General features: G+C 38.5%; 2 long non-coding RNA genes across 2 annotated transcripts; one reads left to right on the forward strand and one right to left on the reverse strand.

Moving 5' to 3' along the window:
* Nucleotides 1-17,040: 17,040 nt before the first annotated feature.
* LOC134807378 (uncharacterized) lies at nt 17,041-22,451 on the reverse strand. Its single transcript, XR_010147674.1, has 3 exons — nt 22,372-22,451; nt 19,335-19,968; nt 17,041-17,305 (listed from the first exon to the last, which is right to left on the reverse strand). It is a non-coding gene; the product is annotated as an uncharacterized LOC134807378 (long non-coding RNA).
* Nucleotides 22,417-31,152, forward strand: LOC134807379 (uncharacterized). Its single transcript, XR_010147675.1, has 3 exons — nt 22,417-22,503; nt 23,377-23,458; nt 30,612-31,152. It is a non-coding gene; the product is annotated as an uncharacterized LOC134807379 (long non-coding RNA).
* The last annotated feature ends 40,937 nt before the right edge of the window (nt 31,153-72,089 follow it).

Consider the following 72,089-nt stretch of genomic DNA (forward strand, 5'->3'; position numbering starts at 1 on the left):
CAGGCAGGTGTCCCATATTGGAAATGGATTTATGGGCCAAGTTCAAGAGAGAAATCTTCTGTTCCTCCCTCTACTCCAATAAACCCATATAAAGCCCCTTCAAATTACCTTCCACCCAGGGGATATTTGGACCATTCTATTCCAGTTGCACTGTAATGGAATGCATCTACCCCTCAAGGAGGTGTCCTTGTCAACCTTGTCCAGTGAATGTTCTCCCCACCACTGCTTTGGAAAGAAAGAGTGAAAAACGGTGGTGCTGATTTCACCTTCAAGTGAGCCTTCTTACAGAGATCTAAAAAGAGGAAAAGTTTCCATTTTCTAGGTCATTTTGAATGTTTCCCTTTTTAGTTAAACTGCTTTTGTTTAAATGTTGTACATCTATTCAAACTGAAGCTTGGTAGAAGTATAAATCTTAGGGCTGTATTTCTGAGTGAAGATGACTTATAAATTAGGATCTTATGAATAAATTATTTTAGTTTATTAATCTTAAGAATAAATTATTTATTAGTTTATAGGTAATGTGTTGTATTTTGGTTTGATTAATCAGTCTACCTATTAGTTTATAGGTAATATACGGTATTTTGGTTTGATTAATCAGACATAAATTAGGATCTTATGAATACATTATTTTAGTTTATTAGTCTTAATAAATTATTTAGTTTATTAGTTTATAGGTAATGTATTTTGGTTTGATTACAGTCTACTAAAATAGGCAGTAATAGCCATTTTGCATGGGCAGTTCATCAACTGGATACATTTGAAATTTTTTTTTTTTTTTTTTTGAGACAGAGTCTCGCTTTGTCACCAGGCTGGAGTGCAGTGGCGCGATCTTGTCTCACTGCAACCTCGGCCTCCCGGGTTCAAGCAATTCTCCTACCTCAGCCTCCCAAGTAGCTGAGACTACAGGCGTGTGCCACCATGCCCAGCTAATTTTTTGTATTTTTTTTAGTAGAGATGGGGTTTCACCATGTTAGCCACGATGGTCTCGATCTCCTGACCTCATGATCCGCCAGCCTCAGCCTCCCAAAGTGCTGGGATTACAGGCATGAGCCACTGTGCCCGGCCATACATTTGAAATTTTAAAGACTATTTCTATTTACTAAGATCTGTATTTACCATAGTTATGAAAAAAAGTGAAAGTAACTCAATATTTACATTTTTATTAATTTTAAATAAACAAATATTAGTTCTATCCTTCTCCTTTAATGATGGCTTGAAGGGAGAACAGAGATGAGAGCTGATATTTCCTTAACGTCTTCAGCACACATACTTTTCATGGTGGGCACTAGATCCTCAAACACTATTGAATACAAATGTGAATAAATAGATCAATGAGTTTTTTTAAAAAATGGTCTTGTTTTTAATCTCCCTATCTAATTTTACATCTATCATAAAATATTTTTCTAAGTTACTAAGTCAACCATTCTGAAATGTAGCACTTAGCATTTCCTGGTGGATTTATAGAGAAGACCAGTCTTCATTCTGGGTTTCCCACTCTCAAACTTTGCTGCTGAGTGCGTTTGATGGTTAACACTACCAATTCATTTTAAGACTGCTGAGTATAATTCCAGTGTTAATAATTATAAGAGCTAGCATTTAATGAATGTCAGTACCAGACACTGAGTGCCAGACACTATGCTAACCATCTTCAATGTATTATTTTCTTTCATTTCTCATGAGATCTAGAAGATATGTTCTCTTATTTTTGCCTTCTTAATCTTAACGTACAAAGAAGTTAAATTATTCACTGGCAAGTAAATAGCCATGTTTTGAACTCAGATCTCTCTCTCACACACACACATTCTCTCTCTCTAAAGTTTAAGCTGTTACTTATTATACCATACCCACCTCATTAATGAGGCAAAATACACATTTACAAAATACACTGTCCTGTACATATGAATGTGTGTGTGTGTGTGTGTGTGTGTATGCTATCAGTCTAATTATTTAATGGCACTTATAGCCTTGGGCCAAGCCATTTTAACTTCTTTGCCTAAGCTGCACTGTAACCAATGGTCTATGCCTATTTTTGGGGATGAATGTAATCCTGCCCTATAAACTCAATGATAACATTAATTCAAATGCTGAGTTCTTCAATAGGGATCACCAGCTTGTCCAACCCTAAGAGCTATACCGTCTAAGAAAATTGCCAAACCCCATTACTAAGGATGTCTGCTTATCTAAAGTCATTATGGATTAAGCCTGGAAGATATTCAAGAAATTTTTACCAAGATTCTGTAGAAAAACAATGAATCAATGCTGAGTGTCTCTTAAGGGCATCATAAATTTTAATGTGTGGTGAGTTTCAATATTACATTTTTACTTAACCCTGTACCAGATAAGAAGTTCCAGATGAATTTCCAGGTGTTATTTAAGGAGAGTCTAAGAAAACTTTCTGAAGTGTTTTTTACTTTTCTCTCAGCATTAGGTACTACATATAGTACATAATGTTGTTTATAAACTTAATTATTACTGTATAGTTTTCATCACTGATTAAAATTTCTCTGGAAGTATTAGGTTTCAGAATTTAGATAAAGAATTCATTAATCTTGAAATAGAAAAGTGGCAAATCATAGGTGACATCAGTAGTTTTCAGTTTTCTCTAATTAATTTTTCTTTTCCAAGAGCCAACTACTAACAATCCAGGAGTCTACAGCTTCATAGCCAGGCACTTTCTTAAATGAAATCAATTCCTGGCCTCAAGCCTGGTGGATAATAAAATGTCCGAAGCAGCACATTTAAAAAAGAGATTTGAAAAAAGGAAGGAGCTGGAATCTCAGCAAAGCAGAACAATTTATTTGTAAGAATTGATCATCGACTGCTACAAACAGGAAATGAATATTGGAGTCCAATGCTTTGGAAATCCACAGCAAGCTCAGCTCTTCTGAATGGGCTATGGATTGAATCTTACAGATCAAGAAATCTTGAGTGTAAGAGAGATTTTAATTAATGCTAAAGTAGCACAAAATTAGCACTGTAAGTTCTGCCTAGATTAATTCTTTCTTAAACACATTGTTGTATAAGATCCAGGAAATTGACTGCCTAGACAGTATCGACATGTGGCTGTAGCCTGAGGCTGAATCTCTGGGTACAAGTACTTGTCCTCTTTCCCAGTGCTGGAGGGAGGCAGGCCCTGAACAGTGACGGAGAGACTGCCCAGTCATGCAGATTCAAGGGTGGTGAGTTCATCATAAAGAGACTAGGGAGACAGCAAAACTGATGCCATGCTGGAGGACTGATTACCCCAGTCTTTTGTATAGATGCAGGTAGAAGACCCCAGCTGTCTTTTTGTTTCTCTCCTGGCCTGCTGAAATCTCTTTATCTAAGTGTTCCTACTTATTCCCTAGAAAAACAGACAAGATGCAGCAAAATTAAGAAACATGGGGAAATTGAAAACATTCCAAAAATTTTCATAAGTTAAACTCTTTTTTAAAATTCTCGACTTCTATTTTGAAAGGATGCTCAAAATAGAGCAATAAGTGCATTTTTCATTGGAGACCATGGCTCTTTCAGAACATTTTAAATGATAGTCTTCAGATCCACTTATAAATATTAAGCACATAGCTGTTGGGAGGTAATTCTCCATGGGTCTCTTGCATATCTGCACATCTTGCAAGTAGAGGTATTAACTATTAATATCCTTTGTTCTGGACTATCCTTCAAAGGGAATGTGTACAGCAAACAGTCTTGGACAAGTGTCTCTTTCTAAAGCAAAGTGCAAGCATGATTACTGCTCATTATAAAAGATATGGGGTTCCTTATCTCCAGGTTTGTCTCCTGAAATGAAACCAACTACATGTGCAGACATTCATCAGGTCCTATCAGCCTTATCTCCACGGGACTTGAGCAAGAGGAACTGATGCACATATACTCATGTTCACGCCACTTGCTGTGCCATGACTGTGAAGTCCCTCATCTCTAACTTAAGAAGTTTCATGCCTTCTACCAACATCCGTGAAAATGACAGGCTAACTTGTCAGGCTTGTGAGCAGGGTAAAATTGCAGACCTTTCACTGTCCTTGACAATAATACAGGGGCTGGCACACAGAAATAGCATAATACATGTTAGTGTTCTCACTTAGGCCTTGGTCTCTGCTATTTCTAGAGTCTACTTCTTAATCAGCCTCCCAGTGTGGTCCTTTCCTCTCCTTCCTACTCCGCAGGCTGGTCCTTTTGGTCATTCTAGTTAAGGAAGGCATCTGCTTCTTTGATCCCTAAAATTCCCTCCACTCTGCGGGATTTCTTGCCCTCCTTGGGTTTCTCAGGCTTCACCTTTTAGAATTCCTATCATCATGCTAGTACCATCCGTATCTGGTCCCTGAGGAATCTTTCTTCTCATTTTCAGATTCTCTGCCCTCCAGGTGACCCCTTCCTTCTGTCTCTAGATCCAGGGGGTTTTTTTTTTTTTTTTTTTTTTTTGAGACAGAGTCTTGCTCTGTTGCCCAAGCCAGAGTGCAGTGGCACGATCTCGGCTCACTGCAAGCTCTGCCTCCCGGGTTCACGCCATTGTCCTGCCTCAGCCTCCTGAGTAGCTGGGACTTAGGCGCCTGCCACCACGCCCGGCTAATTTTTGTGTGTGTGTGTGTATTTTTAGTAGAAACAGGGTTTCACCATGTTAGCCAGGATGGTCTCAATCTCCTGACCTCGTGATCTTCCTGCCTCGGCCTCCCAAAATGCTGGGATTACAGGCGTGAGCCACTGCGCCCGGCCAGGAATTTTTTATTTAGCCATTCCCCAGCACCCTCTGCACCATGACATCAATGCTCCTGCCTGAGACTCTGAGGCTATTCTCCCCAGGCTACCGCTTACATGAAACACTGTCGCTTCACCCCTTCTTTCTTTGTGCTTTGTATGATTTGTTTACTACCATGTCTGTCTCTCCCATTAACCAGTAAGCATTTTGAAGAACAGGATGTCATATTCCCTTTTACATACCCTGATAGACTGGTGCTCTTACAGGTAACAGACAGTCACTTGTTAAAATTAACCATCATTCTGCATATAAAAGTAGTGCAGGCATACAAAATCATTAATGTCTTATTTTTCACACTGTTCACAGGGAAAGAAGAGGGTCATTGTGTCACATGGACCATTTCCTCCCCCTGATTCCTCTGACCTCACCGTTGCTGTTTCTGAGCACGCTATTGCAGATGACTACTTTGGTAAGCGCTAGAAAAGATGGCATCATGACCTACGTGCTATGCTGAAGAAGACAGGAGTAAGGGTAGAGCTACCAGAGGTAACTCCTAGGGGTCTTGAAGATCTAAGTGACAGTGAAGGAAGTGCATTGTTCATTGGAGAAAAGTTAGTCAAGGTTATTTCGGACACTTCAAAACATGACATGGGTGGGTATGCACATAGCAGGTATGCAGAATCTGAAGAATGGAGAGGGCTTTAGGGTCTTGTTAATTTCTCTAAGGCAAATACAATAGGGATGGAATGACTACAGAAAAGGAAGGCCTTATTTTAATTTGGCTTTTAGAAAGTTTCTCTAGGCTGGGCATGATGGCTCACACTTGGAATTTCAGCACTTTGGGAGGCTGAGGCAGCTGGATCACCTGAGGTCAGGAGTTTGAGGCCAGCCTGTCCAACATGGCAAAACCCCGTCTCTACTAAAAATACAAAAAATTAGCCAGGCATGATGGCATGCACCTGTAATCCCAGCTACTCAGGAGGCTGAGGCAGGAGAATCGCTTGAACCCAGAGGCGGAGGTTGCAGTGAGCTGAGACTGTGCTATTGCACTTATTGCACTCCAGTCTGGGCAACGGGAGCAAAACTCCGTCTCAAAAAAAAAAAAAAGTTTATCTAGGGTGCTGCCCTTGAGGCAAGCAGAAAAATGACCTTGAAGTGGGAGGATCTCTTAGTAAACCCAGATGTCTGATTCTACCCTCCACTCTGTCCCCTCTTACCCCACTCCTGGCTGTCAAAATGAAGGGTTTCTCCAGGCCCACCAAGTCCAGAACTGCTCTTCTGCACTTTCTCTCAATGAAGAGGAGAGGACATAAGGCCTGGGGAGAACAGCTGCTCCTTTCATTGCACTCCTTGCCGCATGCTGGAGATGAAGACACGGGGCGTGCACAGCATCTTCATTTTATTTTCTAATGTGCCTGGCACAAATGCCAAAGACAGCTACAAGTAATTGCTCTCCAAGCTCCAGTGAACTAGAACATCTTCATTTAAGTCATGCATAGCCTGGAATTTTTTTTAAAGGAGAGAAAGATGACTTTATGTGGCAGTTGCTAAGCAGCCAGGCTCTCGGGAGCTCAACACACACTCAGCTTTGCAAAATCTCAGCAGCAAGCCACACTGCCCTCTTTAAAAAGCTCTCCTTAGGCAAACCTTGCAATTTTCACTACATCCCAAAATGTAAGCTGCTCTTGTTTGTTTTTAACTACACACCACTCCCACACCCCATGAACTAGTAATAAAACTGGGAGATGATTGTGATAACCAAATATCCTACCTCACTGAGGGCCTTGAGGCAGCCTAATCTTTGGGCAGAACTCCAGTGAAAGTACTGGAAGAAATGAAATTTCATAGTGGTTCATTTATTGCTTTACATGTACATGGGGGGGAAATGAAAAACACAGAGAAGTATAGAGCAATAAATAAAAATTATAAAAATCTCAAGGTTCAGAGCACTCAAGGGTAATTTGTGTGATATTTCCTTCTACAACCATACACAACAAAATAGGGATCATTACATGAATTGAACATAATGTGTGCAAAATAGTAGGCATATTTACTCAATAAATAATTTTAATGAGTGGATGAGCACATTCCATTTTATGTAAATTTTTCAGTGAATATTGCAGTATCTCATATTATTAAAGATTTTTCATGCTTAATTAATATTTCATCACACATATGTATTATAAATCTTTTGTCTATTTTTATCTGTTCTACCATTATTAGGTACTTACTTTTTCCCCTAATTTTTAGCTAGTTTAAGCAGTGGTGTTATAAAGTCTTTTTAACCTAATTTTATTTTCATAAATAATCTTTTTTAATATACATAATTTATTTTTCAGATTTCTTTAGGATAGATCCCTAGAGGTAGAATTATTTAACTAAAAGGTATGAATTCTGCTAAATTTCTCAATAGTTACTGTCAAAGTGCTTTAAAAAATATTGGTAATAATTTATATTCCCAGCAGAGACTATGCGAGTTCTTGTCTCACTGCAGCTTTATTAGCATAGTTTACTGTCATGCTTTCAACTCTGTCAATTTCATTGACATTTTATTCCATAAAAATTAATTTATTGTTATATATACATGTTATTTTGATTTGATATTAAATATTTTTTTCACACTTTCACGGCCACTTCCATTTATTCTCTTGTGAACTGTGAATTTACTGGCCTTTGCTGGTTGCTTTTTTCTACTAGGGAGAGGAATACACAAAGGCATGAACACCAGGAGACAGGGGTCATGGAGCCACCTTGCAGGCTTTCACAGTCCTCTAAACATCAGTTTAGGACTCTTAGGCTCACTAACTCCTGAGCATAAAAGTACTGACATTTAAAAGGCCAAGAGGAAGGATTTGTTTTCAGAGAGCTGTTAAGGTGTTTTGTGTCTCCCATTCTACAACCCCTCTGGAGGGGCCGGGACAGGAGGGTTTCCCCTCATCATCAGGCAAGGGAGAGTGAGGGCTGGAGAGTGAGGGCTCCAGGAACGCCACTCAAAGAGCATGGGTCTGCATCCTCTGGAGTTTGGGGAGCACAGGTTATGAAGAGCTCAGCCTAGGTGCTGCCAGAGGAGACTGATGAGCGGAAGAGTGAGGGCCACCCTCAGCTTAACCACACCCCTCCTGCATGGGAAGGACAGAGTATCTCACTGATGAAATGGGGACCACGTGGAGGTGGTCTGACTCCTGCATAAGATGACTGCTGGGACAGGCTATGTGCAGCCGCTGGAAGAGCTGCCTGCCAGATGCCCAGGGGCTAAGGGAGGAATCAGAGGTAGCTGGCAGAGGGACACCACGGCACATGTTAAGAACCCACCATCTATATTTTTATATCATGTTTACTTATGCTTAAGAATATATGCTGAATTACTTGTGAAGAATGCATTTGAAGCTATTTTAAATGTGTTTTTATTTGTAAGACATTACTTATTAAGAAATTGGTTATTAGGCTTACTGTTCTAATCTAGTGGTAAAGGTATTTTAAGAATTTGCAAGTACTTTAGATTTTCAAAACTGAGTAAGAGAGAAAATTATATAACCATCCTGCTGTTCCTTTAGTGTAACACAATAAAACTCTGAAATTAAAAAAAAAAAAAAAAAAGAACCACCCCTCTGAGAGCTCCAAATGGTGGTCCTTCCAAAAACCCAGGAGAGTCCCTTCTGAGAGAAAGAATCAGCGTTGGAGACAAAGACTCATCAGCACACCCAGAGGGCACCCTCTGGTAATCATCACTGTGCTGGTGGGCAAGACTTTTCCTGTCCCCCGTCTCCTTCACCCCTCTCTTTAAGGAGCCAGAGCATGCAGTAAACTGAATAGAGGCTGTTTCCTAACAGCCAAGAAGCCTAGGGCATTCTTTGCCCTTATTGATGCAGAATTTTTGTTCCTTAGTTCAACTAAAATGGGTTCTTGTGTAGGCACAGCGGACACACTGAAGGGTGAGGAGAGCAGAATTTATTGGGTAAAAAGGAAGAAAGAAAAAGAAAAAAACACTCAGCAAAGCGAGGGGGAGTGCTGCCAATGAGCCCCACCTCACGCATTGATTACTAGACCATGATACACGAGCTGAAGAGGCCAGGCTCCTGCCCCCTGCACAAGGCGAGAGGTTCCCATGGCTTCAGCCTGTTCCCCCAGTGCGCATGTGGACATTATTCAGAAAGAATCAGTCAGGAAAGGGTGGGAGATTCTCTGGGGACACCCCTTATCTGCCTCCTGTATCTATCACTGTTACTGTAGCTTTCTGGTCCTCGTTGACGGAGGAAGGAAAATACAACTTTAAATCAAACTTACAGTTTTAATTTTAAAGTACACTGGATATTACAACCACTAAAATTAGAGTGTTTTCTTATATTAAAGTGACCAAAATGCATTTTTTAAAATCTGAATGGAAATCTTAAAACCTTTCCATATTTTCAACAAGGGATGAGAAAGAAATATGGCCAAGGGTTAGCGTGAGAAAGAACAAGGTTATCTTATCCTCATACTCTACCAAGTTGAACTCAGTCGAATATCTTGTAGAAGGATATCAAACATTTCTCTGTTTTAAAAAATATTTTTCTTAGGTATTCTAATCTGTTTCTTTTTATAGATGATCTTTGAATTTCTTAAAAAAATCCTAATTAAGGTTTTTATTGGAGTAGGCCTGGACTTAATTTGGAGAGAATTTTCTCTCTAGAACATACATTCTGGAATATGGTACCTCTCTTTTTATTCAATTATTTTTGGATTTCCCAGTAAAGTTGAACAATAGTCATCTTCACTACATCCTATACATTTATTATTGGGTTTAATCCTCTAAATTTTGTCATTTGTTTTTATCAATGTTTTTGTCATTGCTACTAGAAATAGAATATTTTTCTTTCAGGTCTTGAAACTGGCTATTGAGTTTTAAATTAAATGTAGCAATCTGTATACTTACATTTTAACTAACCACTTTACTATGTTTTATTAATTTTAAAAATGTTTTATTTGATTATCTTATATTCCCTAGGTCTGCAGTTAAACCATCTGCAAATAATGGTACATGTGTCTCATTTTATAGCTTTCACTTCTGCATTGTATTTTACTGCATTGTTAAAAATCATAAAAAAAAAATTATCAGTGGTGATATAGATCAGGTAGGCCCTATACTTGATTTAAACTGGAATTTTTTTAGTGTTTTGACATTAAGAATGATGTTGGCTATTGTCTTTAGAAAGATGTCCTTTGTGTGTTAAGGAAATAAAATGTTATTCTTAGTTTTATAAAAATAACATCAAGAATGAGTATCTAACTATTTTGTTAAAAGCCATCACATAAAGATATTTTAACACCTCAAACACCAACTCTTTTGAGTGTCTAGGCATAATTTAAACTTTATATTATAAATTTTGTCTATATGCTTATGTTTTGCCTATAATAGAGATATAAAACACTGTCACCTCTTACAGATTTTTAAAGCCCCATAAAAAACTAATCAATTAACTAACAGGAGTATTAATAACTAGAACTATATATATGTTCAATTTTCAGCATAGGAGAAATGAGAGATTTTTTGAAGAATTATCTAATCAAGATAATAGCAGCTAACATTTTAATCACTTATAAACATTTAGGAAAGAATGAGGTAATCACCAGGAGACAAAGTATGGTTCTCTGAGAATAACACATACCAAATGAACCAATCTAATTTTCTTTTTTTTCATAAAGTTATTAAATGAGAGGAAGTCAGCGAACAGATTGAACCAGGATTTCACAAATTCATTTATTTGGTAAAGTCTCTCACGATGTCCTTCTAGGTAAAATATTGAAATGTAGATGGTAGCATAGAATTGGGGCTATTTGAAATTAGAGTATAAAATTGGTTCTGTGTTCTGAGGAGGAATTAATCAGGAGAGACTCTTAATTCTTTCTATAAATATTTTTATCAGTAATCAGGATGAAGGCCTGCACATCAAACTTCAAAATGTCACAAAGCTGGAAAAGAGAAAAATCAAAAAGCCAAAAATATCAAAATTTTAAATGATCCTAATAGTTTGAAACATAAGGCAGAATTTAAAATAAAAAACAATATAGTAAGTAAGTGAGGTCTTACATAAATCTATCACACAAGTATAGGATGAGGTGACTTGACTGGCTTGGCAGCTGTTCACATCAACACTATAAAAAAAAAGTTTTCTGAATGTCTTAAAATATGAGACTTCTGGTCAATATAGAGTGGCCTGATATGGGTGTCCTAGGTTGGTTCCCCAGGAAGCAGACTGTGATGCGGAGGTTAGTAGACAAGATGTTTCCCAGGGGAGCCCTGGGAATCAACCTCCCCGAAAGGGTGGGAAGGAAGCAGGAACAGGTAAAGAGGGAAATCAAGCTGCGATACAGATTCAGGGACTGCCATGATCAAACTCATGGCGAGCTTGAGAACTAGAATGATTCTTCAGAATTGTCCTGAGTTGGGCCAACATGGCCTGGCCTTTGTGCTCTTGCATTAATCAGTCACTCGATGCAGGCTGCCTAGGGAAAGAGAGGAGCACGACCTTGGACAAAGGGGCTCCCTGCAGCTGAGGTAATCCCTGAAGGGGCCGACAGCTGAGCACCATCTACAGACAGCACTGCCAGCAGCTGGGTCAACAAATCCTTCAGTGGAGGGGTTTCTAGGCCATGCATCACAGTGTTCACCACAGTGGGAAACCCCAGTGCCTGCTCCAAACCCATTGAAATGCTGAGGGGAATATATTTTTTAAGATGTTTTTAATATATGGTTAAGCATAAAAAAGCAAGAAAGGATGCCAAAAATAAAAAAAAAAGAATGGACAAGCAAGGCACAAGAACCAGACATATGCCTGAAAATGACATGGTTTCAAGTCCATTGAGAAGGAAATTAAGACTTTAGGCTCTATTCCCAGTCATCCACCAGAAACGAGAACCCCAAACTCATGCCACTTGTGAGTGTGTGGTCCACATTTTTACTAGCCTCAAGGTGAGACAACCCTAAAATGAGATAGCAACATAAAAATGGATCTAAAGCTGGTTCTATGTAAAAAACTTCAGCAGAGGAAAAATTCAAAAACACCCCATGGGATTTTCCCACCCCTAGTGCACCTGAGACTCCCATGATAAAAACACCAGATGAAGATGATCTCACACATGCAATGAGGAGGATGGAAGGGATAACTTCCAAATGCCACAATCTACAGAACTTAGACCATTCTGAAAGAGACCAAAATAAAATATGTTTAAAATATTCAAGGACATAAAGGAAGAATTAAGATCCAAAAAGCAAATAAACTGGTGAAAATCACAAATAGAAATTCTAGAAATTAAAAGTACAGACACTGAAATTTTCAAAATGTATTAAACTGGAAAACTGGTATGCAGACATTACTTGGGATGCAGCTCAGCAAGATAAGTGAATGAAAAATATGAAAGTGTCTGGTATGTTTATTAAATCTTGTAAGATATTTAAAAATCCTTTTCATCCATTAAATATTTATTGAATACCTACAATGTGCCAGGCAGTGTGCTAGACATTGGGAACACAATAATGACCAAGAAAGAGGAACATTTACTCAAAAATTTTATGTTGTCTTCTCCGAAATGCAATTCACACTTTTCCAAGCCATGACATCTACAAAATTCGGTGAGTAAATGCAATGATAAAAAGTAAGAAATATCTGATAGTCTTGGGCGATGTTGACATGATGAGAAAAAAAATTTGTCCCCCTGTGCTTTTACTGGTTAACTATATCTGGAGTAATGTGATCTTTTCTGGAAACCACAATTTAACATTGGATGTTGACAGATTAGAGTCCAGACTCAAAAAGCAAGAATATAGAATAGCCTGGATCATACATCATTTACGAAAGAGTTGATGTGTGCTCTACCCAGGAAAGAAGAAAATAAATGGGTACAAAACCCTCTAATACTTTTCAACCTAAAATATTATGATTCAGCCCAAGGCTTCTGTGTCAGATATTAACTGTTTAGCTCTTTCTTCCCCACCACACAGTTAGACTATCTTTCCCAGCTTTCCCACTAGTCAGATGAGGTCATATGACTGAGTTCTAGCCAATGGAATGGGACAAGAAGTGCTGTCTGCCGCTTCTAAACCTGGATGGACCTTATGAGCTTCACACATGCATTTATATCTTTTTCACCATCTGCCAACTTGGTGAAGAACACAATGACATTGAAAAACAGTGCTGAAGTGGGTAAAGCTACAAGCTGGAAGAAGCTTTGATTCCTGAGTCATTCCATGGAGGAAAGCTTCCATCAGCCAGGTACAGTTACTATGGACATGATTGAGGAATACACTTTTATCCTATGTTAGCAGTTACACATTTTTTAAATAATAGCTAACATTACCTTAATGAATACAGTTGCTCTTTCTTTTTCTTTTTGTTTTTTTCAGAGACAGGGTCATGCTCTGACATCCAGAGTAGAGTGCAGTGATACAATCACAGCTCACTGAAGCCTGGATCTTCTGGGATCAAGTAATCCCACCTCAGCCACCAGAGTAGCTGGGACTAAAGGTGCATGCAGTCATGCCCGGCTAATTTTTTTTTATTTTTTAGTACAGATGGGGTCTCACAATGTTGTCCAGGCTTGAATTCCTGGACTTAACCAATCCTCCTGCCTCAGCCCCCCAAAGTGCAGGGATTACAGGCATGAGCCACTGTGCTTGGCCTAATATAGTTTATTTAAACAGGATTTCTCATCCAATTTTCACACCCAGTTCCTGCCTAATTCATTCTAATAGGATTCTATTTACCTCAATTCTATTGCTCCTAGGGAGGCACTCCTGCAGGAGAAAAGCTATGTCCCAACTTGAAATTCTATTTGTGATAGAGGTTGGTATATCATCTTGTCACTAGTCCAGCTTCTGCCAAAAGAAAGGCATTTCTTACCCATTCGCCTTCTCCAGAAATTAATCCAGGTGTTTGCTCCTCAACCAAGCTGAGTTACTTAAGGTCTCTTTCATGCTCATGTTTATATCCTCAAAATTGTCATAGTGCTAGGTATATAGCAGTTGATTGTTGATTGAATCAATAAAAAAAGAGTTACAAATGTGAAGCTCTTTGAATCTTAATGAGAAAACCAAACAGCAGTATTTGGCAAAAACAGAAAAAACCCCACAGTGAGCTCTGTATACAAACATATAAAACACATTTCTATACAGGTTACATATGTCTATGCACATGTTTGTATACAAAGGAAACAGGTTGATTTCAAATCAGCTATTTCGGCATATAAAACTAAGAGCTTCCTTTTCCATTCTCTTTACAAGATCAAAGCAACCTGAATGTGTAGCTATTTTTAAAATATACACAGGGTTCCCCTGAGCTAAATGGTCTCTCACTAGTAAATGAGTAATGGTAATGAGATTACTCTGGGAATAGCACATGCCAGAAAATCATAGTACTCAGGAAAAAAACAAAACAAAACAAAACAAAAAAAAACAAGCAACCAAGCCTTTCAGGAAATCTTAATCTTCTGCTACTGAACAAACACATCTGGCCAGCTCAAGGTCAAATATCTAATAGATCCCTGACTTTTATGAAGAGAAATAAAAAATGCAGGCAATGCTCAAGGATAATGCATTCTTACCTTTCTCTGAGATCTGCGCCCCGTAATCAGAAATAAGAGAATGAGAAGAAAATATGGCCCTTTTTGTTATTTTCAGAGACAAACAGAAAAAAGACAGTGCTTGCTAAATAGAAAGCATCTCATTATTATGCACCTCAACCAATGCTCCAGAAACCTAAACCCACCCACTTTGGCTAACCTGCCTGTCTCCTGCACAGATCACATTGCATAGTAGCTATGCACTTCGACATATGCCATCTTCTCCTCATGTAAGATTCGTGAGGACAGGAATCATTGTTGACCACACATTTGGTTCAAGGGACCTGGCACAATCTGAGGCTTTAGTAGGTGTTTATTAAATGCTTGTCAAATAATCTTGGAATTTTCCTAAAAGTATGAGGCTAATGGTGATGAAATCTCTCCCGATTATAAGTAGAGATGGAAGAAAATAACACAAAAATAAACCATAGTCACCCACTCTCTTTCCTGACTAGAATGTAAGTTCCATGAAAATGGGAATGTTGTCTGTCTTATTCAGGGCCATGTCCCCAGCGTGCACTCAGTAAGTGCTTGTTGGGTAAGTGAATGACCTTGCTCATGTAATTCTTTCAGAAAATTTTATTCAACAACATAAGCCTTATCATGATGAATGCTTGACGTTATCACTTCCCCAATTTCCTTTGTATGCTCATAACTTGACAGCTGGCTTCCCACATGTGTTTGCTTTCTACTGATGCTATAACAGATTCCCCAAAATTTGACAGCTTAAAAGAACACTCCCTTATGATCTCACAGCTCCATAGGTCAGAAGTCCAGGTAAGCTCAGAGGCTCTGCTCTGAATCTCACAAGGCTGAAATCAATGTCAGCCAGGCTGGGCTCTGATCTGGAGGCTCCGGGGGAGAATCCACTTCCAGCCTCATTCAGGTGGTTGGTAGATTTCAGTTCCACATGGCTGTAAGACTGAGGTCCTCATGTCCGTGCTGGCTGTTGACCAGGGTCCAGCTTCTGAAGTCACCCACATTCCCTGGCTGGTAACCCCCTTCATCTGCAAAGCCAATGAGCCAATGAGGCTTTCTCACACTTCTGATCTCTTTGACCTCTCTTTCTGCCTCTTGTCTCCTGCTCCTGCCTTCTTCTTCTGACTTATTCTCCTGCCTTGCTCTTCTGCTTCTAAGGATATATGTGATTACATTGGGCCTATCTGGATGATCCAAGATAATCCCTCCATTTCAAGGTCAGCTGATGAACAACCTTAGTTCCATCTGTAAAATCCCTTCATAGCAGTACTGAGATTAGTGTTCGACTGAATAACCAGGAGTAAGAATTTGGGGGGATGTCTTTAGAACTCTACCTACCACACTAAGAGTGAGCAAACCAAAGATAGTGCCCAAAATGATAGCCGGTCTTTATGAAGCCCCATCTTAGAAGTGACATCCATTGTTTTCGCTGTATTCTAATTGTTAGAAGCAAGTCAATAAGCCCAGTCCACACTCAAGGAGAGGGGAATACACAAGGCCTTGAATACTAGTCATCAGAGATCACTGGGGACCATATTAGAAGCCACCTACTACAGAAAGGAAATATCATTACATCTTACCATCTGGTTTGGCTATTAAAAGCATTTATGTGATCATAATAATACAAATGAAACATTAAGCTCAGCAAAATTATCATAACATTATACCAAGAGGGAACGGTGATAGCATAGAATAGAAAGGTGTTTGATAAAAGAAACAAGAAGGAAGAAAGCTAAGTCCTCCTAGTCAATTGAGGGAAATCAATACAAAATACCTAAAAATAGCAAATCAAGAAGTAGTATTAAGTATGTTATTTAGAGACAGGAAGGTGAAATGTCAATCATGTAAAAAAGATGAAAGTGCCTCTGGAATGGGGAAATGTCAGCAGGGGGGTGTTGCTCATAACAGTGGCTGTTTTTTAAAATAAACCTTACAGGGTTCTTTGACTCTTTAAACCATGTATGCACACGACTTCTATTAAAATAATGGGAAAAAAACAAGAAAGGAGGGAGCAAAGGCTTTCCACAGAAAATTGTGAAATTATTTGCATGCAGTGAAAACAATGTAAAATATCTCTAGCTGAGATGGGAAACATTGGCCCAAGAAACACAAAATAGGATGCAGATAATGAAGACAGATGCAGTGAGACAATGCAGTGAAACAGCAGCTGTCTGTCCAGCTGCACATTTAAGCCAGCTGACCCACCCCACCCTGAAGGCCTGTGACAAGTGAGTGGCCAGCAAGGCCAGCCCAGAATCCACCACTCTTTGCTGCCCCCCTTGTTTTTGAGTCTGGCTCAGCTCCTTCCTGAGGCTGGGTTTTATTTCTACATATCAGCCTAGCTTCTAGCCTTCCAAATACTTTTGATGTTAATTTCACAGTTTTCAGTTATTTGAGATATACTTGAATCTGTTCCTAAGCCAAACTCATTTCCACCGTAGGACCTCCACCCTGGCTCTTCTGCAGGAATGCACTGTGGCTGGATCATCCTCTAGCAGCCTCGCCCTTGTTATTCATCTCATTCAAATGTTTCCTTCCCAGAGGAGGCTCTCTCTGACCATCCAAATTAAATGTGCCCTCTTCCACAGCCCCACCACAATTTATCACATCACTCATCTTGTCTTATCCCTAGCATTTGTCAAAATGCAAAATTATCTTGTTCATTTATTTTTGCCCTCTTTATTTTATTAACCATGGTATCCCTGAAGCCTGTATTATAAGTGTGTGGCACATATCAGTTACCCAACAAATAATTGTTGAATAGAAAAATGGGATTAGGTAGTGTATTAGTTCATTTTTACTGCAATAATGCTGCATAACAAATCAACCTAAAACTTGAGATCTTAAAACAGCAGGCATTTCTTTCCTTGCCCATGGATCTACGGGTCAACTTGAGTTTGGGTGATCTTGGAAGAGCTTGGCTGGCTTAGGTTGGGTTTAGCTCCAGGCTGTGGGTTGTGTTCAGTTCCACCACCATGTGTTTCCTTGTGCTTCTCAAAGAAGAGGCTACCTGGGGCATGTTCTTCTCACAGAAGACCACTGGAAAACAAAGAGGCAAACAGAAGCATGTCATGCTTCTTGGAGCCTTGGCTGGGTCTGGCTATTACTTCCTTGCACTTTCCATTGGTCAAAGCAATCACATAACAAAGCCAAACATCAATGAGGTAGGAAAATATACTCTGACTACTATCATTTATGATTATGACACTAAATTTAAAACATATATAATATAGAGATAAAAATGTCTGTATCATTGCAGCTAATTAAACATTAAGTATGTAACAGAATATTAAAGCTGTAAGAATTTGATCTTATTCAAGCGCTTCATCTTTCAGATGAGAAAACAGACCCAGAAAGATGGGAGTGAGAGAATACTACAGAGTTTATGGTAAAGGGGTGGACACGTAACCCTATTAAAGAGGAGTGAAGAGTTAGGATGAATAATTTAACCTGATCTGATTTAATGAATAAACAAATGAATTGGACTGAGGGAAATGAGCCAGCAGAGGAGAAATTAAAAGCACAAGAGAAAAAGCAAAGTCCTGAGAAAGGTAAGAGGGATGAGATGAAATGCACTGGTGGAATGTAGACCTTGGAAAGGAAATATCTTATCCAAATGCAGGAAAGAATGGGTAGGTGTGTGGACACACTAAGGAAGGAAAAATAGGAGTTGGAAGAGTTCAGGTCTGTGAGATAGAGTAACCACTTGAGGAACATACTCTGCAATAAAATGTCCAACAACTCACACTCAGGTATAACATGATTGGTCATGAGTTCCCAGATGCTAGAACTCATCGCCAACCAGCTGTCCTCACTAGCATTGCAGGAGGGTTTTACTGTCTATATTTACAGAGCACCAAAATGTACTCAACACAAAGTCAGTGAGCGTTAGGATCATTCCAAGAGTGTGACCTCAGTTTTCTCAGTGAAGTAGATGTGAGAGTCATTTGTTTAAAGTGAAGGTGGCAAGGGTTGTGTAGGTGGCTTGTGTCCACCACGATAAAGGTTTAGAATAGGGAACTGGGAAAGAAGTGACCAAAAGCACTTGAGGACCTGACCACCAACACCAACAGAGGGCTATTTGCACTAACATTAGACCATGAATGGGAGTGAGCAGTATCCATCTATGTGGTTGAGTGATTTCCTCCACTCAACCGTTTATAGAGTGTTTATTGTGGGCCATGAAAACCAGGTACAGTTCCTATTTCCAAGCAGATTATGATCTAATCAATCCATGCCCAGAATGAGTTAATGACTAGAGAAAGGACTCATAATTTAGAATTAAAACTGAAAACTGAAACAGAGATTCATGCAAATGTAACCTTTCCATCTCATCTGTGTGTATCAAATGTCACTGTCATTTAATTTTCTAATAAACTGCAGACATATACATGTTTAAATGCAAAGTTTAATGAAGTCAATAAAATACGAGCATAAAACAGTAGAATGTAAATTCCTTTCCTGTCCTTCACTGCCTAATTGAGAGATAAATGTCATTTACCTCAAGATAATATTTTCACAAAAGCACTTAGAAGAGTTTCAGCTTCAGTATTCCAAAAGGATCACTGTTGGCCACTATTGTTTATGATTATAATAGTAAAATTTTAAATATATATATATATATAGAGACAGAAACCTCCATATCATTGCTGCTGATTAAAGATTAAGTGTGCGTGTCATAGAATAAGAAAACTGAGAAGAACTTAGCCCTGGTCCAACTGCCTCATCTACACTTAAGAAAAAATACCTGAATAATTGAGAAAAGTTATTTTGCAAAGGGCATGCAACAAATTAGTGGCAGAACAGAAGTAAATCTCAGATCTCCTGATTCCCACCCCAGGGTCATTCTCCTGCAACAGGCTGTTTCCTTACCTATTCTTGGCTATCTCATTATACAGGGGCCCCAGGTTGTCAAGACAAGCAGCTCTGAATAGATTGTTATGAATACATTTATGTTTCACCCCCAACTAGGTTTTTTATCAACTAGAACTTAGTTCTAGATTAGTATAAATATACATTCTTTGGTCCATTCTTTTGAAATAATATTGAACTTTACTAAGTTACTTACCATTTTATCTCACATATTTTATCATTTTCTTCTGTATTTATTTCTCCTTGAATCAGAGAACTTCCCACAAGCATGTTTTCAAAGAGCATCTTCATGTAGTAAGCCTGAGGTCATGTATACCTGAGAATATCTTTATTACATCCTAATACTTATAATTGTTTACATGAATATATCAGAAATATAACTTTTTTAGCTGGACAACTCCATTATCTTGCATCCAGTGTTGTCATTGAGAAGTCCAATGTCAGCATGATTCTTATTCTTTTTTTATTATTATACTTTAAGTTCTAGGGTACATGTGCACAACATTTGTTTGTTACATATGTATGCATGTGCCATGTTGGTGTGCTACACCCATTAACTTGTCATTTACATTAGGTATATCTCCTAATGCTATCCACCATGGAATACTATGCAGCCATAAAAAAGGATGAGTTCATGTCCTTTGTAGGGACATGGATGAAGCTGGAAACCATCATTCTGATTCTTATTCTTTTTTAAGTGATATGATACTTCTCGGTGGAAACTAGAATTTTCTGTTTGCTTTTTATGTACTTAATGTCTATAATGTTTCAGGTGTTCTTTCGTTTGTTTTATCTTCTAAACTGTTCGGCACCCAACGATTTCTCTCGACCTGAAATTCAAGCAAATTTTTGTTTATGCTTTTTCCAAATATTTCTTTTCTTCCAGTTATTTATTTTTTTTCCTTTCTACGGGCACCTTTGATTTGCATGGTGTCACTTCCATTCTAGCCTCCACATCACTTGTTTTCTCTTTTATATTTCTAATATTTTTATTACATCTTGATGCTTTTTGAAGGAGTTTCTTAACCTGATCTTATAGCAAACTAATTGTTCAGCCATATTGTAATACATTCATTTATGGAGTTCTTATTTCAACAGCCATATTTTCCTTACCCAATTTTTCCACTTGATTCTGCTTTTTTAATTCAATCAACAATATTCCTCTATATCTTTTTGAAAATATAAATTAGTAGTGAATGCTTGACTTATTAAGGCCATGAATTTCATTGCATGTGGTATAGCTTATTCACTTGGCAGTCTTTCTTAAAATTATTATTATTATGGTAACAACACTTAACATGAGATGTACTATCTTAACCAATCTTTAAGTGTATAAATACAATACTGTTGACCCTAGGTACAATGCTGATCAGCAGATCTCCAGAACTTACTCATCTTACATAATTGAAACTGAAACTATATACCTGTTGATTAGTAACTTCCCATTTCCCACTCCCACCACAACCTGGCAATCACCATTCCACTCTCTGATTCTACATGTTTGGCTGTTTTAGATACTTCATATAAGTGGAATCATGCAGTATTTGTTCTTCTATGACTGGCTTATTTTATTTAGCATAACATCTTCAAGGTTCATCCATGTGGCGTATTTCAGGATTTGGGTTTTTTTTTTTTTTTTTTTTTTTTTGCTGAATAATATTAGTTTTTTTTTTTTTTAAGGCTGGACAATAATTTTAAAAGATGTGTGTCTATCCATACCTTTTCTGTAGTGTTTCCTGTGGGCTCATATTTCCCTGGTTGGTAATATGAAATGGGAGACAGAGCCAAACTCTCATCCCTGGTTATCGTGCCTCTCCTAATATGCTTAAACAAGAAGGGGGCATGCCCCAAAGTGGAAGAACCTGGCTGGTAATATGAAATGGGAGACAGAGCCAAACTCTCATCCCTGGTTATCGTGCCTCTCCTAATATGCTTAAACAAGAAGGGGGCATGCCCCAAAGTGGAAGACCCTGGCTCTACAGCCTGACTCTGCCCATCATTATGTGCACAGCTCCTGCTCCCTGTCCCCAGTGTGAGGTTCCTCTGTTGATTTTAATTTACTAGCCCTCTAATGGGAAGTGGGGTGGAGTGATAAAATACCCAATACCACCACCAATTTGCTGTCTAACGGTTCCTCACCACAGTGAGCACCAGCATGGCCCTGAGGTTGCTGTGGATCCTGGCTGCACTGGGATAGAACTGATGGGGATTTGGGTTTGTTGTTGTTGTTGTTGTTGTTTGTTTGCTTGTTTTTTGAGACGGAGTCTCGCTCTATCACCCAGGCTGGAGTGCAATGGCACGATCTCGGCTCACTGCAGCCTCCACCTTCTGGGTTCAAGCGATTCTCCTGCCTCAGCCTCCGGAGTAGCTGGGATTACAGGCATGCCACCATGCCCAGCTAATTTTTGTATTTTTAGTAGAGACAGGGTTTCGCCACGTTGGCCAGGCTGGTCTTGAACTCCTGACCTCAGGTGATCTGCCCACCCTGGCCTCCCATAGTGCTGGGATTACAGGTGTGAGCCCCCAGGCCCAGCCGGGATTTTTGGTTTTAATGTTTGTTTTTGTTTGGCTTTCTAAAAAAAATCCACTGGTGGAGGGACAAGCATAGGTCCTCAAATAATAGACTGGAAATGGAAAGAAAACCTAGCTCTATAACTCCTCCACTTTATCCTGAGATCCTGGTGCCTCTCCTACCACAGCTACTGTTTTCCCCCATATAAGGATACAGGCACTTTCTCTCTCCCCAGAGCCATCCCAATTTTTAATGTTAAATGCTCAAATCTATACACTTTCTTGTCCCTTCTATGGCATTTCTGCAATTGAGTTTGGGAGAAAGAATTAGAAGTAAACGTTTTTATATCTTTTTTTTTTTTTTTTTTTTACTTTAAGTGATTTCCTACAAAACGTATGCCATGTTTCCTGAATATGAACTTGGTTCCAAATTTTCTGAGTATTTTTAATTGCATCTGATATGACTTTTGTCTTTAAAAGCTCACATTTTTTTACTTCCATGTCTTTCCTGATGTTTGGCAAATTGCTATTTAACATTTTCTGTTATCTTAAAGTTTATTGTGTTTCAAAAGAGATGTCTAAAAGTTGCAGAACTTTCTCCTTAGTTCAGCTAAAACCGGGCTCTTGTCACATGACCAGGAAAGATTAGGCTCGCGGACACACACAGAAGGGTGAGGAAAACGGAATTTACTGAGGGAAAAGGAAAAAGAAAAAACTCTCACCAAAGCAAGAGTCCTGCTAGCAGGTTTCCCGCCTCACAGATTGAAGCCCAGGTCGCCACACAGGAACAGGCTCCTCCCCGCTGCAAATGGCGTGAACTTCTGGAGGCCCCACCCCGTTCTCCCAGTGCAAAGGTGGGCGTTATTCAGAAAGAAACAGTCGGGAAGGGGCGGGCTTCATCCGGGACCAGAAGTCCGGTTTTTCAGCCTTCAGGCTGTTTTAGGCTTGAAGGCGGGGTTTCGCTGGGGACCCTTGGCTGCCTCCTGCCTCTGTCATAAGCATAAACCATAGCTTTGGAGGAATGCATGATGAGTCAGAAAAGCCTTCCCATTCTGGGATCTAGTTGAGATTCTCTGTTGGGCTAGGAAGAGAGGGTCTGAGAGAAACAAAATTCCTGTAGAACTTGTGGGTCCCTTGCAAAAAGAAGCTTGGTGAAGAAATGCTAAACTCTCAAACAGAACTGATGAATATAAGAGGGGAACTCAGATCCCTGGGAGACACAGACTTCGGAGGTGAAAGTCTGGGTGTTGTGTCAGCAAAGACTGGCCCATAGCTGCCTCACAGAGTGTCCCTTGCTCTGGTGGAGTCTGAGAGCCACTGAGAAATCCTGGGCAGCCAAGATTGCCATGGAAATTGTCAGGGTCCTAGGTGGTCCCACAGAGTGCCTGGTGGCCTGGTGGCTTGACATGGACTGAGAGCTGCAGGTTCAATTCTTTGGAACCAGAAGGGTCGTAGAAGAAATGAGGAAATTCTAGGAACCTAAAAAACTGTTTTCAGTTAGAAACATGTGACAATTAGCAACCATAATAGACTAATTACAGACAATGGAATGTGAATGAGGATTACTCACAAATGTTGGTCTCTATAAAAGACAAGCCTTGGTACAGCATCACACTCCCATCCCCTGATTCTGGGGAGAAAGACAGGGCATCCCAAATCAACTGAAACTAAGCACTACAGTTTCAGTGGTATGAAGACTCACAATATAATTTTTTTTTCTGTTCTAGAAACTCACATTTCTTCTATCTCATTACCTGTGGTCAGAAATTACCTCATGTGGCTTCAACAGGGCATTCTGTACTAACCATGGTAAGCAATCTGCTCAGTCCCCAAAGCATAGGTTCATGTCTGCCACAAATAGAAAGCCCTTCCTTACACCTCACACAACTTCATCTTCTAATGCCTGAGTGTTGCAAGGGAGCTGGTAGCAGTCTCCCCTTCACTTGAATCCTAATGTAACCGTGATTGAACAATCTGGACCATGTGAAAACTCTGCATTTATTTCTGTATAATCACCCATGTAACTATACTGGTCTTCTATATTATACCAAAATGAGAAGAACAAGTCTTGTTAAAAGATATAATTCAGTACAGAATCTAAAACCACCACAGAGTGATGCCTGTCAGTTTGACAAAGCATTTAAGCCCTTACTGGGTTTAATGGCAGGCAATGGCAAATCTCTTAAGGTTTGTAGCAGTGGCTGTCAAGGTGCACATGTTTTTGCGTGTAAAGGTCATTTTATTTCTACCTTAACTATTATATAATAATTAACATTTTGTCACTTCCTTTATTTGACATTTTGCATATACTTTACATACATTAATTCATTTAACCTTTACAAAAATCTGTGAGCTAAGGACTATTATCCCCATTGACAGCTCAGGAATCTAATGGCAATGAGCTCAAGGCAACAGAGGTATTGATGACCAACCCAGGTCTACAGGCTTCCAAAGCCTATTCTTAACCATTAAGCTATTCTATCAGCCCAGTAGGTCTTTTTTCCCCAGTGCAAACTGTCCCAACAAATGTAATTAAAAGGAAAAATATCTGGTCATTTAGGGACACCAGCCATGAAAATGTATTTCTAATTCAGGAAGAGGAGGCGGGGGAGGGCACTCTCTACTAACCATGGTAGGCAATCTGTTCAGTCCCCAAAGCATGAAGTTTGATTTTTCTTTTTATCTGGCGTTTATGTTCAAGGGAATATAAATGTCAGGAATCAAGCATTCCCTCTGGATGGTGGAGTAATAAATAACTTTCATACCATTTTGCACAGATGCTGTGACTAAATTGAGATCAGGAACTATATAGACAACTATATAGACAACTATAGCAGCAAACTGATGATGAATCTATTTTTAAAAGCAACTGTTAAATTAGAAAGATTTTTCAAAAAAAAAGCTCAGAAGGAAATAATTTGGGCACAATTCTAAGAAATTCAAAGGAGATTCAAAGCTAGAATGAATGAACAATCCACTCAGCCCAAAAAGGGCTGAGGTAATCATTTCCCAGTTCTAAATATAATTTTGAATATTTTTGAGGCATGAGGCAAAGGAAAGTTTTATACCTTGGAAGGCTTAAAGTATTAATGGGAATAATAGTAAATATTTCTGATATAATAAAAACCTTGTGCTCTAAATAAAATATAAAGGGGAGTATCACGTCTGTCTTTTGGGAAACATATCTAAAACCAACATATAAATATTCATCATAAGTTGACTCGATTTAATTCCTTTAGCAAAAATTTTGAACCACTCCAGCTCAGTGATAAAATTCTTGGATATTTTTCCTAAGGACTAACACAAAAATGTCAATAACAACAAATATTCAATGAAGCATTATTTTGTAATAGCAATATATTAGAAATAAAACCAGAAAAGGAAACTAATAATATAAAGGAAACAATTATTTATCAGGTATAATCTGGGTACTTTACTGATGTTATTGTACTTAATAGTAATAATCTAGATATACTTTTCCTAATGAGCAAATAAGTGCAAAGTAGTTAGATTACCAGTCAAAGATTAAACAGTTGGTTAATAAAGGAACAAAGTATAATCTAAACAACATCTAACAAATGGATGGTTAATTATATACACCAATTTAGTATTTTTTCACAAAGTCATTAAAACTAATAGTTCTGAAGACTGTAGAACAGAATGAACAATGCTTAAGATGTAATATTTAGTTGAATATGTACACACACATATACACACACATGTAAATGTCTCTGTGCTATAATTAAATATGTAAAATTATATTTACAAATAGACAATGCATAGAACATGAAGACAGATGATATTTGTTATGGTAGTGGCATTATAAATGGCTTTCCTTAATTTTAAAATTCATTATTCAAGAAATACTTATTGAGAGCCTACATCAATGAACAAAAAGTCCCTGTCCTTGTGGAGATCATTTTATAGTAAGGGAGACAAATAATAAATGAATTAATAAATTAATGTACTACAAGAAATCAATTAATGATAAATTCTATAAAGAAAAAAAGAAGCAGAGTGCAAGGATAAAAAGATATAGGGTGTGTATTTAGAAACCTTGGTCAAAGAAGGTCTTCCTGACAAGATATTTGCATAGTAAAGTAAGACTGAGTAAGCCACACAGATATATGGAAAAGCATCACAGGCAGGAGAAATAGCATGTGCAAAGGCCCTGGGGCTGAAATGGGATGCCAGATAGACAGTATAAAGATGGGGGGAAGTTCACGTAGAAAGTGAAAACAGGGTAAGAAAAGGGTCACAAAATTATGCCTATACTCTAATAATCCTGTTAAAAAGCACAGGAAAAAACACAGTAAAATAAAAAGTACAATATGTTGGTGATGAGTTATCTTGGTGTAATGTGATTTTTAAGAGTATTAATTCCTAAACCAGATTGTCTGGGTTCAGATCTCAGTTTTGTAACCTCAGAGAATTTGCATAGCCTTTCTGTGCCTCATCTGTAAAGCAAGGCTAATAATCATAGTACCTTTAGCATTGTTGAGAGGTATGGAAGGCAGAATAAGATCCCCATAATGTCCATATCCTAATCCCTGGAACCTGTATGTTACCTTACATAGCAAAGGAGATTTAAGTTTGCAGATGGAATTAAGGTTGCTAATCCGCTAACCTTAAAATAGGAAAATTATCTGAGGTTATTTAGCTGGGCCCACTATAATCAAAAGGATCCTTAAAAGTGAACGAAGGAGAGAGAAAGGGGGAGTGAGAGAAAGAGATGTGATCACAGAAGCAATGTCTGGCTTTGGGGATGGAGAGAGGAGCCATGAGCCAAGAAACGTGGGCAGCCTCTTGAAGGTGAACAAGGTAAGGAAACATTCTTTCCTGGGGCCTCCAGTAGAAAAAGAAAAAATGCAGTCATGCTGACGCCTTGATTTTAGCCCAGTGAGACCACATTGGGCTTCTGAACTATAGAATTGTAAGATGATAAAGATGTGTTGTTGCAACCCACTAAATTTGTGGTAATTTAGCAGAGCAGTAACAGAAAAGTAATACAAGAAAATTAAGTGAGTTTTTGTGAGCAAAATATTTAGAATCATTCCTGGTGCACGGTGAGCATTCTATAAGCTGTTCTAATATTTAGATGGTGTTTTCTACCATGTTTTCCAATAAACAGTAAATATTTATTTGTTAAATTAAAAAAAGGGGAAAGACTACTTAAAAGGGGAAAACTTTATCATTAGTGTTAATAACTAATACATGAAAGAACATTTTAATTGCAGAACTAAATTAATAGAAATCTAAAACAAAAATAATGAAACAGAAAAAAAACTGTTCTCTATATTAAAAATACCTATTGTTTTTAAGATATGTTCTTCAGTTGCTAACAAAATACTGACAAGTGGCTGGGACTGGAGTAGATTAAAAGAGGTTTTATTTTGGATGTGTGATTTATAGACTATGAGGAAAACCATGAATCCATTTAGAATCCAGATGTGGGTCAGTAATCTGAAGCATGGAGTCCAATAAGTTCCTTTACAGACAAGAATCATAAAAGCTTGGAATTTCACTCCTAGTAAAAGCCTCTAGGAATTTGTGAATTTCGTTTTCATTCCAACAGGAAAGTGACAAATCAAACTGTAGCAAGTCAATCGAGAGCACCCCCTCCCTTAATTCTTGGCTCCATCAGGTCTTCACGGCACTCAAAAATTTCAGTTCCATCCAAACACTTAGCAAGCATCTCCCATATGTATGGCCAGATCCTGTGTTAAGTAGCATTGAACTTAAATACAGTCAGTACATAATCTGTAACTTTTATGGCCAAAAAATAGTCTCACTATTTTTAAAAATTGGAACATTTACTACTCTTGCTCATTTTTTATTCAAAAATATTTATTGACTGTCCTTCTGAACATATTAAGATATGAAATACTTTCAAATAAACTACATGGTTTCTCAAATAGTTTGTAGAAAGGGAACAGGAAACTTTGTAGCTTTTCTACTTTACTACTTTGGAATCACTTTTAGATATCCAATTATTTAGATGTTTGGCAAAAAAGTCAGAATATTTATAATTCCATAAGAATTATGTAACAAGATGTTTGTCAAGACGTTAGATTTTAAAGGAGTACATTTGCTTTCTTAATTTAATTTGTTTTTATTAAAATAATGTACAAAAAAGCAAATACTTGCCACTTTCTCAATTCCAACTCCCCAGAATCAGCCACCTTCAATATTTCTGTCTGTTTCTTCTGGTGTTTACTTCCATATTTCTAAATCATTTATTTATATTTTTCCTTTATGATTTTAAAAATTTAATTGAGATCTATTAATTTCTAATATATAAGATGAGAATCTGACTCTCACAAGCATGCCCCTCGCCCTTTTACACACAAATAAATGTATTAACTCACCTTTTCCTAGTCATCTAAAATTACTACATCACCCTTTTTGGTTTAATCAATGTTTACTGTTCACATTTTATCAATATGTAGAAATAATGTGAGTAAATCAATATAGTGTATTGTAGCTTCATTTTCTTTTTTCTATAACATCTTGCTATCTAGAATTAATAATTTCCACATTTAGTCAAATTGTTTGGTTTACTATGTAACTGTCACTCATTCCCTAACTCTGACAGAGCTGAGTTCTAGCACAACTGAAAGCCCATCAGTTTTGCTTTTTACATTTTTTTCTTGCAAACATCCCTGCTGGAGCCTTCTTTCCTCATGCTCTGAACAGGACCAGTTGCTCTGGAGGTCTGCCGCACCACATTTGTCCTAGACTTTTCTTCCCAACATCCTGGAAATTGCCTTTATCTTGTTTCTATGTTAAAATCTCTGTTTCCAAGACACCTTGACTTCTTCTCCCTTGGAAGATGTCATAACTTTAGGGAAGCACAGTTTTCAGGAGCTTCTTGAGAAGAATCCTTGGGACCTAAAATTGTTAAGAACTTGCAGGTCCATAAACATCTTTCTACTTTCATGTTTGATTGTTAATTTGGCTGGATATAAAATTCTGATTTATAAATCCATTGTTTTCTAGTTTCTTATATTGTTTGCTGGAGTCTAATCTTACCCTGATTCCCAATCATTTGTAGGTAATGATCCCTCCCTCTATCCCTCTATCCCTCCAACCCAGACCCCTGGAGGTTTTTAGATTTTTCCTTTATTTCAGGTGTCCTAAAATTTTTATGGTGATATGCCTTGTTTTAGTTTTCGTTTTTGTTTTTCATCTCCATTTTCTGGTCAATCTTTCAGCCTTTTCTTTGAAATTTAATTCTCATAGTTCTGGGAAATATTTTTAGAAAGGATCTTTAATAATATTTTTTCTTTATTTCTTCTGGTCCCTCTCTTTGGAACTTCTGTTAACTTCCATTATCATATCTTTTGGCAGTCTTCAACAGATCCTTTAATTTTCTTGTCTTTTCTCATCACTTTTGGGAGATATATTTTGAAATATTTTTTCAACTTTATTTTTCAAGCTGTCCACTAAATTTTTAGTTTCTGCTATCACTTTTTAATATCCAAGATCTTTCTTTTTAAATCAATCCACTCTTTTTTATGGGCATGTTTTCTCATTTTGTGTTTCTGAGCATATTTCAAAGCTTCATCGCTTTTCTTTTTTTCTGTTTGTTCAGTGCATTGTTAGAGTCTTTCCTCAAACATTTGATGATTTGTGGATACCTGATTGGAAATTAAGTAGCTCTGTGTGGGACTTACTAACTGATAGGCTTCACTGCAAGATGGGCAGGTATGGACACAGTTGTCTTTTTGAGGGACCATAAAAGTAGTCTCCATAGCACTTCCTCCTTGTGCAAGTTATGCTTCCCAAATGAAAATCTTCCAGGTTCATTGCTTAGGATAAAGGCAATGGTTTTACAAGTTTCATTGTTAGTGTTCAGGAAGCTGAGTGGGGTTGGGTTGGAGATCTCATTTCCATTTGCATATTTACATTTAACATTCTCTGTTTCCAGTAAAGGGACTCCTCTAACTTACCTGCAGGTGTGTGCAGCTTCTCCAATTTGAGGACCTGTGTGCTTTTATCTAGAGAATGTGTTTACTAGCTTGTGTTTACTGTCTAGAGAATGTGATTCATTCTCTCTAGAGTGAACCTCAAATCCTTGGCCAGTGTATGGGGGAACCGTGGCCCCAGGGAAGAAGATCTGGGGATTTAATCACCAATATATATAAATATTTTCAACCAATCCATCTTTTTAAGCCCCATCCTGAGCCTCCTACTTTTCCAGATACCCATGGTCCCAAATTCCTGTGCCTTCCTCAAGTTCTGCAGGATCAATCGGTTTGCTTTCATTGGCTTTTCATACTACAGGCTTGGATCTCTGATCTTTCAGGCCACTTAAGTCAGTTACTTTTAGTTCTTCCAAGTTTCTACTTCCAAATTTAAAAAAAAATTATTTGTTACAAGTTTATGCTTTTATGTCCTTGTTAATTTATGCCTCTTAAACTTTCTTTTATTGTCATTCTAGTGAGACTTGGGGGACGAAGCAGAAGAAAACATGTATGTTTATTCTGCCATGTTTATCTGAAACAATCTCTTTTATTTTATAAAATAACTCAATATTCTTTATTATTTTCATAATAATATTTAGAGATTTTGTAAATATGAAGCATTTTCTTAAGTAACTATATAGTGATTGCAAGTAGAGGCATCCTTAGACGCCCGTATTTTTAATTTTCAATATGTAGTAGTTAAAAGTGTAAAAACTGGAAATTAACAGACATAGAATTGAATTATGGTATAGCCACTTACTGTTTCTGTTATCTGAGGCAAGTTATTTAACTTCTCTAGGGTTTTGCTCCATTTTCTATAAATTGGGACTAATAATGACACCTATCACATAGTAAAAATTAAATGAGATAATTCATGTAAACCTTCCAGAACATAGTAAGATGCCAGATGATCATTTAAAATATCCTATAACAACTTTCTGCTTTTACAGGGCAAAGATACAAACTCTTTCTTCTTTTTTTCTTTTTTTCTCCAGGTTTATTGAAAATGTTACAACATTTCAGAAAGATTCAAACAGCTCCATGTGGTGGATAGTCCAATCTGCAGGTCACTCAGCCTACAGTTGCGATGAATTTCCCAAAGTCCAAACCTTCAGCATTTCTCCAGTATCAAGATCTACTTCAGTGATCTCCTGATCCAAGCCTGAGACCTCAGGAGCATAATTATCTCTCCTTTCTCTCTTCTTCTCCTGCAACCTGATGGAAATACCTCTTACTGGGCCCCTGTGAATCTGCTTCTTCAGATGCGTGACTCAGCCTGCTATCTTGTTGCAGAGCTTCTTGCTGGGGATAATGACAGTCTTCACCCACTTGCTTGTTCATGTGGAAATCATTACCGGGGTGCATGTAATACTTTTCTATGATGACCCAGGCTACCTTCTTCACTGTTTTGGTGTGAAGGCTGCCCATCTTGGCAGGTTCTTGGTAAAAGAGGCCAAACTCTTTATACTTAAAAATTTACTTTGCTCATCTTACAGCCTTTTACATCTAAATATAGTTTCATCAAGTAACATTCTTACAATTATATTCATTTTTTATTAACCCTCATTTTGAACAGCAAATTCACTTTACTAGCATACTGAAGCAATCAATGACATAATTTGGATTTTGCAGTGATTAAATAGAGGATTGGAAGAACATTAAGAGGGGAAAGAGCAAATCAGTAAATTTTAACCTTAGGAGGTAGAATGCTCAGCAAGAGGCCTGGGATACATAGCTTTCAGGGTTCAGTTATGAATTCAATTATGCACCCCATAATTCTTCATCTAAATCATTAGCTTACAGTCTCAATTGTCATCAGACACAGCAGGCATTTGGAACTTAGGTGCTTTGGGGAGAAGAGCAGACATGGTCTTTCCATTTGGCCAGCATCAGAATCCCTTCCTTTACTTAGGGAATTCCCAAGGCATAAGACAGAACCTATTTCTTGTTGTAGAAGCTAAAATTCCCTGACACTATTATACTTTACCCAGGCTGGCTTGCAAGTAAGGCAAAGGCACATGTCCTAGGCTCTACCAAATAGACACACACACCCCAGTCTTTGAATTGAGCAATAAGGATGGAAAACAAAACAAAATACCACAAACAACTGTTGCTGGTGGCAACAATAGTAAGGATGACCAAGTCTGTAAAGTTTCAGTGGCAACCATGCCAGTGCTAGTACCCAGCACCCAGTGTCCAGCAGTATAGACAGGGCCAGCTGCAGCATTCATGCTCTGTGGAAGCAACGATGTTGTCCCTACAAGAATAGATGGATGATGTGACTAGCCAGGGCATTTCTCCTGTCTGCACAGCTTCAAGCTAGTTCTCCATCATTACTACTGATTCCATCCGCTTCACAGCATCCTTTCCCCACCACCATTTCTGATTTATTATCTGTTACATTTGGAAACTGATCACATGAAACTGCAAAAATATCAAGTGTCTAAAATTTTTACATAAAACATGAATTACCTCTAGTTCCAAACTCATGAATTTAGTAGTGTCCCTTTCAATCAAAAATAAAAATAAATTCTTTTTAGGAAAGAAAGCAGCTGCCATATCCCATTCTCAGAACACATCATTTAATTATCTTGGTCATAAACATTTCCAAGGTGAGAATTTATATTTCCCTCCCGTAGTTTCTGATGATCAAAAACCCCTTGTGTTCTTTATTGAAAGGGTTTGGTCTTGCGGCTGTTGGTTTGTCCCATCCAACGTTCATCATCTTCAGCTTTGCTTCTAAAGACATTTCCTCTGGTTCATTAAAAGCTGCTGCTTCTGAACACAGTTCTGGAATGATAGAACAGTCTCTAGACTTCCTTGGTCCTAATGTGATGGATATGACTAAGGCTTCCTTTGTTGTAGGACTGCCTATGGCAAATCCAAACTTAATGGTCTTTATAAACTTCGCTGGGAAGTCTCCACTTCTTCTTCAGTTGGTTGCTTCTCAGTGCTATGACCGCAATATTTTTCTCCATTCACCCTTGTTTTTATAAATTTATTTGCATCTTCTTCAAGCTTTAGTGAAGTTGAAACAACTTAACCAACATGAGCTATTTTTACTAAGAAGATTAATGGGAACAATGGCTTCAGAAAGCATTGTTATAAGGAAGTTACCTCTGCAGTTCTCACCTCCTAATGCAACAATACTGTCCCACCATTAGAGAGTATACAACAGAAATTGAAATTGTGTGGTAAGAGAAGCACTGTGAATGAACTCTGGTCACCCCAGCTCACTGTGTTTTCTCTGGCTTCTCCTTTTTACCATCCCATCACCATTTTCCTCTCCACTTCCTCTTTATCAGCCTAACTCTTGAATTCAGTTCTTTGCTCATATCAACCAGAGTTGGTCTCAGTGTAGCACTACGAACCCTTATTGATATGATGGAGATGATGAAAGAACTGGAACTATACTACCAGCTTCTTACAAAAAAAATTTTACTTTCAAAAATGACTTGCTCAATATTTTTCACAGAACAAATATGTTTCCAAATTAATATGAAGCTTGATTTCCAGCTTCATAGGAACAATCTTTCCTACTTTCAGGACCTTCTAGTGTAGTCTCCTCATTAGATCTGTGAAAACACCACTTTTCTGAAAGGACTAGCTCTATCATAAGTGTACTTTGCTTTTTAACATAAATTTATTATTTCATTATTCTAGATTTATGTGAACACAACACAGTGAACTATTTGAATGGACATTATAATGCAATACTAAGGATACAAGTAAAACATTTAATCCACTGCCTGACATACAGTGTAGTAGTACCTACTAACTTTTAGATTTCTTATCATGAACATACATGTAAAGTGCTATGCAACTACCCTCAATGGTTGTATTAAGATATTAGGGGTAGAACTAAATTCTTCTCATCATTTAAGACTCAGAATTGTTGCCTCTTTTACCAGAAAGCCATCCCTGATCTTCTCAGGCTGGATTAGGCACCCATACTTCATATTTCTGTAACCTTGTACATAGGTCTTTCTTTGCACATAACCAAAAGATATTACAGTTATGTATTATGTATCTGGTTTCCCCATGAGGCTGTGAACATCTTAATAGCATACAGTGCCTAGTACATAGGCAGCACTCAGTAGCATTTTGATAGATGATTGAATGTACTCCAGAATAGAAACAGAAGGGAGCTTATTGCATCCAGGGAGTTGCACATGGTTCCCCTGGCTGTGGCATTAATTTCAGAGAGTGCAAATGGTGTTCACCACGCATGGATGGTGACATAAACCATGCAAAGGAGCTTGGGTTTTATTCTGAGGCCAGTGACTTCTTTTCCAGAAGGAAGGGATAATGATCACATTGGTGTTTTTGAAAACTCATTCCGGGTCGCAGTACAGAGAAGAGATGAAAGGAGACAGGACTCCAGGGAGAGGCTGGAAAGTTGCTTTAGTATCTCATTCTCAAGAAAGAAACTGGAGCCAAAATGATAAAATCAACAATGGAAAGAGATTAATTACAGAGATATTGAATAGGTAAATTTGACAGAACTTGATGACCCATTAAATATTGAGGAATCAAGGATGTCTCTAAGTTTAAAGTTTGGGAAACTGAGCGAATAGTGCAGAGAGAAGAGAACAGGTAGCCTTAGGAGGGAAGGTTGCTATTTTAGAACCATTATGTTTGAGAGGCCTCAGGAACATGTGAGTAACCAAGTCCAGTAATTGGTTATTTAGGTTTATAGATCAAAAGACAGTGTTAGGATAGGGTTATCAAATTAAATTCTAAAATCTGTTCAAGTAATATACAGGCTAAAAGTTATGATACTCTGTAGAATACCAGGAAATATAAAAAATAAGCCTACCAATAATAAAGTGTTTAAAAATTAAATAGATACTAGCTTATATGATATTAAACAAGTAGCATCAGACACAAACAATTTTAAAATACATATGTGGGAGAAAAATTTATTATTCTACCCATCAGCTTAATTTTTTTCATGAAATCTGGGGAAAGTTCAACATTGTTTTATCTCAACAGTCACTGCATACTACATAAGTTCATATAAGACCACTATACTAAAAGTACTGGACTGCTAATATTGACAAGCTCACTTTAATTTTTTTAAAAAAAACCTTATTTCTAAAGTAAATAGATGTTAAGAGTGCCTGTCTATGTTTCCAAATGGCTGAAGGTAACATCTTACTTTATATGCACCCCAAAATCATCTTCACTAGTTTTGTTTATTTCAATGGTCAATATTTAGTAATTTTAAAAGCATCCAACCCAACTAATAGTTTTTTTGAACTCTGGTTTCACGATTATTTCAAAAGGAAAGGATGCTAAAAATCCCTTTTCTTCCTCATAGCCACTCTTTTTGTGCCACTTATAAAAAGAACCACTATTAAGACTATATGTGAGCTGAAGGGAACATCACTATCTCATATATAGTAGTGGACATATACCCTTGCCAGTCATTGAAACTTGTAAAAAGATAGGCTTCAAAAAATCTACTAAGTCATATATTTAACATGCATACAAATTACCTGGGCTGCCTGACCAGTTCCCTTCCTTGCCCTGTATTTCATATAAACATACAGTTCTGGATGAATCATGATGCCTGAAAAGGCTCAGTAGTGAACATGCTTCCCCACTGGCCTACAAAAGAACAGTCTCCTCTCATTGTTGGTTGAGATTTGCAAAGCAATGCACTTGAAACCAAAGTAATCTTATTCTGCTGTCCTTAACTGATTGGGCCCAAGATCACAGGCCGATGCCAACGGCAAGGGCAGCCTGTTAGGGATGCATCATGACAGATGGAAAACAACCAACCCCCAAGTCAGAGCAATATATGCCCTAAAATGTAAAAGGCCAAGTCTTAAATGGAGCAAATTCAAATACATGTAAGATTCTAACTAAGTTGCTAAAAAGTCTAACTTAGTCCAAAGCATAAACATGGAGCAGATTCTTGGGGCAAAATCAATTTCATTTGAATAGCCCAGGATATGGAAGACTCTTAACTCTACTTTCTGGTTCCAGCAACTAGTCTTTCTAATTGGAAGAGTTTGCTCTTCATATCTTGTGAAATGCAACCCACTGAGGTGCCTGCTTGTACTTGCACCTAAACTTACCCCTCTGTGTTCTTTCACTCTTAGGACAATGTCATGCAATTAGAAAACTCTGGCCTGGAACAATTTGCATCTTCCTGGGCAAGTCTGTGTTCCCATTTCTAAGGAGAGAATTGAACTGGATGGTCTTTATATGAGTCTATGTGATGAGGCAACAGATTCAGATCTGCTTCCTGTGTGAAGAGTGCAGTGTAGTAGGTAGAATATTGCCCACCCCCACAGACCCAAAGCTTGTCCACTGCCTAATTCCCCAAATCTATGAATATTTTACCATATATTGCAAAAGAGCCTTGGCAAAGGCAATTAAGTTAAGGATCTTGAGATAGGGAGGTTATCCCGGACTATCTGGGTGGGCCTAATATAATCACAAGGGTCTTTGTAAGAGGGAGACAGGAGGATCAGAGTCAGAGGGGGAGATGAATCAGCATAGATTGGTGTGGTGTGACCACAAGCCAAGGAAGCTGGCAGTCTCTAGAAACTGGAAAAGTCTAAAAATGGATTTTTCCCAGGAGCCTCTGGAAGGAAGACACCTTGATTTTAGTCCTGAAAGGCCTATTTCTGACTTCTGACCTCCAGAAATGTGCAATAATAGATTTGTGCTGGGTTAAGTCACTAAAAGTATGGTACATTTAGTGCAATAATCTGGGAAAAGGGTGGAAAAGATTTTTGTCTGTGCAGAAAGTAAGGATCTATTTCAAAGAGATGATGCTCTAGAAAAGTAGCTGATATTTTTTGGGAGAGGCAGGAATGAGATGTTGTTCTACGTAAGCTGGCATGAAGCAGAGAAGAAAAACCAGGCAATGCTTCATACTAGCTGAGTTTTGTTAACGATGATGGTCTCCTCTTGCAATGATACTAAATAATACTTTTAAACTTCTATAAATGTACACTTTCCATTATATTCAAAGATGATAATCAAGGATGGAACTACTCTGCGTAAGTATCACCCCATATACATACAAATGCCATATCACTAAAGGTATTATTATTCATTCTTTCTTGTATTCATTTATTCCACAAATATCTATTAAGCACTTCTGCGCTTAATATTTCTTAATATTTCTTAATATTTCTCTTCACCTATGCTAGGTGAAGAGGAATAGAATGATAAAATAATAATAATGATAATAATTTCATTGTTCTTACAAACTAGTATGGAAGACGATTATTAAAAGCATTAGGAAAAGGAAGGAAAAGGTTTTTAGGAGCTCTCTTTCTACAGACACACACACACACACACACACACACACACACATTACCAAGGACGCACAACTCGGAAAGAACCAAAATTAATTTACATTTTGGTTTCATCATTTCTAGTCTTTGGTTTATGAAAAAGTGTATGTGTGCATATATTGTGTATAATACATATTATATTTCATACATAGTTACATATATATATATACAGTGGATAAGTATAAGTGCAGCTAATAGAATGAGGGAATCAAATAAGGCCTCCTTAAATGTTGCTCTTTACCGATACTGAGGGTAACACTTAAGCTGAATCCTGCAAGATGAGTACAAGCTAGCAAAATAAAAGGGGAGAGAAGGAGGAAGGAGCATTCTAGATAGAGAGAATAGCACAAGCGAAAGTCCCAAGACAAAGGGAACATGGAGCCTTAAATGGAAATAAGAGGAAATAAGAGTAGAACAGAATGACTGAAGCACAGAATGCTGAGGGTGAGAGGAGTGCAAGGAAGAGGTAGGAAAGTAATGGGTAGTGAAGGTCTCAAATAAGACAAGGTAACAATTAAGACTTAATTCCAGGGCAATGAGAAATCACAAAAGGCTCCAGCGAGAGAAGTATCATGATCAGGTTTATGTTGTTAAAACCTGACTATGATTGCTATGTAGAGACTGGAATGCAGGCATGTTCAGTACGTGAAGGGTAAAAAGAGAAGGTGGGTGGTGACCATCAAATTCAGGGATCCAGGGGCTTGTTATCAAGTCCCAGCTCTCCTACTAAATAATGATAATGGCTATCATTTATTGAGAAGTCACTGAGTGCCAGGCACTGCTGCAAGTATTTTACCTATAATAACTTATTTTCTCCTTCAGAAACTCTACAAGTCAGGAATCATTACTATCTCCATTTAAAAAAAAATAAAAAGAAAACTGAGGCACAGAGAGGTTATGTACTTTGCTCCGAATCACTTGGGTAGTCAGTTACAGAGCTGGGATTTTAAACCAGGCAGCCTCGTTTCAGACTGTCTGCTAAACCACAGTACTACACTGCCTCTCATGCTCTACTGCATACCCCAGAGAAGTCATAAAACACAGTGTTTCCCCTGCCAGGTGGAGAAAACAAGGGGGTTGAGCTGAATCAACACTTATTTCAGACCTTCTGATTCCACTACTATGACTTTGCCTGGAAAACCAAGATTCTGAAGAAGTTTTTAAAATTTTTTTTAGAGACATGGTCTCACTCTGTTGCCATCCTGAAGGGCAGTGACAAAAATCATAGCTCACTGCAGCCTCGAACTCCTGGGCTTAATTGATCCTCCTGCCTCAATCTCCCAAGTAGATGGGACTACAGGCGCACACCACCATGCCCAGCTGAGTTTGTTGGTTTTTTTATATTTTTTTTAGAGATGGGCTCTTCCTACATTGCCCAGATTTGCAGCCTGTTCTTTACTCAGTGGGAATGTTTGGGGCCTGAGAGAAGTAACCACAGCCCCAGACTATGGCTGGACTGAGAATCCAGCCAGGAGTCCCTAGAGACACAAGTAGATATCTACACCTTATATGCTTTTCTTTCTGATTTCAAGATCTGCTATATTACACACTTCCCACCCTACCCCTATTCCCAAGACAATTGACTACACAACACAGCCATCCTCCAAGACTCCAGTCTTCACCTTGATGAAACCAACATGTACATTAATTATGGTTACTTCTGAGTTGTAGAACCATGGTAACTTTTGTAATATCTCTCTCTCTTCATTTTCTTTTTAAATTTTTACATAAGGAACATGTGTTAGTTACTTAATTGAAAAAAAAATTTTAATGTATTCTTAGCAGGCATCTAACTTTTTTGGCACTCTGCTCAATGGTTATTTTCTGAAGACTCAATACAATAATTACATTTTTAATCTGGCTCCCCAAAGTAACATTTAATTTACAAAAGAGTCAAACTTAAAATAGGCCAGGCTATATGTCTTATAAGTAAGAAATAAAAAAAATTACAGAATCTTAGAGTTGAAAAGCTCTCCAGCATCATGTAGTCCAGTGATCTTTAAACTGTGTGACTTTGAATCTTAGAGCTCTGTACATAAATGTCTTGGAGTTAAGGTAGAGAGCAGGGGAGATTATATGTGTGTGGATCTAGGTCTTCCATCTCTTCTGCAATCAAAAGATCCCCCTTTTATATTGTTTGTGTATAAAAGAAGTGTTTCTTGTTCTAGGATGTATCTGGAGTCCATTTACTTCTCTCCATCTCAATTGCCATCACTCTAATTCAAATACCATCGTCTCCATACTGGATTATCATTATAAACTTATTACTCAGTGTCTGCTTCTATACCTGTCTCTTTCTCCAATTTCATCTCATATCACTCCCACTTTAGACTTCATTTAATGTATTCAAGACATCCTTGCTTTTTATTTGTCCTCTAAATATACCTATATTAGCCAAAATAGGATAAGGTATACTAAGGTAACAAACAACCTGAAAGTGTCAGTGGTTTCATAAAATGATTATTTCTTACTCATATCAGGGCCTGATGTGCCCTCCTCTAAGAAGTGACTCAGGGATTGAGGATCTCTCCATTTGAGACATCATCACCTTCAACACAAGCATTCATGATTTCCTTGAAAAAAAGAAGATGGGGAGGGGGCTTCCCTGAGCCTAAAAAAGGAACAAAGACCATTGACCAGAGATCAGTCACAAGATCTCAACCTAACTGCAAGAAAGGCTGGCATATATTGTCTTTCAGAACGCCCAGAAAAGGAAATTGACACAATTGGTGAACAATTGATGAGCATACAGTGTGGTCTCTATCACACCAACTCAGCTAACCAACTTGCATTTGCTGTTACCTCTATATGGAGCATTCTTCCCATAGCTTTTTGCCTAACTAAATCCTTCTCATCTTTCAAATTTAAGCTCAGTTTTAATCTCCTTTAAGAGGTCTTCTCTAATCACCTTTACCAAAATAGTTCAATATAGCAGAGACTGCTAGTTACCTCTTATTATTGTTTCTCCCTTCTAGATTTGGCAAAGAGAACCTTTATGTATAGCAGAGCATGTGGTTGTGGAGCTAAAAATCTACATTTCCCATTCTTCTCTGCAGCCTGCTTTGGCCAAGTGGAAAAGTTTTGGCCAATGAGATGTAAGTGTTAGGCATAAAACTCGAAAGTTTCCATAAGAAAATTGAGTGCCTCGGCTTTCCTTCACCCCTTCCTCCCTTCTACTACCTGTGTGGATGGAGCCTGTATTAATCCCAGCAGCCATCTTGGACTAAGAAGCAACATTCTAAATAGGGCAGAGGATCCATTAGAGTGAACTTGTGTCTCTCGTGATTTGTGGTGCCGCTAGAACTGACCTGGCCTTCTAATCTCAAGATTTCTTGCATGAAAGAGAGAAATTAACTTCTATCTTGTTTAAGACGCTATTATTATCTGTAAACTACTGCTTCAGCACAACCTCCTAATAATGCAGATAAGGAAACTGAGACCTTATGGTTCTGTGGCCATAAAAATGGAAGTCTACGACACAATTAGTCTTCTGACTTCGGTTTAGTATTCTTTACACATTAACAGTCTTCGCGTGAAGATTTCAGGAAAAACAGAAAACAACCAAACACGCTGAATGACTCACATTTCTGTGAAGCACAGGCATATAAGACATATGTAATCCCTGCCCTTGTCATGTCAGATGGATAAACAAATAATTTTGATACAACATGGTAATATAATAGTAGACATTTGTACACATGCATGGTAGCACAGAAAACTGAGGGAAAGGGATTGTTTCATTCTGCCTTTCACTGTAAGAAGGCAAGAAGTAAATAGGAATTGGGCCTTGAAGGATGAGTAGGAATCTTCCAGGTATAAAGATAGAAGGTAGGGAGTGAGAAGTGTATTGCAGGCAGATGAAACCAGAGTACAGAGGCATGAGAAAACATAGAATATTTATGGAATGATAAGAGGGGGAAGAGCAGAAAAGTGACAGAGCAGAAACATGACAGACGAGTCTAGAAATTTAGGCTACAGGCAGACTCTGAAGGTCCTTGTATGCAAACACTGGACTAGATCCCATAGGCAAGGAAAGTTCATAATATGAAAGCGACTCTAGTGGGTTTTATTGATTTTGGAGAGCTATTATTTCCCCTTCCTAAAAGATGCCTAATTTCTTTTATGACCTTTCACAATATAAATAGTCTGATGTGACCCACTGAGGGGATCCACTTGCCCTTGTCCCTGGAGAGCCATGTGACCCAAACTCAGCCAACCACATGCTCCTGTCTTCAACCTTGAATCTTGAGCAGAAAAACAGAGACCACAAACTGCTGTCTCTGCAGTCATCAGCAGGTCAGGGGCTTCACCATAACCCTCTGTCATGAGAATGTTTTGTGGCCTCCTCCATCCAACCTCAACTCAGCCAGCCCCCAGGGTGACTTGGTTCTTATCCTTTGTCCTAGAAGGAAATGTCTGTCTCCAGCTCCTGTGCTTTCTGTAAGAAGCAGTTTTCCTAAACTCTCCTAGCCTTGTGTCCCACCTTTCCTTTCCTGTCACCATAGAGGTGAATTAACTGGTTGGTCTTACATTTCTGACGCAGTGGGGCTAAAGTACTAACAGTCATCAGCATGAAGAGTATAGTCTCTTTATTCTTCCTTCTCCATCCAGACTGGGAAAAGAGTGATAAACCACACATTCCCTCAGTTATTGTTCCAGGATGGAGTTTGGGGAGGCAGAGGTTAGCACACTAATTTTGACTCTTTCACTAATCTACATCCAGCAACCTCAACTTTTGTCAGTAAATGTTTACTGACTCTTTATCTTATTCCTCAATTGGTTCAGAGGTTCATCAGCAAAGACGGGACTAATTCCTAGGCTTCCTAAAAGACCCCAACAACCTGTATTAGCACAGTTTACCTACAGGGCAATCCAATTGGGAAAGTGTTATCAATGTCCCTATAAACAACCGGAAACTCTGCCCAGGCAACAGAGCCAAAGCCTGAACTCTCATTTCCTAGCTCAAGATCCTATACTTTTTTCTTAAAAAAAGATCATCCAACTGGCTTTGTGACCCCCTCCGGTTACTATTCCAAAATTCTATTTTACAAATTCACAGGGGTCAGTGATCATTTTGTCTTTTTCAAGACAGGAAATTCATGTTTCCCATAAGGAGTGATGTAGGCCTGACCCAGATAAAACCAAGTGGGCTGTCTCTGGATCTTACTTTACCCTAGATTCACAGAGCCAGGAGCAAATGCCGAGAAGGAAGTGTGCCTTAGCACAGGGTACATTGGATTCCTGAGTCTTCCTTAATTAAAAGGGGATTTAGGGAATTTATTTTTATCAAGATCCTCAGATGATTCAGAAAACAAATTTTTTTGAGATAAATGATCATGTTACCAGGAATAACAGGAGATATTATTAGGGGGTTCATAAATATTTAGAGAATGACAAAGAATTTAAGTGATGCAGGATACAATATTTTCCTTCCACTAAAAAATAAAAGTTCAGACTAAGGGAATATCTTGAAAGACATCGCAACTATTTCATTCCCATCCTTGCACAAAACTATGCAGATTAGGCCCTGAGATGAGGCTATAAAAAGGAGAGCAAATCATCCAACTTTTTTTCATATTTCATCCTGATTTTAAATGTTAAGTGAAATTCAAGTAAGTTGAACTGGAAAGCACCCTTTCAAGATTGTCTTTCTGGATTCATAGACAAACTCCCAAGAGAACACTAGCAGTTTGTATGCTCAGCCATTACAGTACCCTTATTAGTACTAGGTCTTGCTATTGTTCAGGGATTATCTGCAGTTTGCCATCTCTGTAAATCATCAAGTCATGTATTTCAGGACAGTAGCTGACTTTATAAATCATCTATTTCAACCTATGCGCTTGACCAGCAGATAAGCACAAACTAGAGCAGTAATCACTCATTCATGGCCAACCAGCCAATTAAAGGCACAGGTAGGACTCATCTCTTGCCCCTGGAAGTTGCAGGGTTTTTGTTTTTTGTTTTTTGTTTTTTGTATTTGGGATGGAGTCTCGCTCTGTCCCCCAGGCTGGAGTGCAGTGGCACGATCTCGGCTCACTACAAGCTCTGCCTCCCGGGTTCAAGCCATTCTCCTGCCTCAGCCTCCCAAGTAGCTGGTACTACAGGCGCCCACCACCACATCTGGCTAATTTTTTGTATTTTTAGTAGAGACAGGGTTTCACCATGTTAGCCAGGATGGTCTCGATCTCCTAACCTCGTGAAGTTGCAGGTTTTTTATTATATCACATGACACTTAAGGGAGGAATTAGAAGATTTTTTTCTCTTTTGACACTTGTAGATCAGGGTGGAGATGAGTGAGGAAAAAACCAGTTCTTCTAATAGCTGGTGATATTGTTTGGATTTGTGTCCCCACCCAAATCTCATGTTGAATTGTAATCCCCAGTGTTGGAGGAGAGGCCTAGTGGGAGGTGATTTCCCTTCCTGGTGGAAGGCGACTGGATCATAAACGCAGATTTCCCCCTTGCTGTTCTCGTGCTAGTGAGTGCATTCTCGAGGATTTGATTGTTTAACTGTGTAGCACTCCCCCTTCGCTCTCTCTTCCTCAGGCTCCAGCCGTGTAAGATGTGCCTGCTTCCCCTTCTGCCATGATTGAAAGTTTTCTGAGGCATCCCCAGCCATACTTCCTATACAGCCTGCAGAACCATGGGCCCATTGAACCTCTTTTCTTTATAAATTACCCAGTCTCAGGTAGTTTTACAGCACTGTGAGAACAGACTAATACAGTTGGTAACAACATTCCTCTTGGTGGCTGCCTTTATTTGAGAAAATACCTGCCATAAATAATACTGTAGACTGCCAGAAATAATTCCATAAATACTACCATAGACTGTTCAGGTTGCCATAAATAACAGTTGGGCCTATCATAAATAATACCATAGACTGGGTGGCTTAAACAACAGGTATTTATTTTTTCACTGTTCTGGAGGCTTGGAAGTCTAAGATCAGAGTGCCAGTAGGGTTGAGTTCTGGTGAGGGCTCTTTCTGGCTTGAAGGTAGCCGCCTTCCCACTGTGTCCTCACACAGCAGAAAAAGAGCACACACAAATTTTCTGTTGTCTCTTCTTATAAGTGTGTTAATCCCATGATGAGAGCCCCACTCATGATCTCATCTAGTCCTAATTATTTCCCAAAGGCCCCATCTCCAAATACCATCACACTGAGGATCAGGGCTTCAGCATTTGGATTTGCAGGGACACAACTTAGTTCACAGTATTAAGGCAGGTGGGAGGAAGCTGAGACTCTGAGGGCACTGGTGAGCTGAGACATCAAAATCAATCATTACACTGTTTTAGGTCAGGTGTGGCAGCATGCACCTGTAGTCCCAGCTACTCGGGAGGCTGAGGTGGGAGGATCACTTGAGCCGGGAGCATCGAGGCTGCAGTGAGCCATGATCACACCACTGCACTCCAGCCTGGGCAAAAGAGTGAGACCCTACGTCAAAAAATAAAAATAAATACATAAATAAGATCATTGCATTGTTTTGCATGAGAAAGAACTGTTCCACTTAAGAAAAAACAGTTAAGTGGAGGTGCTGTGTGTGGAGGTTATAAGAACTAAAACGACAAAGAATGTGAGAAGCAAGGCCAGGAGAGCCTTGCTGACTTGAGGCGGGGGTACCTTGTGATCAGTGATCAGGGGTGAATCCCTGGGTGAAATGCCTGAAGGACTTTGATGGGTGGATGACTGGCATTCAATTCTAAGTCTGTTTCCATTTGCTCTAGTGAAAACCCCTCTTCTACTCCTCAAAGTCCTGGTTGATTTTACCATACACAATATGCTCTGCAGAGTGGGTCTTTTTGTGGCAATCAAAGATGGAGCCTACTTTTCTATCTTAGCCTTCTGTGGACCAGGGAACAATATAGAGCTGATAAAACGAGCCATTAACTGTGAAAAACCCAAAGATGACCGGGTCAAGGTAACCCCTCTCGCTGATCCAGACTTCCACAGGGGCATGAAGCCAGGAGCAGGGAGACCCCAGCTCACTTGGGTTAAACAGGCAGAAATAGTGCAGGTATTTACTCAATGTGGAATTTATTTAAAGACTTTATCAAAGCCTACCTTTAGAAGATGCTGTATGGAGAAAGAATTCCCTCGTTGAGTATTTTCAGGTTGCGTCAAGACTCCCAGCTCCCTGCTAAGCATTTCCTCCTGAGGCAGCTGATATCAGCTGTCCTCTCTTCTCTCTTAGTCAGCAAGAAAAGCCAGGGGGTTCCTTTCTTTTCTTTTCTTTTTTTAAGGCTAACATATACATGGACTGTTTTCTTTCTTTGAGGGTGGGAGAAAGGGAAAACTTAAGTCATTTGTCTTTTCTTTCCCATAAGTGATCATATAGTATCAAATACTATTCAAGTATTTGCAAAATGGTTACACTTCTGAGGCACATGTTGTTCCCCCTCCCAACCCTTCTGAAACAGGACTCCAAATGTAATAAAGTGGGCTCCAGAGAAATCCGTTTGTTTATTCCAAATATTTCAGCTAACGAGAAAGCAAATTGGAACTCCCTTTCCTCAGGGGCTTTGCAGCCAAGCTCTCTGTCACGGCCCTTGGCACGGGCACTCTGGTCTGTTCCGTCTGCCTCCTGGGTCCTGTGGGGCTCACGCTCTCTCCAAGTTTGTCATTATGAGAAGCGCCATCCCTCACATGGGGCTCACTCCTGCAGATGCCCAAAGTGTGCCCCCCCCCCACCGCCAGCCTCTCCAGTCCTACCTCCCTCGCTCCACCGCAGCCCTCCCTCTCTGCATGGCTCCCTGCTCATCTGTCATCCTTCTGTGTGGCTCCTGGCAAGAAGCTTCTTTTGATGGATCCCACAGACTTCTGACCCCACTTTGAAGTCCCTATAGCTTAATCAAACATGCCTACCTCAAGACTCAGTGCTGCCCCTTTAACTGGCCTACAAAGTCTTTAGGGCAACCCGAGGGACCCGAGGGGCTCAGTTGCCTCCTGTGTGACAGAATAATAAGGAGGTCTGGGGGAAAAGAAGAGAAGTGAGTGTTATGTTATTTTCCAGGCAGCACTGAGAAAGCCAGGCTTCCTCTTGGAAGGAAATAGGGCTGCTGCTGCTAGCCACCACCCTCCAGCTCCAAGGACAGGAGAGCTCAGGCTTGGTGGTAGGCATGGGCTAGATCCCAGCTCTGTGCGGCTGTGACTAACCTTGGGCAGGCCACTTTGGCAGAGTTCATGACTGTTACTCACCTTTTAAGGTCATCGTGACTAAAGAATTTAGCATATGTACCCCATAAATATGTACAACTGTACCTCATAAATATGTACAACTGTTATGTGCACATAAAAAAAATTAAAGCAAGCTTAGAAAAACTTTAAGTACTTAGCACAGTATGTGACCAAAAAAAGTATGATCTCAAAAAGCATTCACTATTATTGTTACTTCCAGTGGTCAACCTCAGTGAACTATAAAGCATTTACTGGAGAGCCCACTTTTGCTGTTCCCACTGAGTTTTTAAGAGTCCAAGAGCAAGGAGAAGTAAATTTTTGCTGTTTAAGATTATACTGCATATTCATATCGCATTAATTATCAGTACTGCAAGTCCTAAGGTTACAGAATATTCATAATGATGATAATTTAAATGGCTACTATCCATTGTCCATTTGCCTTGGACTAGGTACTGGACTGATCTATTGAAATATACCAATACTATTTGGATAAGTTTTATACTTTACATTTTACATAAAAGGAAACCGAGACTCTGGAAATTTGCATGACTTATTTAAGGGTCACATCACAGCCTCAGCAGGAAATAGTACAGCCCATCTACACGAGATGATGATGCACCCGGAAACTAACAACAGTGAAAAGCTGTTATCATCCCTAGGCTCAAAGGAGTTGGGTGAGGGGTAGAGGGGAGGAATTACGTTATCACACCCCAGGGAGAGCTGGAGCCATAGAAGAGAATCCACCCACCATTACCTGCTGCCATAGCAGGGAGGCAAGGAAGGAACAGAGGGAAATGGTGCACTGGGGTTAAATACCCCATACACCAACCACTCTCTCCTCCCAATCTCTGATATCTTGCTGGTGCCTCCCACTGGCTGAACTCCATAGGAAGCCAGAGGACAAGGGAGCTGGAGTGATTCGGTCTATAGAGATCAGCCTCCCTGGGCACAGGGAAAAGCAGAGGAGGGATAAGAATGGATGGTGGCCTGAGGGGTGCAAATGAAGAAAAACCAACAAGAGTCGCCAACTTCTAAATGGGAAATCTAGGACCTCAATCAATTTGTTAGTCCAATACCAAGCACAGTTTCCACCACCAGAAGATAGTAAGTAATACAGGGTGGTTGAGTAAATTAGTCATCCTAGGGTGGAGTCCAACTATAAAAGTAGTGAGGGAAAATTACAGAATACTACAAAAAAGAGTATAAACCAAAAATAAAATGTTAAGCCCCTCAACTGACTGAGTGGATTCCCCTCTTGGCCAAAGGAATCCCAAAGAAACCTGAAAAAGTAGCTCAGGCCATGACACAAAGAGAGGGTTGGACATGCCTCATTATACCCTCCTCCCTTTGGAGTTTAGACACAACTGACCAGCACCAATATTAAAACAGAGATCTTGTGGTCAGGCATGGTGGCTCACACCTGTAATCCCAGCACTTTGGGAGGCCAAGGCAGGTAGATCACCTGAGGTCAGGAGTTCAAGACCAGCCTGGCCAACACAGAGAAACCCCGTCTTTACTAGAAAATACAAAAATTAGCTGGGTGTGGTGGCAGGTACCTGTAATCCCAAGTGAGAGGCTGAGGCAGGAGAATTGCTTGAATCCAAGAAGCAGAGGTTGCAGTGAGCTGAGATCGCACCACTGCACTCCAGCCTAGGTGACACAGTGAGACTCTGCCTCAAAAAATAAATAAATAAATAAATAAATCAGAGACCTTAAGACTGACAAAACAGAATCTCTGTAGCAATAAGATGCCAAATTTCAACTTGACTCTGGTATAGCATCACATGATGGATAACAGGCTCTGAATGAAATCAAAGTATTTTACCCCAAAATATATTCCTTTGACATATTCTAAAAAGGCCCTAAAAGGCTATCTGTTATGGGGAAAGTTTAATTCTGGAGAGAATCTCCTTCCTTTACTAGGTCTTTTCCTGGAGAGTTTGACACCTTTTAGGATCAGATGAGAGACATTCGCCATCTCTTCACTCTAGGTAGCAGTCTTCTTCTACAGGACAAGAATGTTGGCTTCTATGACTCCCTTATCTAAACTAAATAATTTATTTATGCTGAATTCAACTCTTTAGGCAGAGCTTACTCTTTCAACCAATTGCCAATCAGGAAATCTTGGAATCCACCTATGACCTGAAAGCCCCCACTTCAAGATGTCCTGCCTTTCCGGGCCAAACCAATGTATACCTTCCATGTATTGATTTATGTCTTTGCCTGCAACTTCTGTCTTTCTAAAAGTATAAAACCAAGCTGTAACCCAACCATCTTGGGCACATGTTCTCAGGACCTCCTAAGACTGTGTCACAGGCCATGGCCCTTAACCTTGGCAAAATAAACCTCTAAATTGATTGAAATGTGTCTCAGATACTTTCTGGTTCACAAAAGCAATAGAAAGAAAATAAATCTGAATCGAATTCAGGGTCCACTACTGAAACACTTTGTGACACTGGGCAAGTTTACTCAGCCTTCCCAAGCCATGGCTTCCTCATCTGTGAAGCTAGAAGAATTGTCCTAGAGCATATGTCTATTGTCAGAATTAAGTGACATAAAGGATAAAAAGTGAAAGGCACTGTCACATTGGTTACAAGAGCTGACTTGGGAACCAGACTGCCCAGTTCAAATTCTGGTTCCCCCACTTCCTACCTGGATTACCTGAGACAAGGTAGTGAACCTCTTGGTGACTCAGTTTTCTCTGCTGTGAAATAGACTATAATAAGAGCATGTCCCATATAGGGTTGTTGTGATGATCAGATGACTTTCTGAAAAACACTTAGTAAAGTTACTTGACACTTAATAAGAGCTCAGCAAATTTTGGCTGCTTTTACTGAAGTATTTCACACACTTCCTATTGCACCACGAGTAATAACCTGGAGTTCACCTTCTGGGTGGGGTAAGAGTAAGTATAAGATCTGTGCTTTTATGTTTTTTGTTTCTCTTCTTTCCAGAACCCTTGGACCCTATGTCAAAACCCAGATCCAAAGATTTATCCTTGCTTTGTTTCCCAGAAGGAAGCAAATGACTTTCAGTATCTCATTCATGTAGTAAGTTTTCTGACATTTTGTTGTAGACAGGCATTGCATTGCATGCCACACAGCTTCAGCTATGTTGTTGCCTCTCATCCTTCTCTTTGACTCCTTTGCATGGTGCCTGTCCCCTAGTTCTCAGCTCACTGTGAAACTGATAGTCCCCACTGTGCTTAGCACTGGAGAACTGCAGGCCAGTCTGTCACTAGCTGCTATTTTTGGGGAAAGCAGCCCTGCCAAGCCACCTGCCTCAGCCCACACCCCAACCCCACCCTCCCACACAGTAGAATTCTGGTGAATTCAATATTCTCCATCTGGCTACATGGCACTCAGTAGATTCAACAAACACCTACCATGTGCTAGAAACTCTTCAAGGCCCTGGAGATATAGCAATGAAAAAGTAGGCAATGATGCCTGCCCTTGTAGAGTTTATATTCTGGTAGGAAAGCTATGGAAAAGAGTGAAGCAGAGAAGGGGGATAAGGTGTTATAGCATAAGCATGAGTGGGGATTACAACTTTCAATAGGGTGGTCTGAGAAGACCTTATCAATACGGTGAAATAGTATGAAATGTTTCACAGATTTGCATGTCACAATAAATGTTAGTTCTTAATATTATTATCAGTCCAAGAAAACATAAGTTTCTGACAAGCTATATACTCAATTGCTTTCTCTCTACTGATGCTGGGGACATGTAACAGGCAAGGTTTGAGAATCACTGCCTGGATACTGGGGGGTCATTGCAAGGATAGAAGATAATATAGGGTAACCTGGAGCACCACAGACTTCTCTCTGTTCAGCTGCTCTCAGACCCAGCACTTTGAAGGCTGAGATATAGAGGAGCTGTCACAGAGAACTGGAACACTCTTGGGAATAGGGACTCTCAGCTCATGTAATTCATTTTTTTCTGAGTATAATTAGGAAGTAAGTGTTAGCTGGATTGCTGACATCCAATATGGACTCCCCTGTTGGGGAGAGCTTTGAAATAAGTCATTTCAGAGGCTGCAGCTTCCCTCATTGCCATCTATAGTTTAATGACCTTGGTTTGATGTGGAATAGGTCAGAATAGACCAGATTACACTGACGTAGTAAATTAACTGAATGAAATCCCAGGAGTTTAAGAGAACAAAGATTTATTTCTTCCTCATGTAATCTCCATGGTGGGTCTCACTGACCCTTTAGGACAGGTGTTACCCACAAGGTGATTCAAGGATTCAGGCTGCTTCAATCTTGTGGCTCCATCAATTCTATACAAGGTTCCCTCCTCAATAGCAGAGGAATACAGCACATCGGGATTTCACACCTGCTCCTCTGTGTTTCAGCCTGGAAGTGGTGAGCATGCCTTCTGCTCATATAGATTCATTGGCCAGGACTAGTAACATGGCCTCACCTTCTGAAGGTAAGGCCAGGTGATTAGTTGCCTACAGGAAAAAAAGTGAGCTGAATGTTGGGAAACATTAGTAATGTCTACTGCAGTCACTTGTCCCTTCTCCAGGCAAATGGGCAAGACAGTAGAAATGGTTGTACTCCATGCACATAGTTTCAGCCTTGCAGTTTTGTACAGAAAGAATGGCTTAGAGATATTTACTCTGGAAGGTATATGTTAGAGCTCCCTGGACAACTTCCCAGGACACACCCGAAATAAAACATGACTATAAGCTTCTTAAAAGTTATTTTCAAACTTAATGACAGTGTTATTTCTTAAAGAGGTAGTCCACAAATTTATTATGAGGACCCCATAGTTGTAGCTTGCCGAAACTCATACCAAGTGAATACATAACCTCGTCCCAAGAGCAAGGGATTATTTAATTAGCTTCCTTTAGGGGTTGTATTGATTAAACGACTCAGTTATACAAAACACTCATGACCCCTGGTTACCTATATCTGATACTTATTGGTTCCCACAATTTGCCAAGTATTAGAGAAGGCCTTCTAGAAGAGATAGTCTTAAGCTTTCTCTATCATGTTGATTTCCCACATTATGAGATTATCCTTGCCTCCAATTGGCACTAGGCAGTCATAGCATTAAAACTCACACTATGGGTTAGTTTTGGTGAGTGGAAGGGAGTGGGGGAAAGTTATGCTAACTCAATCATGAGTAGTGATAAGCACCTGCCCATCATATCACCTAAAGTGGTGCTATTACTGTTCATAGCATCTGCTTTCTCTAAACTCCTCTTATGCATGGGATCCCATTATACAAACTTGCCCTACACATTAATGACATCCACATTCAACACTGTCTTCATCAGCTTCACTTCTCTATCTTCTCTTAGTAGTGGCTCAGTAATTACTTAACATTTTCTGATATGTTAACATCCATAGGAAGGGTTCTTCTTGGGCACTTAGGGGATTCATGAAAGGACTTCTGGGGGGGATATAATCCTAGGGTGACCAACTGTTTCAGTTTTCCTGTCCTGGTATTAGAACTGAAAGTCCTGCATCCCAGGAAACCCCTCAGTCTGGAGCACACTGGGACGGTTGCTCACCCTACATAAACCCAAAGAAATTATGTGGATATTTTGGTGCATGTACAAATATACATTTTCCTAGAGAGAGAGTCCAGGGGCTTTATTTACATCCTCAAAGGGCTCATAAAAAGTGAATAAAGCCACCGATTTCCAATACTGTGGAAGAGCAGAGGATTACAAACTTCTAATACTCCTTCTCACTCCTACAACTCCACAAATGGCAGCATGATTCTATCTCTGTTAGCATTAGGATTAATCTGCAAATAATATGGACAGTACAGAGGACTGTGCAAATACTCATTTTACTTCCATTACTTATACTCATTCATTTATTCCACAAACACATGTTGATTCTGACCTATACCTAGGCAATAGAGAGGGAGCAAGATAGTTTAGTCCCCGCTTCCCCCAGCTTACAATCTCAATGGGGATTGAGATTTACAACAGTAAAGTAGTAACTTACTTACAAACAGTAAGTAGCGAGGAGATAAACACATTTTTTTTCAGACAACAATGGATACCATGAAAAATAGAAAGGGTAATGTGATACGTAGAGATTGGAAGACACATACTTTAAGGAAGGTGGTTAGGAAAAGCCTCTCTAAGGTAGGAACATTTGTGCTGAGGTCCAGTGAGTCATGCAGAGATGTGAAGAAGGTTGTTCAGACAGAGGTGGTGCAGAGGCAAAGGCCTTGAGGGAGGAATGAGCTACAGAAAGAAGACTGGTGTGATGGGAACATAGAGAGAAGCAAGTGCAATGGTATCAGATGCAGTAGAAGAGATAGAGGCCATGCAAAGAGTCTGAATTTCATTTTATATCCAGTAGGAAGCAATTTGAAGTTTTTTGAGCAGGGTAGTGACCTGATCTGACTTCCATCCTTTTCACAATCTTCCTGGTTGCTATGAGGGAAAGGGATTACAGAGAACAAGAACAAAAGCTAGAGGACCCTTTCTTCCAGGTGAGAGAGAAGAGTGCCTTGGACTCGGGTGTAGGCAGTAGAACTGCAGGGACGCAGTCTGATTGGAGACATATTCTCGAGGTAGAGACAACAGAACTGGATACTGGGAATGAAGGAGAAAGGACAATCAAGAGTAATTCTGTCATTTATTTCTTAAATGCCTGTCTCCCCTTCGAGGCTGTGAGGGCCTTCCTGGCCAGAAGGGTACCTTTCCATGTGCTTCACCAACTAGCACAGGGCTTGGCATATGGTTCTTCTTTATAAATATTTGTAGGTAATGAATGGATAAGTGCCTATAAGACAAATAGTATTTGGTCTCTCTGCTCCCGAACACAAAAGAGAAAGGGGAAATGGGGTGAAGAAGAACTCATAATGTTTGTAGTTACAGCAGCAGCCACTGTTCTAACCAGGTTATAAAAACATAATTCCTGAGATCTGGTCTCAGGAAGATGGGAGATAGAATGAATCCTATGCAGACATAAGAAAGAAAGATGACCTGGGAGAAGCACTGTGCTTCCTAGGAAGTACCAAATGCTACTCCACACTGGCCCACATATGAGGTTCCTATGTTGACCTATTTAGTGTTTCTGAATTGCTCAAAGGTGACTCCTTATGTTGTCCTCCCCATCTTGTTTCCTGTCTTCCCTTCAAGGGATCTTTATATATTCTATGGATTATCTCCTGACAATAAGATTATCTAATTGCTCTTCTTTAACATTCTCCTTCAGATCTGAAAATGTTTCCCTGTTTCTCTCTGCAGACTTTGGCCAGAAGAATTTTTTTCCTACATTGACTCATCTAGTTCCTACTTGTTTTACAACATGACAGCCTAAATTTGAACTAGGAGATTTTACATATAATCTTCAGGGAAGCTTCTTCATTAACATTTTTAAGCAAGCACTGAAGAGTTTTCTCTCATCACAACAGATGGTGGAGTTATTTTATAGGTATGAAAATCAGTGCTTCATTTCTCAACAGCAGTAAGGTCCTCAGCACTGAAATATTTTAATACTTTGTTGTGGGCTTTAAGCACAAGTCCACAAACGCATTTAATACTTAAATCATGCCCAGTGCCTGGCACATAGTAGAAGCTCAGTAAAATGGCTATTGAATAACTGAATGAATGGATAAATCAATCAAAGCATATTTTTATGCAGCCTATAATTAATTACATCATTTCAGCAGACATGTCTGCCAGGCCTCCAACATCTTCTGAATTGGCTACAGATGAAAATGTTGAAACTGGACCTCACTTCTTAGCAGCTCCTCTTTTCGTAGCCAAATAGTCTCCATGACTGTTTGTTTATGTATCACAGATGCCCATAGAACACATAGCACAGAAATGATTTAAATCCATCCAGCATCAATGAAATGGATGGTCGAGGCAGCACACCATGGGTGTGGCAGCCCAACACTGTCACAGGTGGTGACTCGACAGGTGTTTGATGATCCAGTTATTGCCCCTCCACAGAAGTTTCCTGAATGGAAAATAAAACATGTGGGCAACATTCATAAAATTTGTTTTTATAGCATTATAAAAGTACATGTTCATGTCACAAATAATAAAACATATATAAAATAAAATTTGTAAAGCCACTCCTCAACTCCCTTCCTTCCCCCACCTCCTCATACCCAATTCAAATGGCTACAAAGATTGCCATTATCAAGAGATTGATATTATCCTTTCACACATTTTTCTATGGACACGTGTTCTTTTCCTTTTATATAACTAGCTATACTATACATTTTCTGCAACTTGCCATATTTAGTTAACAGAAAGTTGTAGACATGATTCCATGTCAGTATAGAGAGATGTGCTTTCTTCTCTCTAATGGCTTTCACATATGGCATTGTAAGTTGCTTCTAGTTTTTTTGCTATGAACAAACAGCACTTTGTGACCATTTTTATACATATATCTTTGTGCATTAATTCATAGGATAAATTTCTAGAAGCAGAATTGCTGAGATAAAGGGTAGACACATTTAAAATTGTGATTGATAGCCCTTACAAAATGGCTGTACCAATTTATATTCTCAGAAAGTCTTTTATTTGGTAAATTTTCCTGAAAATAAAGGTGGAAAAGATGAAGAATGGAAACCAGGAATCTTGACTCAGGAGGTACAGCAAAGAAGCCACAAAAACAATGGCAAAGTCTCTTCACCATCTTGCCTCTGGCTGGACCTGCTGAGCTTGATGCATGGTACCAAAGAACTGAGAGAACAATCTGCTGGTTAATAAACACTTCTCAGCAAGTCAGGGCTTGCAAAGTCAGTTTCTCAGTAATAGATACTTAAAAAAAAATAGAAGGCTTGAAGACAGAATATTTTCTAGTCTACCTATCTGGTTTTGTTCAAGGATCTCTGTACTTCACTCCAGGAGATGAGAGGGCTTTTGGACAAGACTTTCTTTCAAAAACAACAAGTACAAAATGTTTGAGTGGTGGTAATTTAATTCTAACACCCCTCAGAATTCCCAGAAGAAACAAGATCCAGAGCAATAGATGATTGAGTCATTCCAGCAAAATGGAGTTTAGGGGACTGATGTCGGTAAATTGGCTCTTTCTGGCCTTCCCTAGCTATATTAATAAAAATCTCGTGAAGCCTTTTAACCCTTTGCTTGTCAAGCTCTGAAGCAATCCATTGCCATTGCCCTGCTTGAATTTTCCAAGAGTGGAACAAAAAGATATCTGATCCCAAGATAAAATCCCATAAGTACCATCACGTGTTGCCAAGAAACTTTCCTCTCGAAAAGCAGGAATGAAAATTAAGTTTGTAAAGGAAAAACAAATCCCAGAAGCAGGAAAGCTTGCCGCTGGTATTTTCTCAAAAGGATCACCTTCAATGTTAGAAAAACTAGCAACTCCATTTGTATCCCCTCTCCCTTTTCTGAAGTCATTGTCAGCCAGGTTTTTTCCTCTGTTGAGGAAAGAGTTTTAGTAATTCATTTCCATGACCCCTACATTATCCATATCAGCCTGATGAGTTGCCTGTCAATCATACAAATGAGAAACATCTAGGACATACAGGTCAATTATCATTATTCACAGTAGTTATGATCTATAAAGTTGCCACAAACACTGAATTCAAGAATACTATACCATTGCTCCGAGTGAAAATACAGGTTCAGTTCCTGCCAGCCTGTGGTCACATTTTCATCAAACGAGCAACACATAACCTTGTTTTATATATGTTTCTGTTTAAAGATATCTAGTTTAATATAGATTGTTGATTCACTAATATTGAACTCAGCCAACAGCACTGTGACTCATGCCTGAGGGAAGTTTAACATATATTATTTTCTCCCCAAGGCACATCATGGCCTTCTTGTACTTAAAACACTGGACAGCACTTTAGCACCACACTTGGGGCCATTTTAAATAGCAAAATCACCAGTACAAAGCACTAAAACACAAAAAACATGGCACTAAATACACCACATTTGTTTATAGCATGAGAGCTGAAAACAACAAGGTAGAGCACAGCCTTGTTCAGTCTCCACCAGGAATATGTGTTGGGTGGCTCAAATTTTTTGCCACTCTGTGCATGCTTGTGAATGGCCATGAAAGCACCATGAGTATTGATTTGGGGGTTACAAATACATTTTAGCAAGCAGGTGGATTCCCAAACATACACAGAATCTGCAAATATTGAGGATTCACTGTATTTCCACTCAGGCCCGGTCAGACCTCCCCATGAGGTAATCTACCCCTCTGTGGCTCTTCTCACCTCCTCTGGGTGTGGCCCAGTTTGGCCTGGACAGCTCCAAGAAGTGGGGCATGAGGGAGCCTCTTTGTGAAGGTGCCGACCGAGGCACTAAGGAGAGGCAATGTGGAATAAACCATGAAATAACTCTCCCCTCCTCCCAGGCTACTTATCAATACTGGGTGAGAAACAGGCTCACAAATAATGATGTGAAACCCAATGTAGTAAGTGGCATTAAAGACCAATCAGATGAAAGAGATGGTATGAAGTAAGAAGGCATGAGGTACTTCCTACAGTTTTCCTTAGTGTTCTTTATTCTTTTTTTAAAAATTCTCAGCTCTTATTTTAGATACAGGGGGCCTATGTGTAAGATTGTTACATGGGTATATTGGACTCAGGTAGTAAGCATAGTACCCAATAAGTAGTTTCAACCCATGTCCTCTTCCTTCCCTCCACTCTCTAGGAGTCTGCAATGTCTGATGTTCCCATGTTTATGTCCATGTGTGCTCAATGTTTAGCTCCCACTTACAAGTTAAAACATACAGTATTTGGTTTTCTGTTCCTTTGTTAATTTGCTTAGGATCATGGCCTCCAGCTCCACCCACATTGCTGCAAAGGACATTATTTCATTCTTTTAATGGCTGCATAATATTCCATGTTGTAAGCATATCACATTTTCTTTATCCAATCCACTATTAATGGGCACCCAGATTGATTTCATGTGTTCACTGTTGTGAGTATAATTTACTCTTAATTAAATTTCTTGTATTATAGCACAACAATAATAATCTTTTCAGATGAGATACTGGGAATAAAATTGTCAGATTCAGGAAATAAAAATATAGAACATCTAATTAAATTTGAATTTTGAATAAACAACAAATGATCCTTTAGTATACTTCATGCTTATACTAAATACTTTATACATATAGGTTGGTATCAGCATCCACTCCCATGAACAGCTGAGAGGGGGAAGAGATGGGGAGGTGGGAGATGCCTGGAAGCTAAGGGCAAGGGCAAGGTGAGGAGGAAGAAAGGTTTTTCGTCCTAGCTACATTAATTCCTAACCAAAAGTTACTTAGATTTTGCTAAACTACTGGGTTTTTTCATCTTTTTTTTTTGTATTTTCTTAAATGTTGTTTTATTATGGTAATAACACAACATGAGGTCTGCCCTCAAATTCTTAAATGTACAATATGGTATTCTTGACTATATCGTACCACAGATCTCTAGAGATTATTTGTCTTCTTAAATGAAACTTTATTCCTATTGATTAGTCACCCCTTATTTCCTCCTCCCTCGGCCCCTGGCAACTACTGTTCCACTCTTGGATTCTGTGAATTGATTATTTTAGGTACTTCATATAAATGGAATCATACAGTATTTGTCTTCCTGTGACTGGCTTATTTCACTTAGCACAATGTCTTCAAGGTTCATCCATGGCATCACATATTGCAGAATTTCCTTCTTTTATAAGGCCAAATAGTATTCCATTGTATGTATATGCCACATTTTCTCTATCCACTCATTCACCTGTGGATGGACGTTTAGGTTGTTTCCACAGCCTGACTGTTGTGAATAATGAATGCTACAAGGATTGTTGGTGTGCAGACATCTTTTTGAGATCCTGATTTCAACTCTTTTCGATAAATAGCCAGAAATGAAATTGCTGTTCATCTTTTACATGGGGACCATTAACTCTTCCTCAGTAGGCCATTGGGGTGAACAAGTGAGTCAATGTCTGTAAATCCCCCGCATAGTGCCCCAAAATGAGAGACATTGCCATTAGTGCCATTAACCGGCAGGAGCCTAGGGCAAGAGGGAGAACCAGCACCTCTGTGGCCATCAGAAGCTATGGATGTTTTGGGTTGGTTTGGTTTTGCTTTGTTGTTGTTTTTTTTTCCCAAGGCTACTGTGGTGTGGGAAATGCCATCATAGATAGGTATCAAAAATTGCCATGTTTTTCAATGTAAGAGAAAATAGCTTGCTTTACAATTGTTCTTCTAATTTCCTTGAGGCTGGATCTCACCGTGAAAAGTAAAAATGTCAATTACATATCTGCTGGTATGTCGCATCTAACATCCAGATATTTGGAAATATTTGGATATCTAGATGCCAATGTTTCAATTTTTAAAATGGATGCTTGTTGACTTGGTATTGTATGACTGTGAAACTCCATCTGTTATTTTATACCTTTATTAGCATTTCTAAAGTGACTTCTCCACAAATTCGATGTACTTCTTTTTTATTCCTTTTTAAAAACTAAGCAACAATGGGGTCAAATTAAAAAGAACTAATTAAGAATCAAGACAGTTCACTCTCTAACTTCTCTCAAATGAAAGCATTGCTTTGTGTGGATTTTCTAATTTTTTATACTTGAGAACTCAGAGGTGGCAGCAACATCCTTAAGCAATAACAGTGGAAGTCATTAATCCATTTATTGAACAAATATTTATATATTGTATGACTGCAATGGGTCAGTCACTGGTCGATGCACTGGAGAAATAGCAATGAACAACAAAAAAGACAAAAATCCCTGGTCCTTTAGAGCTTACATTCAAGGAGCATAGGGGACAGATAGAGAGATAAATAGATATAACAATTGATTTTGATTCAATGCCCTCAATACACAACGCATCTTCTGACAGAAAGGGAGCTTAGAGCATGAGAGAGAAACAGGATGGACTAATAATATAGACACTAGGCCTTCCCATAGGTGTCCTCCACCAGAATGGGACAGACTACATATGGTGCTTAGCAATAGGCAACTGTTGAGGAAATTGGTCAAGATTAGGGTGAACCAATGTAGGCTAACACAGAAACACAGGCAGGGGCAGAGGCAGGGTTAGGAGGTAAGGCTGTAGGCATGAGCCTCTCAGCCTTGGTAGTGTCCAGAGCCACTCTCCAACCCCTGCAAGGCCTGGCCAGAAGAGAGCAAGCATTCTGTCTTAGATGGCCTGGGGTAGAGAAATGATCACCAAGGTCTGAAGGTGAGCACAAGGAATGAGGCAAAGGCTCAGGTTCTACAATGGACTATCAGATTGGCAGCCTGACCATGGGGGTCGGGAATTCATTTATTCTGTCAATATTTATTGGGTACTATGTTAGTCCATTTTCATGCTGCTGATAAAGACATACCCAAGACTGGGCAATTTACAAAAGGAAGAGGTCTAATGGATTCACAGTTTCACGTGGCTGGGGAGGCCTCACAATCACATTGGAAGGTGAAAGGCATGTCTCACATGGCAGCAGATAAGAGAAGAGAACTTGTGTAGGGAAACTCCCCTTTAAAAAACCATCAGATCTCATGAGACTTATTCACTATCATGAGAATTGCACAGGAAAGACCCACCCCCATAATTCAATTACCTCCCATCAATTCCCTCCCAGAACTTGTGGGAATCGTGGGAACTACAACTCAAGATGAGATTTGGGTGGGGACACAGCCAAACCATATCAGATACCAACTATGTGCCAGGTACTCTTCTAAGTACTAGGGATACAGCAGTGAATAAGACAGACAAAACTCCCTACCTCATGAAGTTTGCCTTTAGAGATGGACAACAAACCATAAATAAATAAAGCAAAGTAGGAGCACTGAAAAGGTGTCAGCGAGTTTAAACAGAGTGGTCAGGGTAGGCCTTACTGAGTGGGAAGAGGATATTCGAGTTATGCTCTGTGAAGATGTGTGGAAGGGAGATATGTGGCTAATGGGTGGAGGGGGGATGATTACAGACAGAGGAACCAGCAAGCACAAAGGCCCCAAGTACACCCAAGGCACAGGGAGGAGGTCAGTATGGCTGGAGCAGAGTCAGCTCTGGATCAAAGTTAGAGCAGTAATTGCCGAGGCCAGAGAGGCAATGGGAGAATGGGCATGCAAGGGAGAGGGGAGAGGAGAAGATACATAAGTCACTGAGTGAACTTTTGTTTTACTCTCCATGAGACTGGAAGCCCACTGGAGGGTTCTGAGCAGAGGAGCGTCATGGATGGACTTAGTTAGATTTAGACAAGCTCATTCTGGATGCTGTGCGGAAAGTGACTATAGTGAAGCCAGGACAGTTGCTAAACTCAAGACCTTAGTGAGGCAGTAATGTAAAAATGCCATTAACAGGAAGCTAAGTCAGCCCAGCTACTACCCCTGGTTTCTTGCATTCCTTTGTCTAACAAGATTGATGACAGAGCTAGGGGCAGGGCAGTGGCTGCTGCAGCTGGGGACAAAGTGACCCCAGCTGTGAGAGAAACAGGCCAAGAAGACAAGAGTCACAGAGATTGGTGGGCTCGGCTCTCAACCAGTTTCACATCATCACTTCAGGAAGCTTTTAAAAATATGATGGAAGACCATGCCCATAGAGATCTCTATTTAATGGTTCTTGGGTGGGATATTTTTATTAAGCCCCAGGTGAATCTAATATGAGGCCAGGGCTCAGAACTAGTAATGGGGGCCATTGCAACCTGACACCACAAAAGAGCAGGTGGTCACCCAACCATTCATCACACATTTCTTAAATAGTTATTATGCCCAGCAGGGAGCTATATGGCCTAGCACATAGAAAGTGCTCAGCAGGTATTAACAGTTTACTGGTATAAACAGTGAAGAAGGTAGAAGGCTCTTGCCCTAGGGAGTGATATGGTTTATCTACACTTTGGAAATTTCATCTGGCAATGATAGGCAAAACAATTGTGTTTAGGAAGAGAACCTCACAAAAGGGAGAATGGTGATAGCAGGGTTCTCAGCCTTCAGCATGTACCAGAATCACCCCGTGGGCTTGTTAAACCAGACATTGCTGGGCTCTGCCACCAGAATCTCTAATCCAGGCCATCTGGAGAGGTGCATTTAAATATGCATTTCTAACACGTTCCCAGGTGATGCAATGCTGCTGGTCTGAACACTGCATTTTAAAACAACACTGAGTTAGCATTGGCTATTTCAAATTGTCAGGGGAGCGGTCACAGAAGGGGAAAAACAGAGAGATGCTGTGCAGGTGAATTCAGTGAGGACGCTGCAATGGTTGGCTGAGGAGAGGGTTGCAGGGAGGGAAAAGGAGAGGAAGAAGTGCATGATGATGCTGAAGTCCAGATGTGAGTTGTCCAAGATAATGAGCAGCCCCCCTTTTAAGGTTTTTATTTTAGCTCCTCTGTTAAAAGAAAAAGAGCGTCTTTGTTTTCTCTACACAGGCTCTTGCCTTTTTCCCTACTAAATAGTACAATAAATTCCACTGCCTTATTTGTTTCATCAAATAAAAGAATGCCTGCCAATATCTGTGAGGCTAATATTATAGCTCAATTCCAGAACATCTTGTAGTGGTTATTTCTAACATATTCTGGAATCTGTACTTAGGGTACTCAGTGCCTTAACCAACCCATATTTGAAATTGAGTTGCTAGTGCACAAGCTTATCAAGGTTATTATGCCTCCAGAAAAATTTATAGCAGATGCAGTCCAGGAGTTCCATCCTCTGATATTTCAATTATTTCAATAATCTATAGAATCAAAGTTGAAGATAGAGCAATAAATGTTATCAAAAGTGTTTTTCTATTTTTGACTGACTTTGCGGGTAAATGAAACAATACAAATGGTTTAAAATATGTTCCTCGTGAAGGGATATAAGACTGAAAGACACACGTCTACAATTTAATAAGTTGGCATAGTGTTCAGGTATGTGCAGTATTTTCCTCATGTGCTATTGGGCCACCTAAACATAATTTACTAACTTGTGTTCTATTTTTTCCTGATGATGAAAGATTCCAGTAATGATTTTACTTTTTTATTCAGCTTTATTGATGTACAATTGACATACAATAAATACACATACAATATATACACATATGAAATTTGATGATTGGTGACATGTGTAAACACCTGTGAAATCATCACCACAAGCAAGATAAAGAACATATTCATCTCCCCTTAAGTTTCCTTGGGTCCTTTTGTAATTCCTCTCTTACTTCTCTGTCACTAGAAACCATTGAACCATTTTCCGTCACAATAGATATGTTTGTGTTTTCCAGAATTTTAAATACATGGAATATTAGAATATGTACCGTTTTTCCTCTGGTTCTTTTATTTCACACACTTAGAGATTCATTCGTGTTGTTGTGTATATCACTAGTTTTCCCTTTTAATTGCTGAGTAGCAGCCTGTACCATAATTTGTTTATCCATTCACCTATTGATGAGCATCAGGATTGTTTCCAGTTTCTGGCTATTACCAGTAAAGCTACTATGAGCATTTGCACTCAAGCTTCATGTGTACATATTTTCAATTATCTTGGGTAGATACCTCAATGTAGAATGGCTGGATCATATGATAAGTTTTACTTTTTAAGAAACTGCTGAACAGTTTTCTTCAAAGTGGTTTTAATTATTGTACTTTTCTACCAGTATGAGTTGAAGTTCCTCCACGTCTTCACTAATACTTAAGGTACTCAATCTTTATCATTTTAGCCATTCTAATACATGTTAGTGGTGTCAATATGTGGTTTCAATATGTGTTTTCTAATAACCAGAGCTTAAGACTGGCAAAAATGTTATTCTGGTTTTCAAAGGTAAGGAAAGAATGGGATATAAATATAGAAGCCAGTAAAGTCAATATCAGTTCCTGTCAAAATTCCATAAAAATTAATCAACCAAGTAGTTAATAAATATTTAGGAAAGACTGGCACTATCACTGGCCGCCAACCTGGGTTTAGTATCAATAACACATACAGAGCAAAGACTATTAATATTTTGATAAGGTATTATTGATCAGTAGATTAGAGGGATGATGTAGGATATAACCACAAAATACAGTCATCAAAACATCACAGTTGCTTTTCATTATGAGAAATGTTTATGTGCTCCTAGGTTTTTATAACACGAGCACCTTTGTGTCTTTCTCTGTTTGCCAGCCTTGTGTGTCTCCATACTCTTATTCTGCTTCATTTGTTGTTGGGTTAAATCCAAGTCTCTCAACAACCTCATGTTTGATGATACTAATTTCTGTTTCAGTGTGTGCTTTTCCATTTACAATGGCCCTCTTCCAATTTTCTACATATTTTTCCATTAAATCTAGTTGTCAACTCAGTATATTTTATGAAAAATAATTTGTACCTTGCTTGCCCATAAATTTTTATAACTTTCTAGCTGGATGGCTTAAACATAATAGCCTATTATATATGCTTGTTTATTACCTATCTTTTGAATATTCAGTTCAGGGGCAATCTTATTATCCTAGTCAAAAGGTCTATATCTGCAAATATATTATGATTTTCTTTATCCCTTTCATACATGAGTATTAAACTTGGTTCAATTTTAGCTTTATTTTCAGTTTTACTTGTGCCTCCTAATCCTAAAGCAGTCCTGAATTTAAGCAGGTCTTAATTTACATAGAGTGTCTTATTATTAAAGTTGAATAGTCTCCCAAACCTGCTTTAGTTGTCAGCAGGAAGCATATTAGAGGGAGTTTTCCTAAATGGGGAGGGGAAAAATAATCTCCTTATGAATAAAGGTGGTCATGGGGTCTTTCCCCAGAATACTCCCAAGATGCTTTCAGAAATCAAGCACGCTGTGCCTTGCTGCATATTCCTAATGGTTTCTAGAGGAGAAAATAGGACTTTAGCAGGTCAAAATGAGTAAAATTTTTTCTCCTTTGTCAAAAAGGAAGATAAGAAAGATTGTTAATGGGTGCAGCACACCAGCATGGCACATGTATACATACGTAACTAACCTGCACATTGTGCACATGTACCCTAAAACTTAAAGTATAATAATAATAAAATAAAAAAAAAGAAAGATTGTTCACTTTTCTCTCTTTCCCAAATCAGGAAACTATCAAAGAAATTGTCCAGTACAATGGAAAGAGCTAGTAAAGAAACTGGAGGTCACACAAGCTGCAATTACTGAAAGAGGAATCTCTAGGAGTAGAAAATAAAGCTGTTATGCAGATATAAAACAAGACCAGATTGGAAACTATCTATGTAGCCAGAAATATTTAAAAATTTATGTTTTTCATGTTTTTATGAGGATTATACCCCTTAGGTTATTAATATATTACAAAAAATGTTCTAAATATATTTAAGAAGTGAATTTGCAGTACCTGAAAAAGAAGATCACATCCAAATAAGACTTGCCCATTCCTTGCCTGGAAGGCAGTAAGTTTTCTGGGTGTTGTTTGTTTACTAATGTCCTGTAACTTGAATTAGTAGAGTTTATAGCAGCGTTCCTCAAACACAGAGTTCTAGTATTATAATCAGCTAAGGAGCTTGCTAAATCTAGATAACTTATGCTCACTACAAACCCTCTGACACTCTGGAGGGAAAATCTAGCATTTTTATCAAGTGTCCAAGTAATTCACATCCTCACTTAAGTTTGAAAACCACTGCTTTAAACCTTTGAAGAGGATGTGTTATAGGTACAGTCTGGTTCTAACAAATGGGATCATTACTGATACAAGAGTAATTATTGAATATTTTTTATTTTGAAACCAAGTTGTAGCTTTTAAATCATGCTAATCTATTATCTTAAATCTACTTACAGATTTGAAATTTCCTAAAGACAACTGGAGATTTTATTAGGATGAACTTCTGATATGTAATATATATATAAGGCACTCCACATTCAATTTCTTACATATGAATATGTACATCATGATCTGTCTTTACACATGAGTGCTTTGCAAGTGAATGCTTGATGGGACTATGGGACTAATTCATCTTAAACTTAAACTAATTCATCTTAAAAACTTTCTTCAATATGCCAAATTTAGTGCCTGGCATATAGCAAGCACTCAGAAAATATTTACTTAATAAGGAAATAAATGAATGAATGAATATTGCTCATCTCATCTTTTCTAGACTTTCCTGGCCTCAAAATCTTCTGTGTATCTTCTCACAGTAACTAATATTATCATCCACCCACATTTCCAAGCCATCTTCTCATTTACATATGATTGGTCACTAAATTCACTCATGTGTGTTCGGGTAGAATTTTCTCACTCCCTCATAACTTCAAGGTTAGGTTATATGACATAGTGATAGAAAGAATAATTAATGAAATTAGGTAAAGATAACCAGCATATATGTACCTAAGAATATATCCAATAAACATATAAAACATCATGCTCAGAGTGAAAATAAATCATTATAACTCAATTTTAACCCAATACTTTTAGGATTTTTTTAATCAAGTAAAAAGGAGCAAAGATTATAGGAGACTTCAATAATATGATTAATCTTTACAAACCGATAGACATAGAGAAACTTACACACAACGGAGAATCCACATTGATTTTGAGGAAACATGAAATATTCACAAAAGTCTTTGTGTGCTAAATTTCAAATAATTAACCTCATAAGGACTATGTTCATCATGTAATTAAATTAGAATCCAACACAGAGAATTTATTTAGACTCATATGCCTGGAAACTAAATAACATACTATTAAGTGACCTTTGGGTTAAAAAGAATACTGTAAGGAAAATTTAAAAATACTCAGAACTGAGAGACAAGGAAATAATACATGCCAAAGCTTTTGGAACATAGCTAAATGAGTACTTAGAGCGAAATTTCTAGTTTGGAACACATTTGCCAGCCAACAAGAAAGATTGAAAACAAATGCAAGTATTTAACCCTGGGAAAGGAGCAATAAACACACACCCAAAGGAAAAAGACAAGGAAACGGTAAAGATAAGACAGAGACACCAGTAAAAGAACAAAAGAAAAGTAGAGAAGATGAACTGTGCCTGAAACTGTGCCTGGTTATATGAAAAATGTATAACAAACAAACCATTGGTAAGACATGGGAGCAGGGAGAGGGAGAACACACAAGAACAAAGGTAAATAAATATAAAATGAAAAGTAACAATTGTGAATAATATATACATAATAAGTTATAGTTTTCATTTATACTATGTGCAGTATATATATTACATGTGTATTTCTATTATATACTGTATTTGTCTGAAATATATGTAGTATCTTATAAGATACAATGTATTTTTATATTTATACATAATAAATATAAATATTGCATATATAGTGTGTAATATTTAATATTTTATATAGTGCTGCATATATATTTTATACACTAATTCATTTATGTATATAATTTGTATTACATAAGCACACAAAATTATTGCATTATAAAAAAGGAAGTAATAGCTGCAACAGAAGTTAAGAGAATAACAATTAAACAGTAACTAATTTGATAACATAGATAAAAAGGAAGATATAAAATGCCAAAATCGATTCAGGAATAAATTAAAAACTTGAATAAAAAAATAGAAACTTAAAAAGTAAAATGATAATGAAATCCTCCATGCAACAAAATCTCCAAGCCCAGATTATTTCATAGGTGAAGTTTTATCGTGTGTTCAAAGAACATATCCTTATTTTATAAGTCATTATAAAATATTAAAAATACTGAAAAAGAGAAAAAACTGTTCAACTCATTTTATGAGATAGGTGTAACCTTCATTCCCAAAGCAAGTAAGAGCAAGTCAGAGAAAAAAAATTTAAAGAACTATTTCAAGAACATTGGTACAAAATTCCAAATAAAAATATTGCTAAGCAAAACCCAAGAATGTATCATAAGTAATACAGTATGATTAAATAAAGTTTATTCCAGAAAAACAAGTTTGGCTCAACATCAGAAATATATCAGTGTAAGTCACTGTATTAATAAACTAAAGGAGAAAAAACATATGACTGTCTCAATTGATGCCTAAAAATTAGTTTGACAAAATTTAATAACTGTAATTTTTTAAACCTCTCAAAAAAATAAGTATAAAAGAGAATTTCCTTAACTTCATAAAAATGTAGTACCAAAAACCTAAAGCAAATATCATACTTGGCAGATAAATTTTAATACTTTCTATTAAGATAAAAAATAAGATGCTTACTACTACCATTTATGTTTTATGAAGCCTTTGTTAGAGCTACAAGACAACAAAAAAAGATAACACATGGAAAGATTGTAAGGGAATACTTTACCTCTCTTTATATGCAGATAAATAGTCATCTAACCAGAAAAGCCAATAGAATCAACAGGTAAGCCAACAGAAGTAATTTAGGAGGCAATTTTTGTTGCCAGATAGAGCAGCTTACAAAAGTCAATAGCATTCTTCTACACCAGTAACAGTCAATTAGAAAATATCATACCACTGCAAGTACAACAAAACCTATGCAATATTTAGGATTTTGCCTAACAATACACAGGATGTAGACAGAAAAAAACTTTAAAAATTAATTATTAAAAAATGCCATGTTCATGGAGGAATGATGTCTTCTAGTAAAAACATCAATTATTCCCAAACTAATTTCTAAATCTAATGCAATTTCAATCTAAATCACAATACAATTTTTTGGGGCAACTTGACTTTCTAAAACTTATAGGGCAGTTGCATAAAAAGCTATGTCAACTTTAAAAAGGAAGGGCAAAGCAGAAAGTCTCAGCTTGACAAAGCCAGAGTGATAAAAAAGCAATATAACGGAAGCACCAGGAGAAATAAATAGATCAGTGAGATCCATGGAGCATGGTTAGGTGGTAATAGTGACCACACAAATCTATGGGAAAAAGACAAATGGTTCAGTGCTAGAATAACTTGCTGATGATGTGGAAAAAAAAAAAGAAACTGTATCCCTACCTTGTACAATTTACAGAACAACACTTTATATGTGGAGGGATAAAACTATAAAACAAAAGAAGAAAGAGTAGGGGAATACTTCTGTGAGCTAATAGTACAGAAAGTCTTATTAAATAAGACTCCAAAATTAGAAGTCACAAAGCAAAATAAAAAGTTGTTGGATTTGACTACAATAAAATTAACTGTTAATAGGTTGAGCCCTAAGTAAATCAAAAGCATTTGAAAACATCACTTACAAAATGCACATCCATAATAACAAATGATAAGATGTAACCTCCATGGGGTCAAGTACCTTGCATATATTGCTCTTCTTCATAGCTTGGGGGTCTTTCATAGTGCCTGGCACATAGCAGGTGCTTAATAGATATTCAATAAATAAATGAATAAGTTTCATTGTATTTCCTACTCTCTATGGTAAGACAAGGAAACATGCAATCTGTCTTAGAACTGTTTGTATCAAAATATCTTAAAATTTATTAGATTTAGTAAAGAGATAATATTCATTTATTTAGAAAATATAGTTATGCAGAATAACTCATTTCCTAATTATAGCTAACCAAGCAACTACTTCTTTATTATTGTCACTTAATTTTTGTGGTACTTGGATCAGTTTTTAGTGTCAGCTTGACTCAAAAGATTTATATTCTTATTTAAAGAGAATTAAATAAAATTTGCAAATATAGTTTTATTTACTTATTATTTATTTATTGTTCCTAGTATTATTGTTTAGAGAGAGAGGTCTCACTGTGTTGGCCAGGCTGGTCTTGAACTCCTGGCCTCAAGCAATCCTCACACCTCAGCCTCCTGAGTAGCTGGGCTTCATGAGCCACTGAACCCAGCAAATATAGTTTTATAAGAGATATTGAAGTATATGTTTATCTAACGTCTAATTACGTTACAATCTGAATTCCTAATTTCTACTAATTTGACAGGCCAGCTTAAAAGGTAGAAGTGAGGAGAGTATTTCATGACTGGCTTATACTGTGACCTCATTTCCTACTATTTCACTCTTATTCTTGACAAGAAGAAAAACATAATATCCTTAAAATCTAATTTAAAAATCAAATACTGGACTCAGAATGAGTTCAGAGTATTTCTGATTTATTAGTTGTGATTGTTTTCTGCTGCCATGGGGAATGGTACCAAGCCCTTGGCAAATTGTGCTTTCAGTGGTATTGTGGCAACCAGGCACCTTTCTGTGAGCCCAGAGAAAGGCAAGAGCAACAAATTAAGCCTTCAAAGGACAAAAAAGTTTCCAGCCACTAAAGTTAATTTTCGTTTATCCAAAGAGAAAGAAATGAGCTTTCATAAATACTCTCGAATTTTGCTACAGTTATATAAAGCCTCAAAATGAGACTAATTCAAACTCATTAAGTCACCCCCCAATGGTGAATCTTCTTGACTGTTTGGTTTTCATCCTCCTCACTGTTCTGTTAACCCAGTGAGCTTGGGATCATGCCTGCAGGGTGATTTTTCACAACCAGTGCTCACTGATTTGAGGTTCCAAACACAGTGGCTTTGGTTATAAGCCATAAGACTTGTGTGGGATTTGTATTCCTGTGAGATAAAACACTTTTCTAGATATAATTGCTCTAAACAAGTTGCACTGACTTTGCTAATTCCAAGATGGCACTGCTTCTAATCTTATCTTTAGAACTCCAGAGCGGAGCTGTACCAGGCACCACTGAGCCTCTTGCCAAAATTCATTTTCTGAAAACCATGGCCTAATACCCTCCTATAGTCAAAATGGCTCACTCATTGTGGAACATACTAATAAAGACTCTTTTTGTCTCAAATGAGAGAAATACAGCTTAAACTAGTTTCAACAAGATTGAGGCTATTGTCTCATAGAATCCAGGAAAGAGTGGGATAAAGGAAGGACTCTCTAAAGTCAGATATAGCTGCTTTAGGGACTATTGGAACCAGCAACCCAAATAGTATAGAACTCACCCCTTTTCTCTGCTCCTTACCTGTTTCTTTTAGATTAAAAAAAAAAAGTTAAGGTTTATTCTCAATCACTAAAGACAGCTTTATTTCCCATCATAGGAAACATGGGTACCAAAATCTCCAAAGTAATATTTCTAATAACTTATAACACAGAATAAGGAGTCATATTCTCAGTTCTAGTCAAAACCTGGGAAAATGGTGCTGACTCAGTTTGGGTAAGATGTTCACCCACAGAGATAAGGTTGTCCAAAACCAAGGCAGCTCTTAAAACAGCCACAGAGATGAGAGACATGCTAAAGAAAGGGGTGCTGAGCAGAAACTATCATGGTCATTCACAGAGCACTAGTAGTAAATGTATTGGAATAAAATTAAGTTAATCTGGCCTTCTATGAACCTTATTGTCTCTCCTTCTGGAATACGATATAAAATATTTTTAGTTCAACTCAGGAAAAACCCAATAGATGTAGAAAAGCTTTAGACAAAGGAACAAATTAAGGCAGAAAGCATTACTGGAGACAGAGTCTCTTCATAATGGCAAAAGGTTTTTTTCAACAGGAATATATAAGGCTTCTAAATTTATATACACCTAACTTGACATCAAAATATATAAGGCAAAATCAACACAAGGAAAAGACAAAGTCGCATATTTAAAAACACCTTCCTAAAATATGCCAATTTAATCCAAATTACCTTGACTACCAGTGCCAGGAGCAAATGTCTCATGTAACAATTCTTAAGAGCTTAGCTGCTTGAGAGGCAGTTGGCAGATAATGCCAGAGAAATCTTGTTTCTGGGTAAAGGGACTAGGTATAGTAGTGCACTATGTCAAGAATATAAGTTTAATCATCACTAATCCTACTACTGGATGTCATGTAGTGGTTGGGTGGTTTAAAAGCAATGTGGCAAAGAAATGTTTGCCTTAGTTTTCTGACATATAAAACAGACCCAAGCAATTCCATGACACGTTCAAGAGAATATCTTCTTGTGGCAAGGTTGGCCACATAAGCTCAGAGATGGCCTCATCTCACAGAGCAGATACAGCTTTCAGAAGTTAGAGAAAGCAAGCCATTTATATTTCTTTCTCTTTTTTTTTTTTTTTTTTTTGAGACAGATTCTCGCTCTGTCGCCCAGGCTAGAGTGCAGCGGCGCGATCTCGGCTCACTGCAACCTCCAAATTCTTAGCGATTTAAAATTTTTTTAAAAATAAATAATAAATGCCAAAAAAGAGTTGTGAAAATTTTAGAATATAACTTTAAATATTATATTTAACAAATCAACACTTTCAACATGATTAAAATCATTGTGTGTGTGTGCACGTGTGTGTGTGTAAGAAAATATTGTAAACTGTAAACTGGAGGATCTTGGTAAATGTGAGGTCCAGGCTGAATAACCCTCTCCCCTAACCCCATACCTATCTCCCTCCTTTCCCTGACCAAGACCCACAGGAGGCCCCAGGACATGGGTGCTCTAGCTCCAATTTAAATATGATATACCTAATGTATTGATCTTGGGACTTAAGCTCACTGGGATAATATCTTACCCAGATTAAGATCTGCATTGCTTTCTTAAAATGTTAAATCCTTTGTCTAGGATCAGATAATTCCCACAAAACTACAAGTGGAATGATTACTAAATGGGAACCTTCTAATCAGGAATTCCTACTTAAACATGTGGATGAAATTGGAAATCATCATTCTCAGTAAACTATCGCAAGAACAAAAAACCAAACACCGCATATTCTCACTCATAGGTGGGAATTGAACAATGAGATCACATGGACACAGGAAGGGGAATATCACACTCTGGGGACTGTTGTGGGGTGGGGGGAGGGGGGAGGGATAGCATCGGGAGATATACCTAATGCTAGATGACAAGTTAGTGGGTGCAGCGCACCAGCATGGCACATGTATACATATGTAACTAACCTGCACAATGTGCACATGTACCCTAAAACTTAAAGTATAATTAAAAAAAAAAAAACCATGTAAGTTGAACCTATAGAGAAACTTTTCTGGGACTGCTCATTTTGAATACTCATAATAGTCAAAGGGGATAGAATTAGCAGACAATAAAGGGAGATACTAGCAGAGGCCAGAGAACCAGCTTTGATGACCAAAATGCATTCTTATTTAAAATCACTGAGGGAGAAATCAGCTTTGAGAAGTTCAGTCATTTGTCCACATTCCCGCAGCTAGTAATTAGTTGAGGCAACATACACTCCTGTTGTCTGGTTCTAAGACCCACAGTCTTTCTG

Source organism: Pan troglodytes, chromosome 9 (assembly GCF_028858775.2).
Source record: "Pan troglodytes isolate AG18354 chromosome 9, NHGRI_mPanTro3-v2.0_pri, whole genome shotgun sequence".
NCBI lineage: Eukaryota > Metazoa > Chordata > Mammalia > Primates > Hominidae > Pan > Pan troglodytes.